General features: G+C 39.2%; 4 protein-coding genes and 1 pseudogene across 4 annotated transcripts; 4 read left to right on the top strand and 1 right to left on the bottom strand.

Annotated features, from left to right (window-relative positions):
* Positions 1-9677: 9677 nt before the first annotated feature.
* On the top strand, positions 9678-10706 carry LOC147368273 (olfactory receptor 7A17-like). The gene has a single exon (XM_086413442.1). The coding sequence runs from the start codon at positions 9678-9680 to the stop codon at positions 10704-10706; it is 1029 nt and encodes a 342-aa protein (XP_086269568.1).
* An 8431-nt stretch (positions 10707-19137) lies between these two features.
* On the top strand, positions 19138-20090 carry LOC147368274 (olfactory receptor 7A17-like; annotated as a pseudogene).
* Positions 20091-26091: 6001 nt separating this feature from the next.
* On the top strand, positions 26092-38696 carry LOC147368275 (olfactory receptor-like protein OLF4). The gene is made up of 2 exons (XM_086413546.1): positions 26092-27050; positions 38612-38696. Exons 1-2 carry the CDS (start codon positions 26092-26094, stop codon positions 38694-38696), a joined length of 1044 nt encoding a protein of 347 aa, XP_086269672.1.
* On the top strand, positions 38625-39548 carry LOC147368276 (olfactory receptor-like protein OLF4). Its single transcript, XM_086413443.1, has one exon. The coding sequence runs from the start codon at positions 38724-38726 to the stop codon at positions 39546-39548; it is 825 nt and encodes a 274-aa protein (XP_086269569.1). The 5' UTR covers positions 38625-38723.
* Positions 39549-63621: 24073 nt separating this feature from the next.
* Positions 63622-64584, bottom strand: LOC147368277 (olfactory receptor 7C2-like). Its single transcript, XM_086413547.1, has one exon. The coding sequence runs from the start codon at positions 64582-64584 to the stop codon at positions 63622-63624; it is 963 nt and encodes a 320-aa protein (XP_086269673.1).
* Positions 64585-72089: the final 7505 nt, after the last annotated feature.

Here is a 72089-nt window from a genome sequence, read left to right on the forward strand (position 1 = left end):
GGGTCATTAAGATCTTTTTTTGTATAATTTTTCTATGTATTCTTGCCACCCTGTCTTAATATCTTCTGCTTCTGTTAGGTCCATACCATTTCTGTCCTTTATTGAGCCCATCTTTGCACGAAATGTTCCCTCAGTATCTCTACTTTTCTTGAAGAGATCTCTAGTCTTTCCTATTCTATTGTTGTCCTCTATTTCTTTGCATTGATCATTGAGGACGGCTTTCTTATCTCTCCTTGCTGTTCTTTGGAAATCTGCATTCAGATGGATATATCTTTCGTTTTCTCTTTTGCCTTTTGCGTCTCTTCATTTTTCAGCTATTTGTAAGGCCTCTTCAGACAACCATTTTGCCTTCCTACATTTCCTTTTCTTGGGGATGGTTTTGATTACTATCTGGTGAACAATGTTATGAAGCTCCATCCATAGTTCTTCAGGCACTCTGTCTATCAGATCTAATCCCTTGACTCTATTTATCACTTCCACTGTGTAATCTTAAGGGATTTGATTTAGGTTATACCTGAATGGTTTAGTGGTTTTCCCTACATTCTTGTATTTAAATCTGAATTTTACAATAAGGATTGCAAAAATAAATCCTGACCAAGGGATTTATGCAAATACATGCCTACTGCAGCATTACTTGGAACTTATATATCTCAGTATCTTGTCTATCTCTGGACATTCACATAAAAATGTTTTATACGAAAATGGGCACACTAAAGAGCTTTAATTATTGTTAATTATAACACTTGCAATTATTTTATTACCAATGATGCTGTATATATATTTCAATTTTTTAGTCATTTACTTTCTTGATAAAAAGTATTGTCTGAGAGAGTCTTTTGTTTTGTATGCTCTGGTTGAATTGGTTGGATTCCTATGTTTGATCATACTTTTCAACAAAAATTTGATGTTTCATTTATTCACAAAATTTTTTTTCCTTTTTTTAAAATTTGGTACTTTTATTTATTTATTTTATTTTTTTTACTTTACAATATTGTATTTGTTTTGCCATACATCAGCATCTGCCACGGGTGTACACGTGTTCCCCATCCTGAACCCCACTCCCACCTCCCTCCCCATACCATCCCTCTGGGTCATCCCAGTGCACCAGCCCCAAGCCTCCTGCATCCTGCATCGAACCTGGACTTGTGATTCGTTTCCTGTATGACATTATACATGTTTAAATGCCATTCTTCCAAATCATCCCACCCTCTCCCTCTCCCACAGAGTCCAAAAGACTGTTCTATACATCTGTGTCTCCCTTGCTGTCCCACATACAGGGTTGTCATTACCATTTTTCTTTTTTTTTAATTTTATTTTATTTTTAAACTTTACTATATTGTATTGGTTTTGCCAAATATCGAAATGAATCCGCCACGGGTATACATGTGTTCCCCATCCTGAACCCTCCTCCCTCCTCCCTCCCGATACCATCCCTCTGGGTCGTCCCAGTGCACCAGCCCCAAGCATCCAGTATCGTGCATCAAACCTGAACTGGCGACTCGTTCCATACATGATAGTATACATGTTTCAATGCCATTCTCCTAAATCTTCCCAGCCTCTCCCTCTCCCACAAAGTGAATAAGACTGTTCTATACATCAGTGTCTTTTTTGTTGTCTCATATACAGGGTTGTTGTTACCATCTTTCTAAATTCATATATATGCATTATTATACTGTATTGGTGTTTTTCTTTCTGGCTTATTTCACTCTGTATAATAGGCTCCAGTTTCATCCACCTCATTAGAACTGATTCAAATGTATTCTTTTGAATGGCTGAGTAATACTCCATTGTGAATACGTACCACAGCCTTCTTATCCATCCATCTGCTGATGGACATCTAGGTCGCTTCCATGTCCTGGCTATTATAAACAGTGCTGCGATGAACATTGGGGTACACGTGTCTCTTTCCCTTCTGGTTTCCTCAGTGTGTATGCCCAGCAGTGGCATTGCTGGGTCATATGGCAGTTCTATTTCCAGTTTTTAAAGGCATCTCCACTGTTCTCCATAGTGGCTGTACTAGTTTGCATTCCCACCAACAGTGTAAGAGCGTTCCCTTTTCTCCACATCATCTCCAGCATTTATTGCTTGTAGACTTTTGGATCGCAGCCATTCTGATTGGCGTGAAATGGTACCTCATAGTGGTTTTGATTTGCATTTCTCTGATATTGAGTGATGCTGAGCATCTTTTCATATGTTTGTTAGCCATCTGTATGTCTTCTTTGGAGAAATGTCTATTTAGTTCTTTAGCCCATTTTTTTATTGGGTCGTTTATTTTTCTGGAATTGAGCTGCAGGTGTTGCTTGTATATTTTTAAGGTTAGTTGTTTGTCAGTTGCTTCATTTGCTATTATTTTCTCCCATTCTGAAGGCTGTCTTTTCACCTCGCTTATAGTTACCTTTGTTGTGCATAAGCTTTTACTTTTAATTAGATCCCATTAGTTTATTTTTGATTTCAACACATTAAAAAGATCATACACCATGACCAAGTGGGCTTTATCCCAGGGATGCAAAGATTCTTCAATACCCACAAATCAATCAGTGTAATATGCCACATTAACAAATTGAAAAATAAAAGCCATATGATTATCTCAATAGATGCAGAGAAAGCCTTTGATAAAATTCAACATCCATTTATGGTAAAAACTCTCCAGAAAGCAGGAATAGAAGGAACATACCTCAACATAATAAAAGCTATATATGACAAACCCGCAGCAAACATTATCCTCAATGGTGTTCCTAAAGTCAGGAACAAGACAAGGGTGCCCACTCTCACCAGTACTATTCACAAAATTATTGCATGCAATTCCATTATTTTAAGTATGTAGATATATTAGAATGTTTGATAACATATACTCAGTCATATGTTGTTCTTTTTATTACTCAGTTCAGCTAAGTCACTCAGTCATGTCCAACTCTTTGCGACCCCATGGACTGCAGTGACCCAGGCTTTCCTGTCGATCATCAGCTCCAGGAGCTTGCTCAAACTCATGTCCATTGAGTTGATGATGCCATCCAATCATCTCATCTTCTGTCATCCCCTTCTCCTCCTGTCTTCAATCTTTCCCAGCATCAGGGTCTTTTCTAAGAACTCAGTTCCTTGCATCAGCTGGCCAAAGTATTGGAGTTTCATTTTCAACATCAGTCCTTCCAATGAATATTCAGGATTGATTTCCTTTAGGATTGACTGATTTGATATCCTTGCAGTCCAAGGGACTCTCAAGAGTCTACAACACCACAGTTCAAAAGCATCAATTCTTCAGCGCTCAGCCTTCTTTATAATTCAACTCTCACACCCATACATGACTACTCAAAAACCCATAGCTTTGACTATGTGGACCTTTGTCAGCAAAGTAATGTCTCTGCTTTTTAATATGCTGTCTAGGTTGGTCATAGCTTTTCTTCCAAGGGGCAAGTGTCTTTCATTTTCATGGCTGCAGTCACCATCTCCAGTGATTTAGGAGTCCAAGAAAATAAAGTTTGTCACTGTTTCCATTGTTTCCCCATACATTTGCAATGAAGTGATGAGACTGGATGCCATTTTTTGAATGTTGGGTTTCAAGCCAGCTTTTTCACTCTCTTTCACTTTCATCAAGAGGCTCTTCAGTTCCATAGCACTCAGTCATACGGTGTTCTTTCTATTGCTTTTCTACTTTTTGGATTTTTTTTAATGCAATAATTGAACTGTCACTTTAATACTTGTCACTTGGAAATCCTTCTTATAAACAAAAACGAGAGTGAATGTTCTCTTGCATAGTGTGAATAAATAAACTTTTATACATTTATATACATGGAAATCTGTTACTCGTTATTGCTCTTATCAGCCTTTCTTGATTAAACATATTTCTAAAAGTTGTATCACTTTTGGTGAGCACTTGGAAAGCATTATTCTTTGCCATTTGAAAAATATCACCGTCATCTTTCATATGTGTATTTGAATCCAAACATACAAACATGAGAACAAATTGTAACTTAAGTACTCCTTTATTCTAACATTTTAAAATCCTTTAAGATATTTTATTTCTAAGTCTTTGGGAATTTAAGTTGAAATAGTAGCTCATGTTGGTATCATTAAATTGTTAATATTTTATGTCCTTATATAAGTTAATTGTAGATTTTTATTCAATATTGTTGCATTCAGTTATCTTGAAATCACTACAAAAAGTGAAAGTGTTAGTTGCCTAGTCGTATCTTACTTTTCGGGATTCCAGGGACTGTAATCCATCAGGCTCCTCTGTCCATGGAATTCTCCAAACAAGAATACTGGAGTGGGTAGCCATTCCCTCTCCAAGGGATCTTCCTGACCCAGGAATTGAATCTGGGTCTCCTGTATTGCAGGTGGATTCTTTACTGACTGAGCCAGCTGGAAAGCCCAATGTGCATCTCTACTGTACCTGATTCTTGATTCATTCAACAAATAATTGAACATCTACTATGTGCCACTGTTTCTAGGAACATTGAGTATTACATTCAGTTAAAACTCATCAGTGGCCACAGAACTGGAAAAGGTCAGTTTTCCAATCCCCAAAAGGGGCAATGCCAAAGAATTTTCAAATTACTGCACGATTGCACTCATCTCACATTCCAGCAAAGTAATAATCAAAATTCTCGAAGCCAGGCTTCAACAGTCCATGAACCGTGAACTTCCAGAAGTTCAAGCTGAATTTTGAAAAAGCAGAGGAAAAAGAGATCAAATTGCCAACATCCGTTGGATCATAGAAAAAGCAAGAGAGTTCCAGAAAACATCTACTTCTGCTTTATTGATTACACCAAAACCTTTGACTGTGTCGATCACAACAAACAGTGTAAAATTCTTCAAGAGATGGGAATACAAGACCATAGACCATCTGACTTGTCCCCTGAGAAATCTACATGCAGGTCAAGAAGCAACAGTTAGAACTGGACATGGAAGAACAGAGTGGTTCCAAATTGGGAAACAATTATGTCAAGGCTCTGTATTGTCACCCTGCTTATTTAACTTATATTCAGAGTACATCATGCAAAATGCCAGACTGGATGAAGCACAAGCTGGAATCAATACTGCTGGGAGAAATATCAATAACCTCAGATACACCCTTATGGCAGATAGTGAAGAGGAACTAAAGACCTTCTTGATGAAGGTGAAAGAGGAGAGTGAAAAAACTGGTTTAAAACTCAACATTCAAAAAACTAAGATCATGGCATCTGGTCCTATCACTTCATGGCAAATAAATGGAGAAACATTTGGAACAGTGAGAGACTTTATTTTGGGGGGCTCCAAAATCACTGCATACGGTGAGTGCAGCCATGAAATAAAAAGACCCTTGCTCCTTGGAAGAAAAGCAATGACCAATCTATACAACATATTAAAAAGCAGAGACATTACTTTGCCAAAAAAGGTCCATCTAGTCAAAGCTATAGTTTTTCCAGTAGTCATTTATGGATGTGAGAGTGGGACTATAAAGAAGGCTGAGTGCTGAAGAATTGATGCTTTTGAACTGTGGTGTTGGAGTAGACTCTTGAGAGTCCCTTGGACTGCAAGGAGATCAAACCAGTCCATCCTAAAGAAAATCAGTCTTGAATATTCATTGGAAGGACTGATGCTGAAGCTGAAACGCCAATACTTTGGCCACCTGATGCAAAGAACTGACTCATTAGAAAAGACCCTGATGCTGGGAAAGATTGAAGGCAGGAGGATAAGGGGACGACAGAGGATGAGATGGTTGGATGGCATCTCTGGCTCGATGCACATGAGTTTGAGCAAGCTCCTGGAGCTGATGATGGACAGGGAAGCCTGGGTTGCTACAGTCCATGGGGTTGCAAAGAGTCAGACATGACTGAGTGACTGAACTGAAATGCATGTCTACTCTTTTGCCAATTTTATTGCCATTCTATGTCAGGTCATTCAGTCAATACCATTTTTTGCTTAAGTTATTTTTTCAGTTGAAGTATAGTTGATATGGGCTTTCCTGGTGGTGCTATTGGAAAAGAACCCACTTTCCAATGCAGGAGACATGAGATGTGGGTTTAATCTGTGAGTTGGGATGATCCCTTGGAGGAGGGCATAGCAACCCATTTCAGTATTCTTGCCTGGAGAATACAATACCATGGACAGAGGCCCCTGGCAACTTACTGTCCATAGGGTTGCAAAGAACTGGACACAACTGAAGCGACTTAGCACACACAAGGATAAAGTGCAAGGAGGTTAGACCTCTGGAAGGCAGGCAAGTTCATGGGAAGAGGGTAATAATAACTAGATTCATCTGACTTCTAATTAACCTTCTGGGAAAAAAGACTCATCAGGAAAATTTTCCTATCTAGACCAGTGTCCCACAGGGAAGTGTTGTGCTCAGATGTGGGAGTAACAATGGAAACAGTGCCTAATGAACAGACATGGAGAGCTGTAAAATCTCCTTGGCTGCATCCCTCAATCTGTACAACCTTGAGCTGCACAGGGCATGGTTATTGGTTTTGGAGTCCTACATCTGAATAAGGACCAATGCTTCCCTCTTTCCTTCTGACCTGCCTGAGAACAGAGCTTCAGCCTTCATCATCAACCATCCATGGAGAAACATGGATATCCACACAGGGACTTTCCTCCTGTCGTCCCCATCCAGGTGAGTGTGAGAGTTCCATAGGTACTTCAAGGAAGTTTGAGAGAGAATACAAGTGGAAAACTTTTTTCTGAGGTCACTTGAGAGCCTAATCAGCCCACACCAGGGCTGAGATATTAGCCATTGTTGTTCATTAGGTTGACTAATTAACTTATAATTCATTTATTTTATATGTTAATATTTTTGGAGATGTGTCTGATGAACTCAGCAGCACAAGAATCAGTGTTGACAATTAAGTGATGGGAATGGAAATCCAGTTGGATGAGAATGAGGAAGCAATGAGGAGCATAAAGTAGTTCCAGTAAAATCAGAGCATACTACAGGAGTTATACATTTAAGGAGAGTAAGAAAAGTGGGTTTGGAGGCATGTGAAATGAAATATCCACATTTACAAAAAGACTTTTAAAATTGGGAAGTATTTGAATACCTTCCATTTTTATTAGAACGACCCACATCTATGGAAGTATATACTGCCTTGCAACACTGTTCTTGAGACAAACATTTCACTGTATTTTTCCTCACGTTAGATATTCACAAGAAAATATTGTGCTTAGAATGAAAAGAAGGATATGAAAAGGAGTCTTACTTTGGAATTCTTAAATACCAAGAGGTAGGGAAGCAAGGGAAGAATTTGGAAGGTAGAAAGAAAAAAACAAGCAAATTCACATCTCTGTGATACCTACTAATTTAGTATGAGAAAGGAACTATGCTAAACTTTTACATATATTGACTAAATTTGCCTTCCAACTTAGGAGGATAGATACCACTATCCCCACTATTTGAGTTAGGTCATTAATGTTTACAATGGGTCTGTAGATCCACTACATTCAAACAGCTAATATATGATAACACTGAGTTCCAAAAGTCAGTTTTCTGAATCAAAAGCTTTTTATTTAAGATCATTTACAAAAGTCTGTTACCATTTATCTCTTTTTTTTTTAATTTTTATTTTTTTTCAGGTTTATTTATTTATTTTCTTTACAATATTGTATTGGTTTTGCCATACATTGACATGAATCACCATGGGTGTACATGTGTTCCCCATCCTGAACCCCCCTCTCACCTCCTTCCCCATCCCATCCCTCTGGGTCATCCCAGTGCACGAGCCTAGAGCATTTATCTTTTAAAATTCTCATCTATAATTGTGTATTGTCTATTTTCTGTTGTCAGTTGTGGGTTTATTCCCTTGGAAGTGTTAGTTGCTCGGTTGTGTCCAACTCTTTGTGACCCCATGAGATCCTATCCATGGATTTCTCCAGGCAAGAATACTGGAGTGGGTTGCCACTTCTTACTCCAGGGAATCTTCATGATTCAAGGATCAAACCTGGGTCTCCTGCATTTCAGGCAGATTCTTTACCATCTGAGCCACCAAGGAAGCCGTATTCCCTTTGCTTACTTTCTACTGTAATGCTCCTGTTGTCCTAAAATGACTACTCCTTCCTGCTTTGATAAATTGCTTTAGAATATTTTATGAGGTATTTTGAGCATCAAGGCAATACAACTGTCATTGGAAAGCTATCAGAATCAAGGAATCTTTCTCTTTTCCATGGTCTCTTAGGGACCAGCTGAATTTATTCGATTTTGCTTTGAAAATGAAAGTATTCAATACAGGTTTGTAAGGGAGACCATGGTGTAAATCCCTGATGCCATCAGACTTGTCATAGAGGATGAAATGTCTGCATAACTGAGGTATACATACTCCAAGGCCTGTATCCTAGGACAAGGCAACCACCAAGGAATGTGACCCACAGGTAGACCTTATTTTCCTCCACAGGACTTTTTCATTTCCTCAGTTTTTTGAACTACCTTTTTTTTTTTTTTTTTTAAATGCATGCATGCTTCATTAATTGCTTCAGTCATGTCCAATGCTTTGCAAGTCCATGGACTGTAGTCCACCAGGCTCCTCAGTCCATGGGATTCTCCAGGCAAAAATACTGGAGTGGGATCTTCCCAATCCAGGGATTAAACCTGTGTCTCTTGCATCTCCTGCACTTCAGGGGGATTATTTACTGCTGAACCACAGGGGAAGCCCAATACAGGGCACAAAGTAGTCACATTTAAATGGAATACAGTCCATAGGAAGTTTACCATCTAGAACTTGGGTACTATTTCTACATTTTCTTGGGCAAAAATAACATAGTGTTGATGACGTTCTTTCATCACTGCTTTCATAATTATTGTAGCCCAAAGTGAAAAGAGCCAGAGTTACAAGCCCAGTAAGAAATGATGTGTGTGTGTGTGTGTCTTGTGTGTGTGTGTGTTGTGGGGAATGAGCAGTTCTCTGGAAAGTGATTCTTAAATTATCCACTCCAAAATGTTACCCTTAAAACACAGACACAATAATGTCAACCAGAAGATGCAAAAAAAGGAATCAATTCATTTTAATTCATAGGAATCAAAACAAATGTAAAAATGTGAAAGTAACAACATGTGGATGAAGGACTTCTTGTGTCTTGAAGGTTCAGCTGTACCGGGAAAACCTTGTTCCTTAGCATCCTCTGATACCATTTCTCCTCACACTCACTGTTGTTTGTTCTCCTTGACACTTTTGCTGCTTTTTAAGTCTTGAATATTTGAAACAAGCCCTGCCCTCAGGTACTTTGCAGACTCTTTTCTCAATAGGGCACACTGGTCCCCCAGGTAAACTGATGTCTCTGCTTTGTCTTGCTTCAGGTCTCTGTTCAAATGTTTCTGGTTGTTGTTGTTGTTGTTTCTGCATATCTTCCTGAACTCTCAGTAAAATGTAACATACATGCATGGTAATTTATACCTGCCTTTCCCCCCTCCATATCATCTGTCACCACATGAGATGACATATATATATATATATATATTTTCATTTGCTATCTCATATTCTTTCTTCATCATCGCATTGTTTGAAGTTTTGTTCTCAGCATCTCACACATTTAGCCTAGAAGATGGTTGATACTCAACATGAATTTCTAGAATATATGAAAGACATTTGCTTTAAAACTAATCATGACCTCTTGGGGAAAAGGTTGAGTGTTAGGAATTTCTAATCACAGATGACACAGTAGATTACTTAAAGATGATTAAATATTGTAATTCATAGCATTTTACTGTGTTAATGTGCACACATGTAGAAATTAATCATGCTATATTTTTCTTTGCTAGTAGTTATCACCACCACGTGGTACAAGGAAATGATACAGGAATGGCACAGTTTATTCTTCTGGGATTATCAGAGAAACTAGAACTGCAGCCTCTCATATTTGGACTTTTCCTCTCCACGTTCCTGATCACTATGTTTGGGAATCTGCTCATCATTCTTGCCACCGTCTCAGACTCCCACCTGCACACCCCCATGTACTTCTTCCTCTCCAACCTGTCCTTTGTAGACATCTGTTCCATCTCCACCACCATCCCAAAGATGCTGGTGAACATACAGACACAGAGCAAAGCCATTTCCTATGGAGGCTGCATCACCCAGATGCATTTTCACATACTATTCGTAGAGCTGGAGAACTTAATTCTAACTGTCATGTCCTATGACCACTTCATAGCCATCTGTGACCCCCTGCATTACACAGTCATCATGAGCCCTATTCTCTGTGGACTGATGGTGCTCCTGTCCTGGATGATGAGTGTCCTGAATTCCTTGGTACAAAGCTTACTGGTACTGAGACTGTATTTCTGTACAGTCTTGGAAATCCCCCACTTTTTCTGTGACTTGAAAGAAGTACTCCGACTTGCCTGTTCTGGCATCGTTCTTAATAATGGTGTGATATATTTTGCAGTTGGGCTCTTTGGTGCTGTCCCTCTGGCTGGTATATGTTACTCATACTCTAGGATAGTTTCCTCTATATGTAGAATCTCATCAGCTGAGGGGAAGTATAAAGCATTTTCCACCTGTGCATCTCACCTCTCTGTTGTTTCCTTATTTTATTGTACGGGTTTAGGATTGTATCTTAGCTCTACTGCAACCCACAGCTCACACTCAAGTGCAATAGCCTCGGTGATGTACATTGTGGTCACCCCCATGCTGAACCCTTTCATCTACAGTCTGAGAAATAAAGACATAAAGAGGGCTCTGAGAAGATTCTTTGGAGTGGCAGCTATGAAAGGGCCATTTGTTCTGGGGTTGAGGAAGTGCTGATAATTGCAGTGCTCAAAGCATTAGAGTCAGAAATTGTGATTCTTGATCAGATTGTGGAAAGAGCACTTGTTCCTTTTATGTATTGCCTGGTTTTTTGCACTCTTTGATATAAGTAACTTGATTAAGCTTTCTTAATAGGTGATGCATGGACAATTTTCCATTTTTTCTATTTTTCTACTTTCCCTAAATTTTTACCAAACATGGGTAAGAAATATTTGGAAACTTCCATTTCTTTGGTAGGAAAAATTGGATTTATTAAGGCCTTTGTCTTAAGAAACATCCATCTTCTCAAGTATTTTTTAAAAAAATCTTCTTTATTCATGAGGAAAAAACGCCTTTGGCAGCCAAAGTAACTTATAGAATTCAACTGCAGAGTAAAGTCCGAAACCAATGTTTTTATTTTGGCTCTGTAATTTTTCTGTATCACCAGTTTAACTGTCCTTCCTGATAATATCGACTTTATTCATGCTACTGAGTTTTAGAACTGGTCTTTTGGTGTCATACAATTATTCAGCCTGTGTCCCCAATATCTACCACGTGTTGCTGCTATTGTTGTTTAGTCGCTAAATCGTGTTTGCCTCTTTTGCAATCCCATGAACTGTAGCCTGTCGGGCTTCTCTGTCCATGGGATTTTCCAGGCAAGAATACTGGAGTATCCTTCTTGAGCCTCCCTCCCACACCATACTACTCCTCTAGGTTGTCACAGAGCATCAAGTTGAGCTCCCTGTGTTATTCTTTTTTGGCTAAAAAAAAAATTCTGTGCTGTCTACAATTATGGCATATATATTTAATTATGGCATGTATAATTATGACATATATATCTCTATTGCATGTAAGTTAAATAAGTTAAATAAGACAATATACAGCCTTGATGTGCTCCTTCCCCAATTTGGAACCAACCCGTTGTTCTGTTGCTTCTTGACATGCATAATGGTTTCTCAGGAGGCTAGTAAAGTGGTCTGGTGTTCCCGTATTTTTAAGAGTTTTCCACAGTTTGTTGCCATTCACACAGTCAAAGGCTTTAGTGTAGTCAACAGAGCAGAAGTAGATGTTTTTCTGGAACTCTCTTGCTTTCTCTATGATCCAACGGATGTTGGCAATTTGACGTCTAGTTCCTCTACTTTTTCCAAATCCAGCTTGTGCATCTGGAAGTTTTCAGTTCATGCACTGTTAAAGCATACCTTGGAGGATTTTGAGCATTATTGTGCTGGCATGTGAAATGAGAACAAATGTGTGGCAGTTTGAACATTCTTTGGCATTGCCTTTCTTTGGTATTGAAATGAAAACTGACCTTTTCCAGTCCTGTGGCCACTGCTGAGTTTTCAAATTTTGCTGGCATATTGAGTGCAGCACTATTGCAGCATCATCTTTTAGGATTTGAAATAGCTCAGCTGGAATCCCATCACCTCCACTAGCTTTGTTTACAGGGATGCTTCCTAAGATTCACTTGACTTCACACTCCAAGATGTCTGTCTCTAGGTTAGTGGTAACACCACTGTGGTTATCCAGATCATTAAGATCTTTTTTGTATAGTCTTTTTGTGTATTCTTGCCACCTCTTCTTAATATTTTCTGCTTTTGTTAGGTCCATAGCATTTCTTTCTTTTTTTGTACCCATCTTTGCATGAAATGTTCCCTTGTAATCTCTAATTATTTTTTAAGAGATTTCTAGTCTTTCCCATTCTGTTGTTTTCCTCTATTTCTTTGCATTGTTCATTTAGGAAGACTTTCTTATCTCTCCTTGTTGAACTTGCATTCAAATGGGTGTATCTTTCCATTTTTCCTTGCCTTTTGCTTCTCTGGGAAAAGGCAAAAAGATATGACAGTGAAAGATAAACTCCCAAGGTTGGTAGGTGCCCAATATGCTACTGGAGAAGAAGGGAGAAATAGCTCCAGAAGGAATGAAGAAGCTGAGCCAAAGTGGAAACAGCACCCAGTTGCATATGTGTTTGGTGGTGAAAGTAAAGTCTGATGCTATAAAGAAAAATATTGCATCAGTTCAGTTCAGACGCTCAGTCCTGTCTTACTCTTTGTGACCCCGTGAATCGCAGCACGCCAGGCCTCCGTGTCCATCACCATCTCCTGGAGTTCACTCAGACTCACATCCATCGAATCCGTGATGCCATCCAGCCATCTCATCCTCTGTCATCTCCTTTTCATCCTGCCCCCAATCCCTCCAAGCCTCAGAATCTTTTCCAAAGAGTCAACTCTTCGCATGAGGTGGCTAAGGTACTGGAGTTTCAGCTTTAGCATCATTCCTTCCAAAGAACACCCAGGGCTGACCTCCTTCAGAATGGACTTGTTGGATCTCCTTGCAGTCCAATGGACTCTCAAGAGTCTTCTCCAACACCACAGTTCAAACCAATACAATATTGTAAAGTAAAAAATAACAATAATAAAAAATTAACTAATTAATTAATTTTAAAAAAGGATCAATTCGTCAGCACTCAGCTTTCGTCACAGTCCAACTTTCACATCCATACATGACCACTGGAAAAACCATAGCCTTGACTAGATGAACCTTTGTTGGCAAAGTAATGTCTTTGCTTTTGAATATGCTATCTAGGTTGGTCATAACTTTCCTTCCAAGGAGAAGCATCTTTTAATTTCATGGCTGCAGTCACCATCTGCAGTGATTTTGGAGACCCCGAAAATAAAGTCTGACAGTTTCCACTGTTTCCCCATCTATTTCCCATGAAGTGATGGCACCAGATGCCACCATCTTAGTTTTCTGAATGTAGAGCTTTAAGCCAACCTTTTCACTCTCCTCTTTCACTTTCATCAAGAGGCTCTTTAGTTCTTCACTTTCTGCCATACGGGTGGTGTCATCTGCATATCTGAGGTTATTGATCTTTCTCCCGGCAATCTCGATTCCAGCTTGTGCTTTTTCCAGCCCAGCGTTTCTCATGATGCACTCTGCATATAAGTTAAATACGCAGGGTGACAATATACAGCCTTGAAGTACTCCTTTTCCTATTTGGAACCAGTCTTTTATTCCATGTCCAGTTCTAACTGTTGCTTCCTGACCTGCATATAGGTTTCACAAGAGGCAGGTCAGGTGGTCTGCTAGTCCCATCTCTTTCAGAATTTTCCACTGTTTATTGTGATTCACACAGTCAAAGGCTTTGGCATAGTCAAAAACACAGAAATAGATGTTTTTCTAGAACTCTCTTGCTTTTTCGATGATCCAGCAGATGTTGGCAATTTGATCTCTGGTTCCTCTGCCTTTTCTAAAACCAGCTTGAACATCAGGAAGTTCATGAGTCACGTATTGCTGAAGCCTGGCTTGGAGAATTTTGAGCATTACTTTACTACCGTGTGAGATGAGTTCAATTGTGCAGTAGTTTCAGCATTCTTTGGCATTGCCTTCCTTTGGGATTGGAATGAAAACTGATCTTTTCCAGTCCTGTGGCCACTGCTGAGTTTTCCAAATTTGCTGGCATATTGAATGCAGCACTTTCACAACATCATCTTTCAGGATTTGAAATAGCTCAACTGGAATTCCATCACCTCCACTAGCTTCGTTCGTAGTGATGCTTTCTAAGGCTCACTGGACTTCATATTCCAGGATGTCTGGCTCTAGATGAGTGATCACACCATCATGATTATCTGTGTCATGAAGATCTTTTTTGTACAGTTCTTCTGTGTATTCTTGCCACCTCTTCTTAATATCTTCTGCTTCTGTTAGGTCCATACCATTTCTGTCCTTTATTGAGCCCATCTTTGCAAGAAATGTTCCCTTGGTATCTCTAATTTTCTGGAAGAGATCTCTAGTCTTTCCCATTCTGCTGTTTTCCTCTATTTGTTTGCATTGATCACTGAAGAAGGCTTTCTTATCTCTTCTTGCTATTCTTTGGAACTCTGCATTCAGATGCTTATATCTTTCCTTTTCTTCTTTGCTTTTCGCTTTTCTTCTTTTCACAGCTATTTTTAAAGCCTCCCCAGACAGCCATTTTGCTTTGTTGCATTTCTTTTCCATGGGGACGGTCTTGATCCCTGTCTCCTGGTCAATGTCTTGAACCTCCATCCATAGTTCATCAGCACTGTATCTATCAGATCTAGTCCTTTAAATCTATTTCTCACTTCCACTATTTAATCATAAGGAATTTGATTTAGATCATACCTGAAAGGTCTAATGGTTTTCCCTACTTTCTTCAATTTAAGTCTGAATTTGGCAATAAGGAGCTCATGATCTGAGCCACAGTCAGCTCCCGGTCTTGTTTTCACTGACTGTATAGAGCTTCTCCATCTTTGGCTGCAAAGAGTACAATCAGTCTGATTTCAGTATTGACCATCTGGTGATATCCATGTGTAGATGGACATCTTCTTCTCTTGTGTTGTTGGAAGAGGGTGTTTGCTATGACCAGTGTGTTCTCTTGGCAAAACTGTATTAGCCTTTGCCCTGCTTCATTCCATATTCCAGGGCCAAATTTGCCTGTTACTCCAGGTGTTTCTTGACTTCCTACTTTTGCATTCCAGTCCCCTATAATGAAGACATCTTTTTGGGGTGTTATTTCTAAAAGGTCTTGTAGGTCTTCATAGAACAGTTCAACTTCAGCTTCTTCAGCATTACTGGTTGGGGCATAGCCTTGGATTACTGTCATATTGAATGGTTTGCCTTGGAAAGAACAGAGATCATTCTGTCATTTTTGAGATTGCATCCAAGTACTGCATTTTGGACTCTTTTGTTAACCATGATGGCTACTCCATTTCTTCTGAGAGATTCCTGCCTGCAGTAGTAGATATAATGGTCATCTGAGTTTAATTCACCCATTCCAGTCTATTTTAGTTCACTGATTCCTAGAATGTTGACGTTCACTCTTGCCATCTCCTGTTTGACCCCTTCCAATTTGCCTTGATTCATGGACCTAACATTCCAGGTTCCTATGCAATATTGCTCTTTACAGCATCAGACCTTGCTTCTATCACCAGTCACATCCACAGCTGGGTATTGTTTTTGCTTTGGCTCCATCCCTTCATTCTTTCTGGAGTTATTTCTCCACTGATCTCCAGTATCATATTGGGCACCTACTCACCTAGGGAGTTCCTCTTTCAGTATATCATTTTGCCTTTTCATACTGTTCATGGGGCTCTCAAGGCAAGAACACTGAAGTGGTTTGCCATTCCCTTCTCCAGTGGACCACATTCTGTCAGACCTCTCGACCATGACCCGCCCGTCTTAGGTGGCCCCACATGGCATCCCTTAGTTTCATTGAGTTCGACAAGGCTGTGGTCCTAGTGTGATTAGATTGACTAGTTTTCTGTGATTATGGTTTCATTGTGTCTGTAATGATGTCCTCTTGCAACACCTACCGTCTTATTTCGGTTTCTTTTACCTTGGACGTGGGGTATCTCTTCTTGGCTGTTCCAGCAAAGTGCAGCTGCTGCTCCTTACCTTGAACGAGGGGTATCTCCTCACCTCCGCCCCTCCTGACCTTGAACGTGGAGTAGCTCCTCTAGGCCCTCCTGAGCCCGTGGAGCCACCGCTCATGGACATGGGGTTGCTCCTCTCAGCCACCGCCCCTCACCTTGGGCGTGGGGTAGCTCCTCTTGGCCACTGCCCCTCAGGCATGGGGTCCTCCCGGCTTCTGCCTTTTACCTTGGACACGGGGTAGCTCCTCTTGGCCGCTGCCCCTGACCTCGGACACAGGGTAGCTCCTCTCGGCTGCCTCCCCTGACCTCTGATGTGGGGTAGCTCCTCTCAGCCATGCTTATGTGCCATCACAGCCACCCACACTTATTCCTAGTGCAATATTGCATAGGAGCCTGTAATGTTAGGTCCATGAATCAAAGTAAATTGGAAGTGATTAAACAGGAGATGACAAGAGTGAACATCAACATTTTAGGGATCAGTGAACTAATATGAATGGGAATGGGTGAATTTAATTCAGATGACCATTATATCTACTACTGTGGCAAACAGATGGGGAAACAATGGAATCAGTGAGAAACTTTATTTTGAGGGGCTCCAAAATCACTGAAGATGGTGACTGCATCCATGAAATTAAAAGATACTTGCTCCTTGGAAGAAAATTATGACAATCCTAGGCAGAATATTAAAAAGCAGAGACATTACTTTGCCGACAAAGGTCCATCTAGTCAAAGCTATGGTTTTTCCAGTAGTCATGTATGGTTGTGAGTTGGACTACACAGAAAGCTGGGCTCTGAAGAATTGATACTTTTGAACTATGGTGTTAGAGAAGACTCTTGAGAGTCCTTGGACTGCAATGAGATTCAACCAGTCCATCCTAAAGGAAATCAATCCAGAATAATCATTGGAAGGACTGATGCTGAAGCTGAAACTCCAATTCTTTGGCCGCCTGATGAGAAGAACTGACTATTGGAAAAGACCCTGATGGTGGGAAAGATTGAAGGCAAGAGGAAAAGGGGACGACAGAGGATGAGATGGTTGGATGGCATCACTCACTCAATGGACATGAGTTTGAGTAAGCTCTGGGAGTTGGTGATGGACAGGGAAGCTTGGCATACTGCAGTCCATGTGGTCCCAAAGAATAGTACACAACTGAGCGACTGAACGGACAGTGGGCAAGAATCCTTTAAAAGCAATGGAGTAGCCCTTATAGTGAACAAAGAGTCTGAAATGCAGTATTTGGGTACAATCTCAAAACGGCACAATGATCTCTGTTCATTTTCAAGGCAAACCATTCAGTATCAGAGTAACCCAAGTCTAAGCCCCACCCACTAATGCCGAAGAAACTGAAGTTGAATGATTCTATGAAGACACTCAAGACTTTCTAGAAATAACATCAAAAAAAGATGTCCTTCTCATCATAGGGAACTGGAATGCAAAAGTAGATAATCAAGAGATACCTGGAGTAACAGATAAGTTTGACCCTGGAGTACAAAATGAAGCAGAGCAAAGGATAACAGAGTTTTGCCAAGAGAATTCACTGGTCACAGCAACACCCTCTTCCAACAACACAAGAGATTACTCTACACATGGACATCACCAGATGGTCAATACTGAAATCAGATTGATTACATTCTTTGCAACTGAAGATGAAGAAGCTCTATATAATCAGCAAAACAACTTTGGGAGCTGACTGTGTCTTAGATCATGAACTCCTTATTGACAAATTCAGACAACTGGAAGAAAGTAGGGAAACCTACCAGGCCATTAAGGTAAGACCTAAATCAAGTCCCTTACAATTATAAAGTGGTGAATGTGACAAATACTCAAGGAATTAAATCTGCTAGACAGAGTGCCCAAAGAACTATGGACTGAGGTGCATAACATTATACAGGAGGCAGTGATCAAAACCATCCCCAAGAAAAAGAAATGCAAAAAGACAAAATGGTTGTCTGAGGAGGCCTTACAAATAGCTGAGGTTTTTATACTTATTTAAATACAAGACAGAAAATGGTCACACTTTAATGAAGCACCAAGTTCACATGTCCCAGGCAGGCTCACCAACTGGACTATGAATGTTATTTCTTTACTCTTTAGGATAAAGATAATTTGATCGACAGCTTTATTTCTAGAGGTGTTTTTTTTTTCCTTCTTCTTAATTTTGGTGGTTAGGAATGAGAAGGTGCTACCTTGGTGGCTTAGACAGTAAAGACTTTGCCTGCAATGCAGGAGACCTGGGTTTGATCCCTGGGTTGGGAAGATCCACTGGAGAAGGCAGTGGCAGCACATACCAGTATTCTTCCTGGAGAATCCCATGGACAGAGGAGCCTGGTGGGTTACAGCCCATGGGGTCACAAAGAGTTGGACACAGCTGAGTGTCTAACACTTTCACTTTCTTTCAGGGATGAGAAGAGCCTGGGTGTATTGTGCCCCTAACAGGACAAAATATGCTCTGTGTTGTGTGTGTCTTGTGGCTGATGCACAGTTCTGAGTGTTGACTACTTGAACCCATATACAGTAAAGTGACTGGTAAAAGACAGAAACCAGAATGTTAACCAACATATGAAGATAAGGAGAAGCCCTGTGACTAGGATCCTTGCCTTGAAATCAAAATTAATGTTGAGCAAAGAAAAGAATTTGACAAAGGGACTCCTTGTGCCCTGAAGTTCCAGTTGTGGTAAGGAGTCCACTCTCTGACACTATCTGTCATCACTCTCCCTGTGCTCTTTGCTCACCACACTGGAAATATATTGAGCCTGGAATGTCTGAAATGAGAACCTTCTTCAGATCCTTCGCACTGACTCTTTTCCCTGCAGGGCACACACTTCCCCAGATAACTCTTTGTTTGCCAACTTTTTTTCCTTAAGGTTTATATACAAATATACCCTAGTTTTTCAGTCTTCCTGAACTTCCAATGAAAATAACAAAACCACCCACTCTCTCTTATGTTTACTTTTGCTTGACATACAACTGTAATTACAGCATTTTCAACATTTTACTGATGTCCATTTATATAAAAATTAATCATAGTATTTTAAAATTTTAGTCTTTACCACCACACATGAAACCAGGCAATGATACTCAATTTTCAGGATTTCTCCTTCTGGGATTATCAAAGGAACCAGAACTGCAGCCCGTCATATTTGGGCTTTTCCTCTCCATGTACCTGATCACTGTGCTTGGAAACCTGCTTATCATTCTGGCTGTCAGCTCAGACTCTAACCTCCACATACTCATGTGCTTCTTCCTCTCCAATCTGTCCTTTGTAGACATATGTTTCACCTCCACCACCATTCCAAAGATGCTGTGGAACATCCAGACCCAGAGCAAAGGTATCACCTATGAAGGCTACATCACCCAGATGTATTTTTCCATACTCTTTGGACAAATTTCTACTGGCTTTGATGGCCTATGTCCACTTCTTCACCATCTGTCACCCCCTGCGCTACAATATCATCCTGAGTCCCCAGCTCTGGGGACTGCTGATGCTGGTGTCCTGGATCTCGAGTGCCCTAAATTCCTTGTCATAAAGCTTAATGATGTTGTGATTGTCCTCTGTACAGACATGGAAATACCCCACTTTTTCTGTGATCTAAATCAGATGTTCAAACTTGTCTGTTCTGACACTTTTCTTAAAGATGCTGTGTTTTATTTTTCAACTGGGTGCTGGCTGTGGACCCCTTGCTGGTATCCTTTACTCTTATTCTTCTATATGTAGAATCTCATCAGCTCAGGGGAAGAATAAAACATTTTCCACCGGTGCTTCTCACCTCTCAGTTGTCTTCTTGCTTTATTCTTCTGTCCTAGGAGTGTACCTTAGCTCTGCTGCTATACAGCTCACCCTCAAGTGCAATAGCCTCAGTGACGTACACTGTGGTCACGCCCATGCTGAATCCCTTCATCTACAGTCTGAGGAATGAAGACATTAATGGGAGCTCTGAAGAGATTATATGGGATGGCAGGTATAAAAGGACCAATCATTCTGGAGGTGAAGAAGTGTCCTTGATTGCATGACTCAAAACTTCAGAACACAAAATTGTGATTCTTTGAGCACTGTGGAATATAATTTGTTACCAATTATTTCCTGGGATTTCTATTTCTTTGAATTCAACCTTTGCATACAGTTTCAACAATTCAATTTATTAATCTTTCTGCTCTGTCTGGATACAGACAGCTTTTCTTTGGGGCCATTTTCATATATTCCCAAAGTTTTCTGTACTTGGTATAAGATATATTTGTAAATTAACATATATTTCATGGAGAGACTTAGATTTTTAAAAAAATATTTTCTTCTCAAAAGACTTATACTGTCCCACACAATTGTCCTTAGTTTCCATGAAAGAGCTATCATGAGTTGTTATACTGATATGAATAAAACTATACTTGGCATCTAAGATCATTTATGCAATGCCTTTGTAGGGGGAAAGATGAAACCACAGTTTCACTTTGGTATTGTCACTCTGCTTTACATTATTATTTTAACTGCTCTTCCTGGTAATGTGAACTGTCTCATGAACCCAATTTCAGTATCTATCTACTGATATGATGCTGTTGCCTAAGAATGCCTGGGGGGCGTTGCCCAGGCCCATAATGTTTGTGATTTTGATCTGAACAAATGTTTTGACTAAACCAGCCCTTATGTTGTTGTTGTTTTAAATGAAACATAACTGATATTACCTTATGTTAGTTTCCAGTGTACAACATAATGGTTTGATCATTTGTGTATATCACAAACTAATCACCACAATAAATCAAGTTAGCTTTCATCATGATGTTGTTGTTTTCATTTGCTAAGTCGTGTATGACTTTGTGGTGACATGGACTATATAGCACACCAGGTTTCTCTGTTCTCCACATCCCAGAATTTGCTCAGATTCATGTCTATTGAGCTGGTGGTGCTACCTAAACATTTCATCCTCTACAACTTCCTTCTCCTTTTGCCTTCAATCTTTCCCAGCATCAGGGTCTTTCCCAGTGAATCAGCTCTTCACATCAGGTGGCCAAGGTATTGAAGCTTCAGCTTCAGCAACAGTCCTTCCAGTGAATATTCAGGATTGATTTCCTGTAAGATTGACTGGTTTGTTCTTCTTGTTGTCCAAAGAACTCTCAGGAGTCTTCTACGGCACCACAATCTGAAAGCATAATGCTTTCTTTATGGTTCAACTCTCACATCATTACATGACTACTGGAAAACACATAGCTTTGACAACATGGACCTTTGTCAACCAAGTGATGTCTGTGCTTTTTAAAATGCTTGTCTGGGGAGGGAAGTGGGAGGGGGTTTCAGGATGGGGAACACGTGTACACCCGTGGCAGATGCATGTTGATGTATGGCAAAACAAATACAATATTGTAAAGTAAAAATAATAATAATAAAAAATTAAAAAAATAAATAAAATGCTTGTCTCAATTTGTCACAGCTTTTCTTCCAAGGAGCAAGCATCTTTTAATTTCATGGCCTCAGTCACCATCCACAGTGATTTTGGAGCCCAAGAAAATAGAATCTGTCACTACTTCTACTCAGATTATAACTGGGAGATCACTAACCCCTATGAATCCCATTTCTACAATGGAAAACCGAGTTCATAATAGTACTACCTCACAGAATGAAGTTTTCCAAAAATAAATCATACAATCTCTAGGAGATGCTAAGATCTAAATACACCTCTTACAACTAACAAACACTTTCTAATGAGGAACAAAATAACCAGTCTTGTGCTGGAAGTATGAAATGTGTAACTGTTTTAGCAGTATTGTCATAAATCCAAGCAGTGTACTGTCCAAGGTTTTATATTAAAGTGACACTGTTAACTCACTTCTTAAAGATGATGATAGGATTTTAGGGGCTGTGACCCACTACAGTTAGTGCTTGATTAGGGCCCTAATCAAGACAGAATACCAATCTTGGATTCTAGATAAAGATGGATTCATGGTTGGGATAAGTCGTTGGGAAACTTAAGGTTTATTCCTCTGGGTAGATACGACAGTTCATATAAAGAGTAATAAATGTTGAATGCATCTGACTTGTAACATTGTCTCCTAAACATAGAAAATAAGCAGGAAAATTTTTTTATCTGTCCAGACCAGTGTCCCTCAGGGAAATCAGTTATTAGAGGTGGTGGAAACAAGAGAGAAACATGGTAATGAGTAGACCCAGGGAGCTGTAAATATCTCCTCTGCTGCATCCCTCAGCCTGTGCATCCTTGGTCTGGACAGGACTCGGTTGTTGTTTTTGGAGACATAACTGACTTAGGGGACTGATGCTTGACTGCATCTCACTGTCTTGTCTGGGAACAGAGCTCCTATTTCCATCATCAACCATTCAAGAGGAATTTGGACATCTCTGTTGAGACCTTCCTCTCAGAGACTCGCCCAGGTGAGTCAAGAACCAGATAAATACTGCAGAGTGTCAAAGGGAATAACAATCAAGAACATTCACCCGAGTTCACCTGAGAGCCAGTCCAGGCTAACCCAGAGGCAAGATCACTGAGGTTGTTTGTGTGCTTGATTAATAATATATTAATTTTTTATTCCAAAAATAGAAGTGAAAATTGAACTAACAATTCAAGGTCAAGGTTGACCATGAAAAGATGAACATGAAAGCCCAATGAGAAGAGGGAATAGGAGGTATAAAGTCCTTCCAGTAAAAGTAGAATCTAAGTTCAAGGAGTTTGCAATTAACTGGAGTAGAGACAAAGGGTATTAGCTGTGGAAGGATGTACAGAGATGCAAGGATTTTTGTATTTTTTTTTAATATGGAGCATATTTGACTATGATGAGAAGTATCCAGATTAAGGAATGCCTCCACATATTTTCTTGAAACAGCAGTTCATGAGATATATATATTTCACAGCATTTCTCCTCTCAATGTAGAAAATAAAACACATTATCATGTGAAAAATGGTGTAGTAATGAGCTTCATCTGTAGTTATTTCCTGTAAGAGTGAATACATTTGTAGATTAGCTAACCAATCACTTTCTCTGTTGAAAATATAGAGACATGACTAATCAGGACCTTTCCTTTTTTAATTTATTTTTTAAAAATTTATTTACTTATTTTAATTGGAGGATAGTTACATTATAACACTGTGATGGCTTTTGCAATGCATTAATATGCATTGGCCATAGATATACATGTGTCTCCCCAGCTGACACCCCCTCACACCTCCCTCCCCACCCCATCCCTCTAGGTGAATCCAGCATGTTTTATTACTGTTTTATATTTTATTCTTTCAAACAATTAAATTTTTTCATCAAGCTTGCTGCTTGCCTTTTACTTATTTTCTGTATATACAAAACAATGTATATATAACATGTGAGAATTTATAAATTTTGTGTGGTAAAATCAGTGTCAATTCATCTTATTGCTTTTCACTTTTTGCAATTCATCTCTATTGCTTTTTTTTAAAAAAAAATTTTAACTGAAGGAATAGAGTTGTCATTTAAATATTCTTTACTTGGAAAACCCTTGCTTTAAATAGAAATGAAAATGTTCTTCTGTGTATTAGGTGCTAATAAATCATGATTTTAATGCATTTCCAACTACCTTTCCTATCTCTTATCCCTTATTGTTTAATTTATTCTATTTTGATCAGATCTATCTATAAGAGTTGCATATATTCAGCCACTACTACTTGGAAGGCATTCTCCTTTGCATTTAACCAAAGACAACTTTGTATTCCATACCTGAATTTGAGTCCATATGTCCCCATGGAAGAGGAAATTATAACTTAGGTACTGCTTCCTCCCCACATTAAAAAAGACTTTCTGTCATATTCTTTCATTTCCAAATCTAAAATTGAATTAGTAACACACTTGATATCATTAAATTGTAATTTTGTATATCATTTCTTTGAGAAGTCATTTCTAGATTTTCCTTAAATTTTGTTTCCTATAGGCATTTTTTTAAAGGTATCTTTTATTGAGATGTAATCAACATATGTTATATTATATTAGTTTCAGGTTTATACATAATGATTCAATATTTATATATATTGTGAAATGGTTTCCAAAATGAGTCTATTTAATACAAATCACCAAGTGTACTTTCAAATATGCAATGCAGTATTATTAACTATTGTCACAATACTGTACATTATAGCCCCATGACTTATTTATCTTATAATTGGAAGTGTGTACGTTTGACTCCTTTCATCTAGTTTACCCTCTCCGACTCTCTGCTCCTGCCTCTGGCAGCCACAATCTGTTCTCTCTGTCTATGAGCTTGGCTTTTGGCTTTGTTTTTGTTTTTTTTTTTGATTCCACATATAAGCAAGATTTCATAAGTGTTTGTTTGTCTCTGTCTGACTTATTTCACTTATCATAAAAGCCTGCATGGCAATGAAGACCCAGGACAGCCAAAATAAATAAATAAATAATTTAAAAAAAAATAAAGAAATAAAACAAAACAAGATATAAATCTGTAATATGCAGTATAGGGAGTATAACCAATATTTTGTAATACTTTTAAATGGAGTATAATCTATAAACATATCAAATCACTATGTTGTACACCTGAAACTAATAAAGAGTTTAGATCAACTATATACCAGTTCTTAGGAAAAGAATGAAATCTTGCCATTAGCAACAACATGGTTGGAACTTGAAGCCATTATGATAAGTGAGATAAGTCATATAGGCTTTTTAAAATATGGAGTTTCCTAAAGCACTGAAGAAAATTTATGACCAACCTAGATAGCATATTGAAAAGCAGAGACATTACTTTGCCAACAAAGGTCCGTCTAGTCAAGGCTATGGTTTTTCCAGTGGTCATGTATGGATGTGAGAGTTGGATTGTGAAGAAAGCTGAACTCCAAAGAACTGATGCTTTTGAACTGTGGTGTTGGAGAAGACTCTTGAGAGTCCTTTGGACTGCAAGGAGATCCAACCAGTCCATTCTGAAGGGGATCAGCTCTGGGATTTCTTTGGAAGGAGTGATGCTAAAGCTGAAACTCCAGTACTTTGGCCACCTCATGTGAAGAGTTGACTCATTGGAAAAGACTCTGATGCTGGGAGGGATTGGGGGCAGGAGGAGAAGGGGACGACAGAGGATGAGATGGCTGGATGGCATCACTGACTCGATGGACGTGAGTCTGAGTGAACTCCGGGAATTGGTGATGGACAGGGAGGCCTGGTGTGCTGCGATTCATCAGGTCGCAAAGAGTCGGACATGACTGAGTGACTGAACTGAACTGACTGAAAGCGCTAAAGACACATGTGGGCTTCATGATTTGAAGGTTCAGCAGTAACACGGAGGCTACATAATTTTTCAACCTTCTCTGACAATATCTCTCCTCACTAATCCTCCTGCTCATTTTCTCTCACCAGATTGGCTTCCTTTTATCAACTGGGTCATCTTAAGCAAGCATTCTCCTCAGGGCCTGTGCACTGGTTGCTCCCTTGTAAGGACACCCTTCCCCAAGTCTGTTCATGACAGTCACCCTTCTTTGAAGTCTGTTCAAATAACATCTTGTTTGCAGTTCTTGTCTAAACAGGCCTAAAACAGTATTTCCTTTTCACCCTTGCTTTTATGCCAGCTTTCTTTTCTTTTTATTTTATGGGTCTCTTTTTAAGAGACCCATAAGCATAAGACATGTTATATATACATTTAAATTTCTATGTAACTTTTTATTTGTTTATATTTTCTCTGCACAACCAGATTTTATGAGCTTTTGTTTTCCAACACCCTAACTCCTTGCATAGATAGTACCTGGAATATTGTCACAATTCAATTTATATTCCTCAAGTGTATGAAAGAATTTCTCATTAAAATTGTAGTAAATACATGTTATGTAAAATACATAACATGTTGGGGGAAACTGACCATGAGACAACTTTGCTAACTAGAGATGACACAGGAGATTCCTTCAAGTGCACAAAATCCATGAACAAAATGTTGAAAGCAATTATTGATGGCAAAATATAAATGGTAGCATTTCTACCACATGAGTAATGATGCTTTTGTGTGAAAATAAATCATGCTATTTCCCTATTTTTCTATAGTCACCATCAATACATGGCAATAAGAAACCTAACAGGAGTTTCACAATTTCTTCTTCTGGGAGTCTCAGAGGAATTAAAATTGCAACACTTCATATTTGGTCTTTTCCTCTCCATGTACCTGATCACTGTATTTGGAAACTTGCTCATCATCCTGGCCGTCAGCTCAGACTCCCACCTGCACACCCCCATGTACTTCTTCCTCTCCAACCTGTCCTTTGTAGACATCTGCTTCACCTCAACCACCATCCCAAAGATGCTATGGAATATCCAGACACAGAGCAAAGTCATAACCTATGAAGGCTGCATCACCCAGATGTATTTTTTCACACTCTTTGCAGGACTGGACATCTTGCTTCTAACAGTGATGGCCTATGATTGCTTCATGGCCATCTGCCACCCCCTGCACTACATGGTCATCATGAACCCCCAGCTCTGTGAACTGTTGGTGCTGGTGTCCTGGGTCATCAGTGTCCTGCATTCCTTGTTAGAAAGCTTAAGTTTGTTGAGACTGTCATTCTGTACCTTCTTAGAAATCCCCCACTTTTTCTGTGAACTCAATCAGATGATCCAACTTGCCAGTTCTGACACCTTTCTCAATAATGTGGTGATGTATTCTGGAGCTGTGTTCCTGGCTGGGGGTTCCTTCACGTGTATTCTTCACTCTTACTCTAGGATAGTTTCTTCCATAGGCAGAATCTCATCATCTCAGGGGAAGTATAAAGCATTTTCCACCTGTGCGTCTCACCTCTCAGTTGTCTCCTTATTTTATTGTACAGGTTTAGGAGTGTACCTCAGCTCTGCTGGTACCCACAGCTTCCACTCAAGTGCAACAGCCTCGGTGATGTACACTGTGGTCACATCCATGCTGAACCCCTTCATCTATAGTCTGAGAAATAAAGACTTAAAGAAGGGTCTGAAAAAACTCTTTAGAAAGATAATCATAAAAGGTCCTATTGGCATAGGTCTTAAGAAGTGCTTAGCCGCTCAGTCATGTCCAACTCTTTGTGACCTTTTAGACTGTAACCCGTCAGGCTCTGTCCATAGGATTTCCCAGGCAAGTATACTAGAGTGGGTTGCAATGCCCTCCTCTAGGGGATCTCCCTGAACCAGGAATCGAACCCATATCTCCTATGTCTCCTGAATTGCGGGTGGATTCTTTACTCGCTCAGCCATCAGGGAAGCCCAATAGATCTGAATTCTCCTGGCTTATAACCTGATCTCTTGAGAACAGAGAATCAGCAGGAAAAATTTCTTTCTGTCCAGACCAAGTTCTATAGGGAATTCATGTGCTTACAGGCCATTGTAAAATGAGAGAAATGTACATAATGTGCAGACAGAGAGAGCTGTAAATATCTCCTCTGCTGTGGTCCCTGAGCTTGTACAACTTGGGTGTGGATGAGACACAGTTGTTGCTTTTGGAGTCCTAAGTCTGGCTCAAGTTTCGATAGTTTAATCCTTCCTGCTGTCTCATCTGCACACAGAGCTTCAGTCTCCATCATCAACCATCCAGGAAGGGATTCAGACTTCTGCCTAGAGAACTACCTCTCAGAGTTCCCATGCTGGTGAGTCCAAGAACCCAAAAGACACTGCAGGAACAGGTCATAGAGAATGAAAATCAAGAATATTTGCCTGAGGACACTTGAAAAATAATTCAGTCTATACCAGAGTCCAAAGAACATTGTGGTGGTTTGCTTGTTTGATTGAAATATCAAAGTATTTTTTAGATGCTAAAAAGAGAACTCAGTAAGGCAATGCTCAGTGATGACAATTAAATGACAGGAAAGAAAGCCCAGTTACAAAAGGGAAGAGAGACATAAAGGGCTTCCAGGCAGAATATAATAGAATGTATATCCAAGTGTCTTACTAATTCACTGGAAGAAAGAGGTAAGGTGTTAACTGGAGGGACATAAAATGAAGTGAAGGCATTTTTTTCAAACTTTCAATATAGGGCATATTTGACTCTATTTCCTTATTGATGAGAAAGGTCCACACCAAAGAAGGCCTGCAAACACATCCTTGCAACAGCAGTTGCAAGAGACATGTATTTCACAGCATTTTCTATGGGGAAAACAAAGGAAGGAAAATAATTAATTTGCATAAAGGGGAATGCTAATGAACTTGAATTATTTATTCCATTACTTGTGATGCTTGAATATGTAAGTGGATTTGATAACTATTTACTTTCTGTATCTCAAATTATCTTTGTGACTCCTTTCCTTGGTAGAATAGAACTGGAGAATTTCTATTCTTGTTTATAATTGCTGCTGCTGCTTCATCTTGTCCGACTCTGTGCAACCCCATAGATGGCAGCCCACCAGGCTCCCCCATCTCTGGGATTCTCCAGGCAAGAGTACTGGAGTGGGTTGCCATTGCCTTCTCTGTGTTTATAATTATGATCTTTCAAATAAACTGTTGGAGGTTACCACTACCCCCTCATACTGGTGGTTTGTCATTTTGTTCTTTATTTATGTATAGATGTGTTTGAGGGGAATTGTGAATATATATGAATTTGGTGTGGTCAAATTTCTCAATTAATCATAATGTATATTCTCCATTGCCTTCTATTTATTTATTTATTGGCGTATAGTTGTTTTACCACGTTGTGTTAGTTTTTGTAGTGCTATGAAGTGAATCAGCTGTATGTATACATACATCCCCTCCCTCTTGGGCCTCCCTTCCATCCCCCATCCCATCTATCTAGGTCATCATGGAGCACCGAGCTGAGCTCCCTGTGCGGCACAGTAGGTCCTCACTAGCTATCTGTTTTACACATGGCAGTGCACCTGCGTCAGTCCCAATCTCCAAATTCATCCCCCTTCTCCCCCCAGCTGTGTCCATATGTCTTTTCCCGACGTCTGTGTCTCTATTCCCGTCCAACAAAAAGGTTCCTCAGTGCCATTTTTCTAGATTCCATGTACATGCATCACTATATATTTGTTTTTATTAAAAATTTTTTTTTTCTGAAAGAAACTGAGCTGTCAGTTTAATATTCTCCACTTGCCGATCACTGTTTTAGACAAAAATGAAGTTGAAAGTTCTGTATCCTTTGTGCTAATAAATCACCAATTACAGTTTTTCCAACATGCATTTACATCTCTGCTATTTCTAATTGCTCCTTTATTTATTTATTTTTGCCACCCTACATGGCATATAGGATCTTCGTTCCCTGACCAGGGATGGAACTTGTGCCCCCTGCAATGGAAGTGCTAATTCTTAACCACTGGACCACCAGGGAAATGCCTAATTGCTCCTTTTGATTAGACCTATGTTTAAAAGTTGCTTCAATAATCTAGACTGTACGTTATTTTCTTTCATAATTTTAAGTATGTCTTGCCATTCCCTCCTGGCTTGAAGAGTTTCTATGGAAAGATCAGCTGTTATCCTTATGGGAATTCCCTTCTGTGTTACATAGTTTTGGAAGTTTTGGCCACAGCAATCAGAGCAGAAAAAGAAATAAAAGGAATCCAAATTGGAAAAGAAGTAAAACTCTCACTATTTGCAGATGACATGATCCTCTACATAGAAAACCCTAAAGACTCCACCAGAAAATTACTAGAACTAATCAATGACTATAGTAAAGTTGCAGGATATAAAATCAACACACAGAAATCCCTTGCATTCCTATACACTAATAATGAGAAAACAGAAAGAGAAATTAAGGAAACAATTCCATTCACCATTGCAACGGAAAGAATAAAATACTTAGGAATATATCTACCTAAAGAAACTAAAGACCTATATATAGAAAACTATAAAACACTGGTGAAACAAATCAAAGAGGACACTAATAGATGGAGAAATATACCATGTTCATGGATTGGAAGAATCAATATAGTGAAAATGAGTATACTACCCAAAGCAATTTATAGATTCAATGCAATCCCTATCAAGCTACCAATGGTATTCTTCACAGAGCTAGAACAAATAATTTCACAGTTTGTATGGAAATACAAAAAACCTCGAATAGCCAAAGCGATCTTGAGAAAGAAGAATGGAACTGGAGGAATCGACCTACCTGACTTCAGGCTCTACTAAAAAGCCACAGTTATCAAGACAGACAAGGTACTGGCACAAAGACAGAAATATAGATCATTGGAACAAAATAGAAAGCCCAGAGATAAATCCACGCACATATGAACACCTTATCTTTGACAAAGAAGCAAGAATACGCAATGGATTAAAGACAATCTCTTTAACAAGTGGTGCTGGGAAAACTGGTCAACCACTTGTAAAAGAATGAAACTAGAACACTTTCTAACACCATACACAAAAATAAACTCAAAATGGATTAAAGCTCTAAACATAAGACCAGAAACTATAAAACTCCTAGAGGAGAACATAGGCAAAACACTCTCCGATATACATCGCAGCAGGATCCTCTATGACCCACCTCCCAGAATATTGGAAATAAAAGCAAAAATAAACAAATGGGACCTAATTAACCTTAAAAGCTTCTGCACATCAAAGGAAACTATCAGCAAGGTGAAAAGACAGCCTTCAGAATGGGAGAAAATAATAGCAAATGAAGCAACTGACAAACAACTAATCTCAAAAATATACAAGCAACTCCTACAGCTCAACTCCAGAAAAATAAATGATCCAATCAAAAAATGGGCCAAAGAACTAAATAGACATTTCTCCAAAGAAGATATACAGATGGCTAACAAGCACATGAAAAGATGCTCAACATCACTCATTATCAGAGAAATGCAAATCAAGACCACTATGAGGTACCATTTCACACCGGTCAGAATGGCTGCGATCCAAAAGTCTACAAGCAATAAATGCTGGAGAGGGTGTGGAGAAAAGGGAATCTTCTTACACTGTTGGTGGGAATGCAAACTAGTACAGCCACTATGGAGAACAGTGTGGAGATTCCTTAAAAAACTGGAAATAAAACTGCCCAGCTGGGCATACACACTGAGGAAACTAGAAGGGAAAGAGACACGTGTACCCCAATGTTCATCGCAGCACTGTTTATAATAGCCAGGACATGGAAGCAACCTAGATGTCCATCAGCAGATGAATGGATAAGAAAGCTGTGGTACATATACACAGTGGAGTATTACTCAGCCATTAAAAAGAATACATTTGAATCAGTTCTAATGAGGTGGATGAAACTGGAGCCTATTATACAGAGTGAAGTAAGCCAGAAGGAAAAACACCAATACAGTATACTAACACATATATATGGAATTTAGAAAGATGATAACAATAACCCTGTGTACGAGACAGCAAAAGAGACACTGATGTATGGAACAGTCTTATGGACTGTGGGAGAGGGAGAGGGTGGGAAGATTTGGGAGAATGGCATTGAAACGTAAAATATCATGTATGAAACGAGATGCCAGTCCAGGTTCGATGCACGATACTGGATGCTTGGGGCTAGTGCACTGGGACGACCTAGAGGGATGGTATGGGGAGGGACGAGGGAGGAGGCTTCAGGATGGGGAGCACGTGTATACCTGTGATGGATTCATTTTGATATTTGGCAAAACTAATACAATTATGTAAAGTTTAAAAATAAAATAAAAATAAATAAATAAGTTGCTTCACATCAAACCATCATTTGGAAGGCATTCTTGTTTATCATTTGACTAATGTTCACTATACCTTCTGTGAAATTTGAAAGTGAAGTCATTCAGTCATGCCAGATTCTTTGTGACCCCATGGACTCCTCTGTCCATGGAATTCTCCAGGCAAGAATACTGGGGTGGGTTGCCATTCCCTTCTCCAGGAGATCTTCCTGACCCAGGAACTGAACCCAGGTCTCCTGCATTGCAGGCAGATTCTTTTCCATCTGAGCCAACAGGATACACTGAAATCCACAACTATTCATATAAGGTGAAATTATAACTTAAATACTGCTTTTCCCCTACATTTAAAAAGTCATTCTGTTTCATTCTTTTTTTACAAGTCATTGGCAGCCAACTTTATATTAATTATCCATGCTGATTTTGTTAAATTGTTACTATTTCACATTTTTATATAGCATAGATTTTCATTCCATTTTGTTACATACAATTGTTTTAAAACTACTCTACTTGACCTAGTCTCATTCAAGTTAATATTTCTTTTGCCATAAATTCTTAGATTATTTTAAAACTTCTCTTTCTGTATTATGCATGAAGTCTTAACTACCAGACTGCTAGGGTAGTTCCCAAAAATTAACATCTTGTTTGTACTGTCCACTTTGGATATATTCTTGACTATGGTAATTGTTAAAGATATTTGTCAGCCTGAAAGCATTTAAATTCTAATGGAAAAAATCTTACTCATTATTGAAATAAAAATTGATTTAAAGTGAAAAAAGAATATTTTTAGTTTAACTATTAATAGCTATCTTCAGATTGTTTATCAGAGACTGCTTCTTTACTGCTACTAGCACATTTGGGGGTAATTATTCTTACCCCCAAATCTGAAAGGCCTTTAAGTTTATCCCGGAACAATGGTATGAAAAATATTTTTTGTTGTTCCCTTAAACTATATACTGAGTTCAAGCAAAGATTTTTATGATTGGTCATGATTTTGATTTGCCTGGTATTATAATTATGTACCCACATATTATATGTCCATTTTTCTATCAATATCAATATTTCAAATAATTTTTACAAAAGATTGTTTTTGAACTGACTTTAACTACATGCTTTTGGTCATAAATTAAAAAAATTCTCTCTAGTAAAAAATGTCGATCATCTTACTTCTGAGTATCTTGACTTATTTGTCAGGATTTTGCCCATGCAAAAACTTTATAGGTATATTGCAAGATGTTTATCTATGAAGTGTCTGTTACACTTACACTGAGGTCATAATCTTTCTAATTTTTTGCAAGATGTTTTGGGGTAGGAAACTACAGACTTGGTAAAATAAATAGACATTTGTGTTTAATTTTATCAACAATTCACTTCTTCCAAATAAAATGAAATACAACCTTACCACATATTAAATGTCCATAAATAGAAACCTAAGTCCTAATGTATCCAACAAATAACAGAATGTGCTATATACCAGATCATTCTAGGAGGATTATGTTTTATGTTATTTGATATCTAGGTCATTGTCAACTTAATTAATACATTTTTACATCATGAGTCAGAAAGTCACTCAATCATGTTGACTCTTTGCGACCTATGGACTATACATACAGTCTATGGCATTCTCCATGCCAGAATACTGGAGTGGGTAGCCGTCCCCTTCTCCAAGGGATCTTCCTAACTGAGTAATTAAATCCAGGTCTCCCGCATTGCAGGTGGATTCTTTACCAGTTGAACCACAAGGAAAACCCATAAGTTATTGCTATTATATTTCTTATACAATTAGTTTTGAATGCTCCATTCAATTTTGTTTGCTAAAATTGTCTTGAAACCATACTATTTAACCTGGTTTCATTCTCCTTTCCCCAACTTTTCATTTTTTTAAAATTCATTTTTGTACAAGCACATATATATTCACACATGGTTAAAATACAAAGTTGAACATAACAGGTGACGTCTCTGTCTGCTTGGAGTCTGTGTTCATCGAGAAGATGAGTACAATGAAAGAAATGTATGAATAACACAATGTCTCAGGTAACTAATATGAAGAATGTTACTCAGAAGGTTGGAATCATCATGACATGTATATCTTATGTGTATGGACCTTGGAAGTCCCTGATGGTTGGGCAAACTAGGACCAAAGTGTGCATACAAGAATTAACAGAAAAAGGATGAAAACCCAAGGATAGCAAAGAGAAGGGGCCACATACGAAAAGAGAGAAAGAGGACTGCCTAGTCTGCTATCAGACCACATAAAAACAATTAAACAAAAAAATATAAAACAGGCACAGGAAAAACAGGTTTTGCTGCCTCATCTTAAAGATGGGCTTTCCAGGTGGCACTAGTGGTAAAGAACCTGCCTGCCAATGCAGGAGACATGAGTTGTGGGTTAGATCCCTGGGGCAGGAAGATCCCCTGGAGGAGGAAATGGCAAGACACTCCAGTATTCTTTTTTGTTGTTGTTGTTTTTCACTTTTTTTTTTAACTTTACAATATTATATTGGTTTTGCCACATATCAACATGAATCCGCCACAGGTACACATGTGTTCCCCATCCTGAACCCTCCTCCCTCCTCCCTCCCCGTACCATCCCTCTGGGTCATCCCAGTGCACCAACCCCAAGCATCCAGTATCGTGCATCGAACCTGGACTGGCGACTTGTTTCATATATGATATTATACATGTTTCAATGCCATTCTCCCAAATCATCCCACCCTGTCTCTCTCCCACAGAGTCCAAAAGACTGTCTGGAGAATCCCATGCACAGAGGAGCCTAGAGGTTTACAGTCCATGGGTTTGCAAAGAGTCAGACATGACTAAAGTCACTAAGCACAGGATACCACACTAAAAGTGGCCAACATTCATTTTACATTATGTATTGTACTTTATATACATCCTTTTACAAGCGTTGTTTTTTTGCCTTTACTCATTTTTATCTTGAGTGGTATAATCTGCAAATGTTTTAAAGCATAAAGACATCACTACTTTATCTTTTGGGTAAGTGTATTCTTTTTTTTTTTTTTTTATCATTTTTCATGTGCATCAAGGGAGTATTCAGTTCAGTTGCTCAGTCATGTCTGACTTTGCAAGCCCATGAACCACAGCATACCAGGCCTCCCTTTCTATCACCAACTCTCGGAGTCCACCCAAACCCATGTCCATTGAGTGGATGATGCCATCCAACCATCTCATCCTCTGTCGTCCCATTCTCCTCCTGCCCTCAATCTTTCCCAGAACCAGGGTCTTTTCAAATGAATCAGCTCTTCGCATCAGGTGGCCAAAGTACTGGAGTTTCAGCTTCAACATCAGTCCTTCCAATGAACACCCAGGACTGATCTCCTTTAGGATGGATCTCCTTGCAGTCCAAGGGACTCTCAAGAGTCTTCTCCAATACCACAGTTCAAAAGCATTAATTTTTCAGCGCTCATATTTCTTCACAGTCCGACTCTCACATCCATACATGACCACTGGAAAAACAATAGTTTTGACTAGATGGACCTTGGTTGGCAAAGTAAGTCTCTGCTTCTGAATATGCTGTGTAGGCTGGTCATAATTTCCTTCCAAAGAGTAAGCGTTTTTTAATTTCATGGCTGCAATCACCATCTGTAGTGATTTTGGAGCCCAGAAAAATAAATTCAGCCACTGTTTCCACTGTTGCCCCATCTATTTGCCATGAAGTGATGGGAGCAGATGCCATGATATTCGTTTTCTGAATGTTGAGCTTTAAGCCAACTTTTCTCTCTCTTCTTTCACTTTCATCAAGAGGCTTTTTAGTTCCTCTTCACTTTCTGCCATAAGGGTGGTGTCATCTGCCTATCTGAGGTTATTGATATTTCTCCCGGCAATCTTGATTCCAACCTGTGCTTCTTCCAGCCTAGCATTTCTTATGATGTACTCTGCAAAGAAGTTCAACAAGCAGGGTGACCATATACAGCCTTGACGAACTCCTTTTCCTATTTGGAACCAGTCTGTTGTTCCATGTCCAGTTCTAACTGTAGCTTCCTGACATTTATATAGGTTTCTCAAGAGGTGGGTCAGGTGGTCTTTTATTGCCATCTCTTTCAGAATTTTCCACAGTTTATTGTGATCCACACAGTCAAAGGCTTTGGCATAGTCAATGAAGCAGAAATTGATGCTTTTCTGGAAATCTCTTGCTTTTTCGATTTATCCAGCAAATGTTGGCATTTTGATCTCTGGTTCCTCTTCCTTTTCTAAAACCAGCTTGAACATCTGGAAGTTCACGGTTCACGTATTGCTGAAGCCTGGCTTGGAGACTTTTGAGCTTTACTTTACTAGCGTGTGACATGAGTGCAATTATGTGGTAGTTGGAGCATTCTTTGGCATTGCCTTTCTTTGGGATTGAAATGAAAACTGACCTTTTCCAGTCCTGTGGCCACTGCTGAGTTTTCCACATTTGCTGGCATATTTAGTGCAGCACTTTCACAACATCATCTTTCAGGATTTGAAATACCTCAACTGGAATTCCATCACCTCCACTAGCTTTGTTCGTAGTGATTTTTTCTAAGGCCCACTTGACTTCACATTCCAGGACGTCTGGCTCTAGGTGAGTGATCACACCATCGTGATTATCTTGGCCGTGAAGATCTATTTTGTACAGTTCTTCTGTGTATTCTCACCACCTCTTCTTAATATCTTCTACTTTTGTTATGTCCATACCATTTCTGTCCTTTATTGAGCCCATGTTTGCATTAAATTTTCCCTTGGTATCTCTAATTTTCTTGAAGAGATCTCTAGTCTTTCCCATTCTGTTGTTTTCCTCTATTTCTTTACATTGATCGCTGAGGAAGGCTTTCTTATCTGTTCTTGCTATTCTTTGGAACTCTGCATTCAGATGCTTATATCTTTCCTTTTCTCCTTTGCTCTTCACTTCTCTTCTTTTCACAGCTATTTTTAAGGCTTTCCCAGACAGCCATTTTGCCTTTTTTTTTCTTTTTTTAATTCTCAAGGGAGTATAGAAGCACAAGAAATGTCACCAGAACCAAAGAAGGTTTTCTTTACCACAATCTGTCAGGGACCATTTGAGTTTATTAGATTTTTCTTTTCTCTTATGTCCAGTTCCCGTCTCTCTCCTTTGATACATACACACATCATTTTTCAGTTTTATTTATTTATTTTTGCCTGTGCTGGGTCTTCATTGATGTGTGGGCTTTTCTCTAGTTGGGCAAGCAGGGGGCACTTTCTAGATGCACTGTGCAGACTTCTCATTGTGGTGGTTTCTGTTTGGGGGAGCATGGGCTTTAGGGCACTCTGGCTCAGTAGTTGTGATGCATGGGCTTAGTTATCTGGCAGTATGTGGAATCTTCCTGGACAAGGGATTGAACCTGTGACCCCAGATTGACAGCCAGATTCTTAACCATTGAACCACTAAGGAGGAAGTCTATATATATATATATATATATGTATATATATATATACACACACACACACACACACACACCCACCCATATATACACATATATTTGAGAAAGAAAATCATATATATATGTGTGTGTGTATACACACACACACAAGCATATAGCATCACAGACTCAATGGACATGAATGCAAGAAAACTCTAGGAGATAGTGAAGGACAGGGAAGTCTGATGTCCTACAGTCCATGGAAAGAATCATACATGACTTATCGACTGAACAAAAACATGAGTTTATGTAATACATTTTTCAACATAAGTTTAATACAAAAAATAAACTGGCTATACCAAAACAGAGCTCCAAGTTTATTGGTTCTGTGTTCAGTTGTTTCAGTTGGGTCTAACTCTTTGCAAGCCTATGGACTATAACCCACCAGGCTCCTCTGTCCAGGGGATTCTCCAGTTAAGAATACTGGAGTGGGTTGCCATGCCCTTCTCCAAAGGATCTTCCCGACCCAGGGATCAAACTTGGGTCTCTTGTGTCCCCTGCATTGCAGGCAGATTCTTTACCCGTAGAGCTATCTCGGAATGTTGGAAAATTTACAAACTGGAATTTCCGGATGCCATTTCTAGATAATTTTCTATGATCATCTTGAGTTATATCAACATCTAACTTAATAAGGGTCGTTAGGGGTGAAAAAGACATGGAAGTTACACAATATAGGAAAGAAGATTCTACTGTGTGTATGTGTTTTCATGCCCTGTGAAGTGTGTGAAGTCCTCCAAGCAAGAGTACTGAGCACATATATTCCAAGGTGAATTTTATAACAGAGTTCTAAACTCAACTGACAGAAAGGATTCATTAGTACTTACAAGCCAACTTTGCAGCAATTTCCTAAGGTTCTAAAAATACATAATGTATATAAGGGACTCCTTGATATTTGATGTTTCAGCAGCAGCAGGGAGGCCACCTTGCTCCTCAGCACCCTATGACATCATCTCTCCTCACTTTCCCCCCTGCCCATTACCTTTCCCATACCACACATCTTAAAGAAGTACCTCTCTTTGCACTGCTGTTCTCCCTGCCTGGCACACATTTCATCTGATATGTTGATGGAAATGTCACCTTGTTTTTCAAGTTTTCAAGCCTTAGCATGAACATCCATAAAAATAGCACCCCTTCTTTACTCATTCTCTTATACCTGCTTTCATTTTCCTCATAGCATTTGTCATGGTCTGAGAAGATATACATACCTTTTTTTTTTTTTTTTAATTCTCTGGATATTTCTCTGTAGATGGATAGTAAGAGGTTTTATTTTTAAGCTCCCCATACTCATTGACTAGACAGCACCTGGAACATTGTCAGCACACAATTTAAATGCCCTGAAAAAATGAAAAAAATTCTCCTTAAATATGAGAAATATTTGACTTGCCAGGGAAAATGCTGAAAGTTGAACAAGCTTGCTAATTAAAGATGATGTAAGAAATTCCACCAAGGGGACTGAATTCATAAACAAATTTTTGAAATTAATATTTTGATAGGTAATTATAAATGGCAGCCCTTCAACAATGTGAGTAATATCTGATTGTGTAAAAATCAGTCATGTTATTTTCCCCTTTTCTCATAGTTACCTTCAGCCCATGGTACCAAGGAACCTAACACATGTTTCAGAATTTCTTCTTCTGGGATTTTCAGAAGAACCAGAACTGTAGCCCCTCATATTTGGAGCTTTCCTCTCCATGTACCTGATCACTGTGTTTGGAAACCTGCTCATCATCCTGGCCGTCAGCTCAGACCCCCACCTCCACACCCCCATGTACTTCCTCCTCTCCAACCTATCCTTTGTAGACATCTGTATCACCTCCACCATCACCCCAAAGATGCTGTGTAACACCCAGACACAGAGCCACATTATAACCTATGAAGGCTGCATGATTCAGATGTATTTTTTCATGCTGTTTGCAGGGTTGGATGACTTCCTCCTGACTGTGATGGCTTACGACCGCTTTGTGGCCATCTGCCACCCCCTTCACTACACAGTCATCATGAACCCACAACACTGTGGAATTCTGGTTTTGGTTAGCTGGATCATTAGTGTCCTACATTCCTTGATAGAAACCTTAATGGTATTGACACTGTCCTTCTGCAGAGAGGTGGAAATCCCTCACTATTTCTGTGAACTCAAGCAGTTGATTCAACTTGCGTGTTCTAACAACTTTCTTAATGAACTGATGATGAGTTTTGCAGCTGGGCTTCTGGGTGGTGTTCCCCTTGCTGCTATCCTTTACACTTACTGCAAGATAGCTTCCTCAATATGTAGAATCTCATCAGCTCAGGGGAAGTATAAAGCATTCTCCACCTGTGCATCTCACCTCTCAGTCGTCTCCTTATTTTACTGTACATGCTTAGGAGTGTATCTTAGCTCTGCTGCTCCTCACAACCCACACTCAAGTGCAACAGCCTCAGTGATTTACACCGTGGTCACACCCATGCTGAACCCCTTCATCTACAGTCTGAGGAACAGAGACATTAAGAGAGCCCTGAGAGCATTCTTTCAAATGTGAGCTATAAAAAAACGTAATTCACCTGGGCTGAAGAAAGGCCTCAGAATCATAAATTGCCAGGCTTTGATCAGGCTGTGGAAGTTGAACTTGCTCTTTCAATTTATTTCCTGAATTTTTCCTTTTTTTGACTTCAGCTTCTCCATATGATTTATGTACTTTAGTTAAGGCTTGTGATATCTCTCTAATTCAAACATTTTTTTCACTTTATGGTTTTCCCACTTTCTCAGATTTATTCTTACCCTTGGATCTGGATAATTTGGGAATTAATCCTTTTTTCATATAACTAGGTGAATTTCTTAAAATTGCCTGCATGCTAAGTCACTGTAGTCAAGTCCAACTGTTTGTGACCCTATGGACTATAGCCTGCCAGGATCCTCTGTCCATGGGATTCTCCAGGCAAGAATACTGGAGTGGATTGCTGTGTCTTCCTCCACAGGATCTTCCTGACCCAGGGATCTAACCTGCATCTCTTATGTCTTACCTGCAGGTTCTTTACCACTAGCGCCACCTGAGAAATCCTTCTTAAAATAATTTATTCTCTGATCATCTGTTTTACATATGGTAATATGCATGTTTCAATGGGGAGGGAGGTAGGAAGGGGTTCAGGATGGGGGTACATATTGCGCCTGTGGCTGATTCATGTTGATGTATGGCAAAACCATCACAATTTCATAAAGTAATTATCCTCCAACTAAAATTAATTTATTAAAAAAGAAAAAAATTTGTTCTTAAATAAAACATATAGCATCAATCACTTTTTTGTTGTTTGTATAAAGAATAGTCATGACTTGTAGTTCTGCTATGAAAAAAAACTACTCTAAGCATTTATGTCTGTTCATGTATTTGTAAAGATTAAAGTCTCAGACAACAGATTTGATTTTTGTTTGTATCATTTCTTTGTATATAACTACCTTAACGCTTTTTCTGATATTCTAGACTTTTAAAATTTAGTGTCATTTGTAACGTGCAATTTAATTTTTTTCTCCTCTTTAAGTTCCTATTATCTTGCTCACATACGTACCATGTGTGTGCATGCATGCTCAGTTGCTTCATTTGTGTCCGACTCTTTGTGACTCTGGACTGTAATCTGCCAGGCTCCTCTGTCCATGGAATTTTCCAGGCAAGAATACTAGAGTGGGTTTCTATGCCTTCCTCCAGGGGATCTTCCCAACCCAGGGATTGAACCTGTGTTTCCTGGGTCTCTGGCATTGCAAGCAGATTCTTTACCCACTGAACCACCTGGGAAGCCCTATACCTACCATAGTTAATGGCAAAAATAGATGAACAAATGCATGTATCCATGTGGTATCCCCAAGGCAATGCACTTTTGGAACTTTTTTCCTGATTTTTAAATCTGAAGTAGAGTTGATTCACAATGTCTTATTTATTTCAGGTGCATAACACACTGATTCAGTATTTTTACAGATTATTTTTCACTAAAAGTTAATAAAAGATAATGTCTATAATTGCCTGTGCTACACAATATATCCTTGTTACTTGCCTATACAGTAACTATCCTCTCTTTTTCCCATACTGCTAATTTGCTCATACCCCATTCTCTTTACAGTCTGGTAACTTTTAGTTTGTGTTCTGTATCTGTGAGTATATCTCTGTTTGCATATATTCTCATTGTATTATTTTTGATTCCATACAATCATTTACCATACATCATAAGTTATATCATACACTATTTTTTCTCTCTCTGACATATTTCACTAAACCTAATAATAACTAGGTCCATCCACATGGCTTCAAAGAGCAGAATTTCATTCTTTTTAATGTCTGAGTAACATTTCATTATTTATACATATTAATGTTTATTTATTTGTGGTACATATACTTTATATACTTGTCTATTGTTGGACATTTGAGTTGCTTCCATATTGTGTTTATCGTAAACAGTGCTGCCATGAACATTAGGGTGCATGCGTCTTTTCAAATTTGTCCTTTTATAGTTTGGGGGTATATATTCCCACAGGACTGGAAAAGGTCCGTTTTCATTCCAATCCCAAAGAAAGGCAATGCCAAGGAATGCTCAAACTACTGCACAATTGCACTCATCTCACATGCTAGTAAAGTAATGCTCAAAATTCTCCAAGCCAGGCTTCAGCAATACATGAACTGTGAACTTCCTGATGTTCAAGCTGGTTTTAGAAAAGGCAGAGGAACCAAAGATCAAATTGCCAACATCCACTGGATGATGGAAAAAGCAAGAGAGTTCCAGAAAAAACATCTATTTCTGCCTTATTGACTATGCCAAAGCCTTTGACTGTGTGGATCACAATAAACTGTGGAAAATCCTGAAAGAGATGGGAATCCCAGACTACCTGGCCTGCTTCTTGAGAAACCTATATGCAGGTCAGGAAGCAACAGTTAGAACTGGACATGGAACAACAGACTGGTTCCAAATAGGAAAAGGAGTACGTCAAGGCTATATATTGTCACCGTGCTTATTTAACTTATACCCAGAGTACATCATGAGAAACGCTGGACTGGAAGAAGCACAAGCTGGAATCAAGATTGCCTGGAGAAATATCAATAACCTCAGATATGCAGATGACACCACCCTTATGGCAGAAAGTGAAGAGGAACTAAAAAGCCTCTTGATGGAAGTGAAAGAGGAGAATGAAAAAGGTGGCTTAAAGCTCAACATTCAGAAAATGAAGATCATACATCTGGTCCCATCACTTCATGGGAAATAGATGGGGAAACAGTGAAAACAATGTCAGACTTTATTTTTTGGGGCTCCAAAATCACTGCAGATGGTGACTGCAGCCATGAAGTTAAAACACGCTTACTCCTTGGAAGAAAAGTTATGACCAACCTAGCCAGCATATTAAAAAACAGAGACATTACTTTGCCAACAAAAGTCTGTCTAGACAAGGCTATGGTTTTTCCTGTGATCATGTATGGATGTGAGAATTGGACTGTGAAGAAGGCTGAGCGCTGAAGAATTGATGCTTTTGAACTGTGGTGTTGGAGAAGACTCTTAAGAGTCCGTTGGACTGCAAGGAGATCCAACCAGTCCATTCTGAAGGAGATCAGCCCTGGGATTTCTTTGGAAGGAATGATGCTAAAGCTGAAACTCCAGTACTTTGGCCACCTCATGCGAAGAGTTGACTCATTGGAAAAGACTCTGATGCTGGGAGGGATTGGGGGCAAGAGGAGAAGGGGACGACAGAGGATGAGATGGCTGGATGGCATCACTGACTCGATGGACATGAGTTTGGGTGAACTCCGGGAGTTGGTGATGGACAGAGAGGCCTGGCGTGCTGCAATTCATGGGGTCATAAAGAGTCGGACACGACTGAGTGACTGAGCTATATAACTATTCCCAAGAGTAATTTCCAGGGTCATATAATAGTTCTATTTTTAGGTCATTGAGAAACCTCCCTGCTGATTTCCAGAGTGAATGAGTGAGTGAGTGAGTGAAAGTCGTTCAGTCATGTCTGACTTTGTAACCTCATGGAGTATACAGTTGATGGAATTCTCCAGACCAGAATATTGGAGTGGGTAGTCTTTCCTTTCTCCAGGAAATCTTCCCAATCCAGCGATCAAACCCAAGTCTCCCACATTGCAGGCAGATTTTTTACCAGCTGATCCACAAGGGAAGCCCAAGAATACTGAAGTGGGTAACCTATCCCTTCTGCAGCAGATCTTCCCAACCCAGGAATCAAACCAGGGTCTCCTGCATTGCAGGCGGATTCTTTACCAACTGAGCTATGATGGAAGCCCATTTTCCTTAGTGGCTGTACCAATTTATAAACCCAACTATATTAATGGACAGATGGTCCAAACAGAAAATCAATGAGGCATTAGTTGTCTTAGATGACATAAGTCACTTAAATAAACCAGTTGGATAATAGGTAACACAAATTTGAATAAATATTTGACATAAAGAATGTGACCTCTCCTTTCCAGAGAGGATATATGTATGCCTATGGCCCATTCATAGTGATGTATGGCAGAGGCCATCACAATATTATGAAATAGGATATAGCAAAATCTTTGTTATATGTCAACTCCTTAAATTATGGAAAATCAATATTCAAGTGAGAGGAGGTTTATATGTTGGAGTGAAGGATTCAATGGCTTATTTTATGTGCTTTTATTAGATTATTTTCTGGTTGAAAACTTAGAGTGCTGCCTATACATGAATTCTGCTGCTGCTCTAAAGAAATATCGTCCTATTTCCTAAGTTAGGCATAATACTAACTTAGGAGAAATGCATGTACATTACAAATAAGAACCATTTTATGTCCTGTCTATGGTAAAGAATCTCTTCAGTCTTTATAATAAAAGGGTGACTCACAAGAACAATTGAATTCCTGTCTAGTCCTGTGTTTTAGGGTCATAAGTTTTTCTCCACAAACATTCATTTTCTTTCAAACTCCTCTGGTTACCTGAAAGGGAACTTTAATGGAGTTACATTTTAATAATGTGATCTAAATTAAACTTGAATAACAAAATGGTCATTAATGTTTTCTTGATAGCAAACCAAATGTCAAAAGTCTTCACTTCTGCTCATTTGGGCTGTTGTATCAGTAATCTCTTGTTGCATAACAAGCCATTCTTTTTTTTCTTTTTTAATACTTTATTGAAGTGTAGTTGATTTCGTGAAGTGATTCAGTTATACACAGATATGCTTTATTTTTAAATCCTTTTTCATTATGCTTTGTCACAGAATACTGAATATAGTTCCTGTGCTATACTGTAGGACCTTGCTGTTTATTCATGCTAAATATAATAACTTGTATCTCTTAATCCCAAACTTTCAATCCATCCCCTCTACACTCCCTCTCCCTTGGCAACTGCCAGTCTGTTCTCTATGTCTGTGAGTCTGTTTCCGTTTCAGAGATAAGGACATTTGTTACGTTTGTGTCATATTTTACATTCTTCATATAAGTGATATCATATGGTGTTCACAGCAAGCCATTATAAAAGAAAACAATTTGACATGTTTTGCTAACATGAGATTGTATGGTGATCTTTCTTCTGGTTCAAATAAAAATTGTTTACCTTGAAATTTTCTCGTGTCTGTATTGCCTGTATTGCCAAATATTTCTATCTTAGTTCAGTTTTAGTATATCTCATAGATTTAAGTATGTGATATTTTTATTTTCGTTTGTCTTCAGGTGATTCTGTATTTCTCCCTTGGTATTTTTATTGACCTCATAGTTGTTCAGTAGCATGTGTTTCAGTTTTCACATAGTTCTGATTTTTGTTTCCATCTTTCCTCATTTGTTTGATTTCTAGTTTTATATCTTAGTGATTGGAAGAGAAGCTTGATGTGATTCAAAATTTCCTAAATTTATTGAGGCTAGTTTTGTGTCCCCAGAACATGGCCTATTCTTGAGAATGCCCCATGTACACTTGAGAAAAAAATGTATATTCTTCTATATTAGGATGGAATGTTCTATATAAGTATATCAAATGCATCTGGCCTTATATTTAATTTGCTGCTACTGCTGCTAAGTTGCTTCAGTCGTGTCCGACTCTGTGCGACCCCAGAGACGGCAGCCCACCAGGCTTCCCCGTCCCTGGGATTCTCCAGGCAAGAACACTGGAGTGGGTTGCCATTTCCTTCTCCAATGCATGAAAGTAAAAAGTGAAAGTGAAGTCACTCAGTCATGTCCAACTCTTAGCGACCCCATGGACTGCAGCCTACCAGGCTCCTCTGTCCATGGATTTTCCAGGCAAGAGTACTGGAGTAGATTGCCATTGCCTTCTCTTCTCTATTTAATTTAGCTGATACTTATTTTTTGACTTTCTAGTTGGATGATACTTATTCATATATCAGGATTGTTAAAGTCATGGGCTATTATTGTGTTACTGTCAATTTCTCCCTTTAGGTCTGTTAACTATTGTTGTATATGTTTGGTGCTCCTATTTTAGGTGCTTGTAAATAAAAAAAACGATTATGTGTTCTTGATGAACTGTCCCCTGTAGCATTGTATTCTGTCCATTTTTGTCTTTTGTTTCCTCTTTTATCTTGAAATCCATTTTTTTCTGATATGATTATGGCTACATCTTTTATGTTGCCATTTGCTTGGGCTATCCTTCTCCGTCACTTATTTTTAAATCTATATCTAGACATGAAGAGTCTCTTGGCTTTAGTATGTATGTGGGTCTTGTATTTTAATCCACTCTGTATTTTTTATAGGTGCATTCAACACATTTAGAATGATTATTGACAGATGAGGATTTAGTACTGCTATTTTATCTTTTCTATTCTGATTATCCTATTCCCCACCCTCCTTTTTTTCTTTTTCCTGAGTTTCTGTCTGCCATTTGAATTTGGTCATTTTTCTATGATTTGTTTTAATCAGCTTCCTCTTTTTTGATGTTTTGAGTCATTAGTCTAGATTTATGTTTTGTGGTCACCATGGGTTTATGGTAAACATCTCATAGGGAAAAATAGTCCTTTTCCCCCTGACAGCATCTTATTTTTGTTGCACACATGGGTTTCTTAGTTTCCCTCTTCCTGTTTTGTGTTTTAGTTGCCTTTTTATGTTGTGAGCTTGTTACCTAATTGAAGTAGCCATAATTGTTTTCTGCTTTTTCTCCTCTTTGCACATTACATGATAATAAGGTATTTAAAACTCTGTTCTGTAGTATTTCATAATTTTATGACTCTATTTGTCACCTTACTCAAAGTTTTGTGTCTTTTTGCCTTTTCCATTTCATGTTGAAGAGCTTCTTTCTACATTTCTTGTAGGTTAGGTCTAGTGTTGCAAAACTCCCTTAGCATTTGTTTGTATGAAAAAGTATTTCTCCTTCATATCTTAATGATAATTTTTAGGGATAGAATATTTTGGGGTGAAAGTTGTTCTCTTCCAGATTTCTGAGAATGCAATTCCATTCCCTCCTGGCTTGTAGAATTTCTGCTGTGAAATCTTTTTTTAATTTAATTTTATTTTTAAACTTTACAATATTGTATTAGTTTTGCCAAACATTGAAATGAATCCGCCATGGGTATATCCGTGCTCCCCATCCTGAACCCTCCTCCTTCCCCATACCCTTCCTCTGGATCATCCCAGTGCACCAGCCCCAAGCATCAAGTATCGTGCATCGAACCTGGACTGGCGACTCGTTTCATACATGATATTATACATGTTTCAATGCTATTCTCCCAAATCTCCCCTCCCTCTCCCTCTCCCACAGAGTCCATAAGACTGATCTATACATCAGTGTCTCTATTTCTGTCTCATACACAGAGTTATTGTTACCATCTTTCTAAATTCCATATATATGCGTTAGTATACTGTATTGGTGTTTTTCTTTCTGGCTTACTTCACTCTGTATAATAGGTTCCACTTTCATCCACCTCATTAGAACTGATTCAAATGTATTCTTTTTAATGGCTGAGTAATACTCCATTGTGTATATGTACCACAGCTTTCTTATCCATTCATCTGCTGATGGGCATCTAGGTTGCTTTCATGTCCTGGCTATTATAAACAGTGCTGCGATGAACATTGGGGTACACGTGTCTCTTTCCCTTCTGGTTTCCTCAGTGTGTATGCCCAGCAGTGGGATTGCTGGATCATAAGGCAGTTCTATTTCCAGTCTTTTAAGGAATCTCCACACTGTTCTCCATAGTGGCTGTACTAGTTTGCATTCCCACCAACAGTGTAAGAGGGTTCCCTTTTCTCCACACCCTCTCCAGCATTTATTGCTTGTAGACTTTTGGATTGCAGCCATTCTGACTGGCGTGAAATGGTACTTCATAGTGGTTTTGATTTGCATTTCTCTGATAATGAGTGACGTTGAGCATCTTTTCATGTGCTTGTTAGCCATCTGTATGTCTTCTTTGGAGAAATGTCTATTTAGTTCTTTGGCCCATTTTTTGATTGGGTCATTTATTTTTCTGGAATTGAGCTGTAGGGGTTGCTTGTATATTTTTGAGATTAGTTGTTTGTCAGTTGCTTCATTTGCTATTATTTTCTCCCATTCTGAAGGCTGTCTTTTCACCTTGCTAATAGTTTCCTTTGATGTACAGAAGCTTTTAAGTTGAATTAGGTCCCATTTGTTTATTTTTGCTTTTATTTCCAATATTCTGGGAGGTGGGTCATAGAGGATCCTGCTGTGATGTATGTCGGAGAGTGTTTTGGCTATGTTCTCCTCTAGGAGTTTTATAGTTTCTGGTCTTACATTGAGATCTTTAATCCATTTTGAGTTTATTTTTGTGTATGGTGTTAGAAAGTGGTCTAGTTTCATTCTTTTATAAGTGGTTGACCAGTTTTCCCAGCACCACTTGTTAAAGAGATTGTCTTTTCTCCATTGTATATTCTTGCCTCCTTTGTCAAAGATAAGGTGTCGATATGTGCGTGGATTTATCTCTGGGCTTTCTACTTTGTCCATTGATCAATATTTCTGTCTTTGTGCCAGTACCATACTGTCTTGATAACTGTGCCTTTGTAGTAGAGCCTGAAGTCAGGTAGGTTGATTCCTCCAGTTCCATTCTTCTTTCTCAAGATCGCTTTGGCTATTCGAGGTTTTTTGTATTTCCATACAAATTGTGAAATATTTGTTCTAGCTCTGTGAAGAATACCGTTGGTAGCTTGATGGGGATTGCATTGAATCTATAAATTGCTTTGGGTAGTATACTCATTTTCACTATATTGATTCTTCCAATCCATGAACATGGTATATTTCTCCATCTATTAGTGTCCTCTTTGATTTCTTTCACCAGTGTTTTATAGTTTTCTATATATAGGTCTTTAGTTTCTTTAGGTAGATGTATTTCTAAGTATTTTATTCTTGCCGTTGCAATGGTGAATGGAATTGTTTCCTTAATTTCTCTTTCTGTTTTCTCATTATTAGTGTATAGAAATGCAAGGAATTTCTGTGTGTTGATTTTATATCCTGCAACTTTAATGTATCCATTGATTAGCTCTAGTAATTTTTTGGTGGAGTCTTTAGGGTTTTCTATGTAGAGGATCATGTCATCTGCAAACAGTGAGAGTTTCACTTGTTCTTATCCAATTTGGATTCTTTTATTTCTTTTTCTGCTCTGATTGCTGTGGCCAAAACTTCCAAAACTATGTTGAATAGTGATGGTGAAAGTGGGCACCCTTGTCTTGTTCCTGACTTTAGAGGTAATGCTTTCAATTTTTCACCACTGAGGATAATGTTTGCTGTGGGTTTGTCATATACAGCTTTTATTATGTTGAGGTATGTTCCTTCTATTCCTGCTTTCTGGAGAGTTTTTATCATAAATGGGTGTTGAATTTTGTCAAAGGCTTTCTCTGCATCTATTGAGATAATCATATGGTTTTTATTTTTCAATTTGTTAATGTGGTGTATTACATTGATTGATTTGCGGATATTGAAGAATCCTTGCATCCCTGGGATAAAGCCCACTTGGTCATGGTGTATGATCTTTTTAATGTGTTGTTGGATTCTGATTGCTAGAATTTTGTTTAGGATTTTTGCATCTATGTTCATCAGTGATATTGGCCTGTAGTTATCTTTTTTTGTGGGATCTTTGTCAGGTTTTGGTATTAGGGTGATGGTGTCCTCATAGAATGAGTTTGGAAGCTTACCTTCCTCTGCAATTTTCTAGAAGAGTTTGAGCAGGATAGGTGTTAGCTCTTCTCTAAATTTTTGGTAGAATTCAGCTGTGAAGCCGTCTGGGCCTGGGCTTTTGTTTGCTGGAAGATTTTTGATTACAGTTTCAATTTTTGTGCTTGTGATGGGTCTGTTAAGATTTTCTATTTCTTCTTGGTCGAGTTTTGGAAAGTTGTACTTTTCTAACAATTTGTCCATTTCTTCCACATTGTCCATTTTATTGGCATATAATTGTTGATAGTAGTCTCTTATGATCCTTTGTATTTCTGTGTTGTCTTTTGTGATCTCTCCATTTTCATTTCTAATTTTATTGACTTGATTTTTCTCCCTTTGTTTCTTGATGAGTCTGGCTAATGGTTTGTCAATTTTATTTATCCTTTCAAAGAACCAGCTTTTGCCTTTGTTGATTTTTGCTATGGTCTCTTTTGTTTCTTTTGCATTTATTTCTGCCCTAATTTTTAAGATTTTTTTCCTTCTACTAACCCTGGGGTTCTTCATTTTTTCCTTTTCTAGTTGCTTTAGGTGTAGGATTAGGTTATTTATTTGACTTTTTCCTTGTTTCTTGAGGTATGCCTGTATTGCTATGAACTTTCCCCTTAGGACTGCTTTTAAGTGTCCCATAGGTTTTGGGTTGTTGTGTTTTCATTTTCATTAGTTTCTATGCAAATTTTGATTTCTTTTTTGATTTCTTCTGTGATTTGTTGTGTATTCAGCAGCGTGTTGTTCAGCCTCCATATGTTGGAATTTTTAATAGTTTTTCTCTTGTAATTGAGATCTAATCCTACTGCATTGTGGTCAGAAAAGATGCTTGGAATGATTTCTATTTTTTTGAATTTACCAAGGCTAGATTTATGGCCTAGGATGTGATCTATCCTGGAGAAGGTTCCATGTGCGCTTGAGAAAAAGGTGAAATTCATTGTTTTGGGATGAAATGTCCTATAGATATCAATTGGGTCTAACTGGTCTATTGTATCATTTAAAGTTTGTGTTTCCTTGTTAATTTTCTGTTTATTTGATCTATCCATAGGTGTGAGTGGGGTATTAAAGTCTCCCACTATTATTGTGTTATTGTTAATTTCTCCTTTCATACTTGTTAGCATTTGTCTTACATATTGTGGTGCTCCCGTGTTCGGTGCATATATATTTATAATTGTTATATCTTCTTCTTGGATTGATCCTTTGATCATTATGTAGTGTCCTTCTTTGTCTCTTTTCACAGCCTTTGTTTTAAAGTCTATTTTATCTGATATGAGTATTGCTACTCCTGCTTTCTTTTGGTCTCTATTTGCATGGAATATCTTTTTCTAGCCCTTCACTTTCAGTCTGTATGTGTCCTTTGTTTTGAGGTGGATCTCTTGTAGACAACATATATAGGGGTCTTGTTTTTGTATCCATTCAGCCAGTCTTTGTCTTTTGGTTGGGGCATTCAACCCCTTTACATTTAAGGTAATTATTGATAAGTATGATCCCGTTGCCATTTACTTTATTGTTTTGGGCTCAAGTTTATATACCCTTTCTGTGTTTCCTATCTAGGGAAGATCTTTTAGAATTTGTTGGAGAGCCGGTTTGTTGGTCTTGAATTCTCTCAGCTTTTGCTTGTCTGTAAAGCTTGTGATTTCTCCTTTATATTTGAATGAGACCCTTGCTGGGTACAGTAATCTGGGCTGTAGGTTATTTTCTTTCATCACTTTAAGTATGTCCTGCCATTCCCTCCTGGCCTGAAGAGTTTCTATTGAAAGATCAGCTGTTATCCTTATGGGAATCCTCTTGTGTGTTATTTGTTGTTTTTCCCTTGCTGCTTTTAATATTTGTTCTTTGTGTTTGATCTTTGTTAATTTGATTAATATGTGTCTTGGGGTGTTTTGCCTTGGGTTTATCCTGTTTGGGACTCTCTGGGTTTCTTGGACTTGGGTGATTATTTCCTCCCCCATTTTAGGGAAATTTTCAATGATTATCTGCTCAAGTATTTTCTTGTGGTCTTTCCTTCTGTCTTCTTCTTCTAGGACTCATATGATTCAAATGTTGGGGCATTTAACAATCTCCCAGAGGTCTCTGAGATTGTCCTCATTTCTTTTAATTCATTTTTCATTTTTCCTCTCTGATTTATTTATTTCTACCATTCTATCTTCTACCTAATTTGTCATATCTTCTGCCTCCATTATTCTTTGGTTGGCTCCCTCCAGAGTGTTTTTTATTTCATTTATTGGATTATTCATTATATATTGACTCTTTTTTATTTCTTCTATGTCCTTGTTAAACCTTTCTTGCATCTTCTCAATCCTTGTCTCCAGGCTATTTATCTCTAACTACATTTTTTTTTTTTATCCTCAAATTATTTATTTATTTTTTTTTCTAATTTTATTTAATTTTTAAACTTTACATAATTGTATTAGTTTTGCCAAATATCAAAATGAATCCGCCACCGGTATACATGTGTTCCCCATCCCGAACCCTCCTCCCTCCTCCCTCCCCATACCATCCCCCTGGGCCATCCCAGTGCACCAGCCCCAAGCATCCAGCATCGTGCATCGAACCTGGACTGGCAACTCGTTTCCCACACGATATTTTACATGTTTCATTGCCATTCTCCCAAATCTTCCCACCCTCTCCCTCTCCCACAGAGTCCATAAGACTGTTCTATACATTTTGTTTTCAAGATTTTGGATCATTTTCACTATCATTATTCAGAATTCTTTATCAGGTAGATTCCCTATCTCTTCCAGGGCCAGCCTTAGACAGTTCCCAAAGAGCAACATAGAGCCTAAGCAGTGTAGACAGGGAAAGCACACATGCTGTGAGCGCAGGCAAACCCAGTGTGGCCAAGACACTGTGAGGCTGGTCCTGGGTTGTATGCACTTCCCAGGTTTAAGCCGCTCAGGTTCACGTACTCAGGTAGTCCTCAGACTCAGTTGGGCCTTCATTTTGTGCCCTTCCCAGGTCCAAGCAGCTCAGGTGACCGGGTGTTTGGCGAGGGTGGTCACTGCAACTTATTGCTTCCCATGTCCCTGCCGCTTGGTTTTCTGGGTGTACAACAGGCGCACCTTAGGCAGATGTTGACCGTACAGAATCCCAAGAAGTCTTGGTTAGCAGTGAAGCTTGTTTGCAGTTTGGTAGAGGATGCCTCTCTGGGGCCATGATTGCCCCCTTCTGGCTGTGGTTCCCCTCGCCTGCCTGTTTCTGGTGGGGTATGGGCTGGTCCGCAGCCGGCTAGCTCTTCTCAGTCCTTTGTTTTGTGAGCAGGCCTGGCCGTGTCTTATGTTAGGGCTTTTCACGTGGTAGCTATCCCACAGTCTGAGTTGCTATCCCAAGTTAGTTCCCTCAGATTGCCCTCGGGGCATTCAGGCACGGTCCTTACTCTAAACAATGCAGCCTGCACCTCTCTGCCCAGCCCCCACTTGCTAGTGGTGGATGCGGGCATCTGCCCTGCTTCTCCGCTGGGGGAGTTACCATTGGGCACGTAATCTGTGGGGTTTAATTATTTATTTGTTTTTCCTCCTGGTTATGTTGCCCTCTGAGGTTCCAAGGCTCACCACAGACTCGCCAGTGAGAGTGTTTCCTGGTGTTTGGAAATTTCTCTCTTTTTTAAGTCTCCCTTCCCAGGATGGATCTCCGTCCCTACCTCTTTTGTCTCTCTTTTTATCTTTTGTATTTTTTCCTACCTCCTTTTGAAGACAATGGGCTGCTTTTCTGGGTGCCTGATGTCCTCTGCCAGCATTCAGAAGCTGTTTTGTGGAATTTACTCAGCGTTCAAATGTTCTTTTGAGGAATTTGTGGGGGAGAAAGTGGTCTTCCTGTCCTATTCCTCCACCATCTTAGGGCCGTCCCCCTCCCCCACCCGCCACTCCTGTATTCTTGCGTGGAGAATCCCATGGACAGAGGGGTCTGGCCGGCTACAGTCCAAAGGATTGCAAAGAGACAGTACTGAGTGTGTAAGCATGAACAAACAAAATAGGTATTATGGAAATAAAGCTGAATAAGGGAATGGAATCCAAAAGAGGCAAATAGAGTGACAACTAACAAGACGTAGTGTATGTTAAAGTTCAGAATATCAGGAAGAGCAGCTAAGGTGGTGATAGATAAAGGAATGATGTATGCAAACATGAAATCAATGGTCTGAGATTTTCCTTGTTATAAACACATAAATAGTCATGAATGTCTTGAGTAGTTCCCCCACCCCACCCCCGTATGATCAATACAACTCCTGACTATTCTTTATTAAAATGAAAGAAAAGCATTTAATACTTTAAATATTATTTGAGAACACACTGTTTTTAAGAATTCTCTCAACTTGCATGATAAACAGTAATTCCCATGTTGTTCAGGTCCAAATTTCAAAGCAAATTTGAGAGAGAGGGAAACCACAACATAAACAACTCTTGGATAAGAGGGAAATCACTAAGCTTAATCAAGTGAGTTATATGAATTTATGAAGGAGGTGAAGTCAAAGAAATGGAAACTCCAAGAAACAAATGGAAGGAGCAACTTTTACTTCCGGAATCTGATAAAAAATGGTAGCTTCTCCCTGTGAGGTTTTAAACATTTCATTCATGCTCCCTTCTTCAGCTTGGAGCAATTGGCATTTTAATAGTTGTCATACTAAAGAATGCTTTCAGAGCCATTTTTATGTCTTTGTTCCTGAGACTGTAGATGAAGGGGTTCAGCATTGGTGTGACCACAGTGTACATCACTGAGGCAATTTCACTTGAGTGTGAGCTCTGGGTAGCTGAAGAGCTAAGGCACACTCCTAAGCTCATACAATAAATCAAGGAGACAAGTGAGAGGTGAGACACACAGGTGGAAAGTGCTTTAAGCTTTCCCTGAGCTGACGAGATTCCACATATGGAGGAAACTATCTTAGAATAAAATGTCCCAGACAGGGGAGCACCAGCCAGCAGCCCAGCTGCAAAGTATATCAGTGTGTCATAAAGAAAGTTGTCAGAACAGGCAAGTTGGACCATCTGGTTGAGTTAACAGAAATAGGGATTTCCAGCTGTCTACAGAAGGACAGTCTCAACACCATTAAGGTTTGTAACAGTGAATGAAGGACACTGACGGCCCAGCTAACCAGAACCAGAATTCCACAGATTTGGAGATTCCTGATGACTGTGAAGTGCAGGGGGTGGCAGATGGCCACAAAGTTGTCATAGGCCTTCTCAGTCAGGAGGAAGTCATCCAACCCTGCAAATAATGTAAAAAAAAAAAAAAAAAAAAACATCTGGGTGATGCAGACTTCATAGGTCATAACTTGGCTCTGTGTCTGGATGTTCCACAGCATCTCTGGAGGTAGTGGAGGTGAAGCAGACGTCTATGAAGGAAAAGTTGGAGAGGAAGAAGTACATGGGGGTGTGGAGGTGCTAGTCTGAGATGACAGCCGGTTGGATGAGCAGATTTCCAAACACATTGATCATGCAGAGGAAAAGCCCAGATATGAAGGGCTGCATTTCTGGTTCCTCTGAGAATCCCAGAAGAAGAAATTCTGAAACACCTGTGATGATCCTCTGTGTCATGTGGTAGAAGTGACTACAAGTAAAGGGAAAAAACATGACTAATTTTCATGCAAGTGAACATTACTCACATTGTTGAAATGCTACCTTATATATTTTGTAATTAGGAAATTAATGTCAATATTTTGTTCATACAATGAGTACAGTGTTTTGGTATTCAAAATCTCCTAAAATCCAGTCATGGAGAATTAATATAGCAAATAAAATATATATAGCATGTCATATGGTGACACATAGTATGAATAAAATGAAAGCAAGTATAAAGGGAAGAGAAAAGAAGGGATGCTATTTTTATGGGTCTTCAGGTAAGACAGCAAATAAGGTGACATTTGAACAGAGACCTCATGGAAGAGAGAGCAGGAGTCATGGACTTATCAGAAGTGTGTGCCTGGCAGGGTGAACAGCCAGTGCAAAGGCCCTGGGGAAGGTGCTTTTTTAAGATGTTCTAGTTGAAAAAAAGAAAGCCAGTGTGGTGAGGGAAATGAGAAGGAGGGAAAGTGAGGAGAGAAGGTGTCAGAGGATGTTGAGGAACAAGGTGATTCTGAAACTGCTGCTTCACAAAGCATCAGACATGACTTAGAGACTGAACAACAGCAACAACAATATATATCTCTATATACGAGAGAGAGAGAGAGAGAGAGAGAGAGAGAGAGAGAGAGAGAGAGAGAGAGAAAGAATGGACATGTCTATTACAGATCTAATAAACTCAAACGGTTCCTGAGAGACTGTGGTAAGAAACTTTCTTTGGTTTTATATTCCCTTGATGCCCAGCAGAAATAATTAAAGAGAAAAAATAAATTTATCCAAAATAGCAATATGTTATGGTCTAAATACTTATGGGTTTTATGACCCCAGAGAAAAATGAGCAAAGGGAACAAAGTTACACTTTACAAAAGGATGCTTGCAAAATACAGTAGATAGGAATTGAACATTGGCCATTTTTAATATCAGGCAGCAAAACTTGTTTTTCCTGTGCTTATTTCATTTTCATTTGACTAAATGTTTTTATATGAAAGCAGAGGAGCAAGCCTCTTTCTCCCTTTTCGGATGTGACATCTTTTTTTTGCTGTTATTCTTGGATTTTGATCTTTTTATGATGAGTCCTAAGGACATACTCGAGCCCTATGTCTGATTCTTGCCCAAAAGATCAAAAGTCCACACACATAAAACTTGGATACACAGATCATTTCAACGTTTTCACTAACTTGCTTCATATTAGTCATCTGAGGACATTGTTGAATGAATCAGGGCTTAGGTCTCCTTATGTATGGACATTTAGTATATGTCAAGGTTTTATTTCAATTTATTTGCAAAGATTGAATTGTTCCTAAAGCTGGCACAAACATTTATCTTTCAAAAAATGGCTTCTCACTTACCGCAAACATCTTACAAATATTAGTGAGATTATGTCCTCAGCGTAAGAATAACCGACACATTTTAGATTAACACTTTGACATGAAAATATATAATATCAACTGAAAATTGCTCAGTCGTGTCCAGCTCTTTCGAACTCCATGGATTATACACTTCACGAAATTCTCCAGGCCAGCATACTGGAATGGGAAACCTTTCCCTTCTACAGGGAATCTTCCCAACCCATGGATGGAAACCAGGTCTCCCACATTGCAGGTGGATTCTTTACCAACTGAACCACCTGGGAAGCCAATATAGTATCAATGGAGAGGGGGGTGTCAAAATCACCTTAAATAATGCAAGAGACTCATAAACAAGGCAATAGTCCTATATAACTAAAAAAATTTTAAAAGAAAATTTAAGGCCAAATATACACCTCACAAATCAACTGAAAAATAATCATTTTAAAGAGTCATTCGAAAGGCTTATATCTGTAGAAAAATGGGCATATAACATGTGTTCTTGTTGTTTAGTTGTTAATATTGTATACAGTAATAATTATTGTTTTTGCTGTTTAGCTGCTAAGTCGTGTCTGACTCCTTTATGACCCCATGGACTGTAGCTCACGAAGCTCCGCTGCCCATGGGATTTTTTAGGCAAGAATACTGGAGTGGGTTGCCATTTCCTTCTGCAGGGAATCTATCTTCCCGACCCAAGGATGGAACCCACATCTCCTGCACTGGCAGGCGAATTCAAACTTAACACTGAACCACCATGGAAGCCCATACATAATAATAATAGGCAAATAAAAAAGGTGAACAAATATATAAATCTTTGCTCTAGTTCAATATATAGTTTAAGAAAGCAACAAAAAACTCTCTTTCCTACCTTGGTCCTGGGAAATATCTTGAAGACTGGTCAAATGTGGGCTGACTTCTGGACTAGGAGCAAAGGAGACTCTGATTTTTCTGGCAGAAATGTGAACTGTTACAATATTTTACGGAAAAATCTGAAGACAGCTATCAGTTCAGTTCAGTTCAGTCACTCAGTCATGTCCGACTCTTTGCCACCTAATGAATTGCAGCACGCCAGGCCTCCTTGTCCATCACCAACTCCGGGAGTTCACTCAAACTCACGTCCATCGAGTCAGTTATGCCATCCAGCCATCTCATCCTCTGTTGTCCCCTTCTCCTGCCCCCAATCTCTCCCAGCGTCAGAGTCTTTTCCAATGGGTCAACTCTTTACATGAGGTGGCCAAAGTATTGGAGTTTCAGCTTTAGCATCAGTCCTTCGACGTTCACTCTTGCCATCTCCTGTTTGACCCCTTCCAATTTGCCTTGATTCATGGACCTAACATTCCATGTTCCTATACAATATTGCTCTTTACAGCATGGGACCTTGCTTCTATCACCAGTCACATCCACAGCTGGGTATCATTTTTGCTTTGGCTCCATCCCTTCATTCTTTCTGGAGTTATTTCTCCACTGATCTCCAGTAGCATATTGGGCACTTACCAACCTGGGGAGTTCCTCTTTCAGTATCTTACCATTTTGCCTTTTCATACTGTTCATGGGGTTCTCAAGGCAAGAATACTGAAGTGGTTTGCCATTCCCTTCTCCAGTGGACCACATTCTGTCAGACCTCTCCACCGTGACCTGTCCGTCTTGGGTGGCCCCACATGGCATGGCTTAGTTTCATTGAATTCAACAAGGCTGTGGTCCTAGTGTGATTAGATTGCCTAGTTTTCTGTGATCGTGGTTTCAGTGTGTCTGCCCTCTGATGCCCCCTCACAACACCTACCATCTTACTTGGGTTTCTCTTACCTTGGACTTGGGGTATCTCTTCATGGCTGCTCCAGCAAAGTGCAGCCGCTGCTCCTTATCTTGGACAAGGGGTCCTCACTACCACCCCTCCTGACCTTGAACGTGGAGTAACTCCTCTCGGCCCTCCTGTACCTGTGCAGCCACCACTCCTTGGACGTGGAGTTGCTTCTCTTGGCCGCAGCCCCTGACCTTGGGCTTGGGGTAGCTCCTCCCAACCGCTGCCCCTGACCTCGGACGTGGGGTAGTTCCTCTCTGCCACTGCCCCTGACCTTGGACGAAGACAGCTATCAACCTTCAAAATACAGATAGACTTTAACTCAAAGTCCTCCAGTGTTGGCACCACTGACATTCTGAGCCAGGTAATTTTTGTGGTGGCGTCTCTCCTGTGCGTTGAAGGATATATAGAGCATCCCTGACTTATGGAGCCTTCTATGTGTGACAGACAAAAATCCCTGGGGGATGAAACCATCCTTGGTTAGAATGAGAGTTTGAACTCCACTATCTTAATGTATTGTGTACCTTTGGTATAATAGCAACTTAATGATAAAGAATAAGAAATACCATCAAAGTGTTAGTAGTACAGGCACAACATGACCTGTTGTACAGCCATAAAACTAATGAATTCATCATTAGACTTGTGATTTGAGGCAGGTCTGTGAGAAATTATTGAGTAAGAAGGAAAATGGGGAAAAAAGGAAAATGGGACAAAAGGTAGGAACAAAGACTGCACTAGTGGTGTAGTCGTAAAGAATCCACCTGCCAATACAGGAAACATGGGTCTAATCCCCGGTCTGGGAAGATCCCCTGGAGGAGGAAAGGGCAACTCACTCAAGTATTCTTGCTTGGAAAATCTCATGGACAGAGCAGCCTGGTGGGCTACATTCCAAGGGGTTGCCAAGAGTTGGATATGATTTAACAATGAGACAACATCTTAACAACTAAAAAACATCTCCGGTTCTTTGTTTGAAAGATTGTAATCAAAGATAGGAATCCTATTCTGATCCTATATAGAAAAGCAAAGGACTCACACACATAATTTAAGATAGAGAAAATAAATGGCTAACAAATCTACACAACACATTCAGCCTCAGAGATAATGTAGCAATTGCAAGGTAAGCTCATTAGCACTTCCCCAGCAGCTCAGTGGTATAGAAGCTGCCTGCCAATCCAGGAGACACTGGTTCAATCCCCATGTCCGTAAGATCCCCTGGAGGAGAAAATGGCAACCCACTCTAGGATTCTTACCTGGGAAATCCTATGGACAGAAGAGCCTGGCGGGCTACAGTCACAAACAGTTGGACACAACCTAGTAACTAAACAACAACAAGCTCATTAGCACACATCTCTTTACATTTGAATTTTTTTTCCACAGAAGATACTGTGAAGTGTATATCTCCGACAAATACTGTTGCAAGGATGTATTTACAAGCATTCTTTGGTGTGCATATTTATTTATTTTTTTGGTGGTGCTAGGTTGTTGTTGCTCAGTGGGTTTTTCTCTAGTTGCGGTGAGGAGGGTTTAGTCTTGTTTGCAGTGCATAGGCTTCTCTTTGCGGTGGCCTCTCTTATTGCAGAACATGGACTCTAGGGTGTGAGGACCTCCGTAGTTGTTGTTGCTGGGCTCTAGAGCACAGGCTCAGTACTTGTGATGTACAAGCTTAGTTGCTTCAAGGCAAGTGAGATCTCCCTAGTCCAGGGATCAAAACCTTGCCTCCTGCACTGGAAGGCAGATTCTTTACCACTGAGCTCCCAGGGAAGCCCAGTATGTATGTTTTTAATCAATATGAAATATGGTCAAATATGTTCCACCAAAAAAATTAGAAAGAAATGCTCTGACTACATTTTATATTCCTACATCACTAATGCACTAATTCTCTACTCAAACTATTAATAAGATACATGGACATAAATTCTACTTTTACTGGAAGCACTTTATGCCTCCTGTGTGTTCAGTCACTCAATCATTTCTGACTCTTTGTGACCCCATGGACTGTAACCTGCCAGACTCTTCTGTCCATGGGGTTCTCCAGGCAAGAATACTGGAGTGAGTCACCATAGTACTGGAGATAAACCCTTTACAGGAGCACTTCCCTTTCCTCCTTGTGCCTACAATTCAGCAGGAATTCTAATTCAAGTGCAAATTCTGAATAGGTCCTCAGTGGGCCCTGGGACCCTGCACTTCTAACAAGCTACTGGGCTGTGTGTTGATGCAGGTCTGAGTACGAGGGTCACACTTTCAGCAACAAAACACTGGTTCTGTGTTTAATACAGATACAGGGACTTGAATTTATATTAAATTCAGGTACAGGTATTTGAATTTATACATGGCTGAGTGACCGAACATGCACACACACACACACACACACACACACACACACACACACATATATATATATATATATATATATATTCATATATATATAATGCTAGTTGCTCAGTCATGTCTGACTCTTTGTGACCTCCTGGTGTGCAGCCTGCCAGGCTCCTCTCTCCATGGAATTCTCCAGACAAGAATACTTCAGTGGGTTGCCATTCCCTTCTCCAGGGGATCTTCCCAACCCAGTAGGTCTTTGTTGGTTATCCATTTTATATATAGCAGTGTGTACATGTCCATCCCAAACTCCCTACCCCTTCCCTATATTGGAAATATAAATCATTGTGTGTGTGTGTGGAGGGGGAATTTTGGATTGGATTAGGTAATCTTTTCATTATTTCAATCCTTCATGCCAGCCAGAATGAGACAAATTTATCTCTGACCTCTGAAGTTATCTATTGTAAAATATGCGACCTGCTTTCTGGGTTTATTATGAGATGAGAAGACGGACTGGAGAGTCATCAAAGGCAGGCTGGAAGCTACAAGCAAGAGATGGAAACTCATGGGGATGGAATAAAGCCTGGGTTCACCTGTGTTGCTTCTGACCTCAGTGATGAGGGATCCTGAAGAACCCAGAGCCCTTTCTCATGGAGATAAATGCTCACACTTGGCCCAAGAGGCGGAGAGATTCAAAGAGGTTCTCTGGGAATGTAGAACAGTTGTAGGTCCATCTGCAGCTTCATGTGAGTGTGTGTTAAGTTGCTTCAGCCATGTACAACTCTTTGTGACCCCATGGACTGTAGGCTGCCAGGCTTCTCAGTCCACGGGGTTTCCCAGGTAAGAACACTGGAGTGGGTTGCCGTCCCTTCCTCTGGGGGAAATATTCCTGACCCAGGGATCAAACCTATGTCTCTTCTGTCTCCTGCATTGGCAAGCAGGTTCTTTACCACTAGCACCCCCTGGAAAGCCCTGGCAGCTTCATGCTAGTGAGCAAATCATCGGTTCTTCAGCAGTGTGTGTGTGTCCACAAATGACAGCTGATTTCTCCAAGTACACTAAGAATTTTCCTTACAATCTGTGTTAGTTCCGTATGGCTGCTGTTACACATTACCACAATGTGGGTGTCTTATAGTGCTTCCCCTGTGGCTCAGTGGTGAACAATCTGCCTGTCATGCAGGAGACTCTGGTTCAATTCTTGGATTAGGAAGATGCCCTGGAGGAGGGCATGGCAACCCACTCCAGTATTCTTGCCTGGAGAATTTCATGGACAGATGAGCCTGGTGGGCTACAGTCCTTGGGGTTGCAAAGAATTGGACATGCCTGAAGCAACTGAATACATACATACAGGTTCCTTATAGAAAAAGAAATTATTTTCTTACAGTTCTGGAGACCAAAGACCCCAAATCAAGATATCAGCAGGGACAGAGGAGCCTGATGGGCTATGGTGCATAGGGTTGCAAAGAGGGTTGGACGTGACTGAATCAACTTAGCATGCATGCACCCCAACCTTTTTGGAACAATTGTGGAAGAAAATTTTCCCTAGACCTGGGATTTCAGGATGTTTCAAGCATATTATTTTTGTTGAGTTTGTTGAGCAGCAGGTGGAACTCAGGTGGCAATGCAAGCAGTTGGGAGCAGCTATAAATACAGATGAAGCTTCACTTGCTGGCCTGCTGCTCACCTCCTGCTGGGTGGCTCAGTTCCTAACAGGCCATGGGCTGGTACTGGTGCATGTCCTGGGCTTGCAGACCCCTTCTGTAGAAGAGAATCCATTCTTGCCTCTAACAGCTTCTGGTGGTTCCAAGAGCTCCTTGTCTTATGGCCACATCACTCTAATTTCTGCCTTTATGTCTGGGACTTTCTCTTGTTTGTTTTGTCTCCTCTCTTATATCTTTTTTTTTTTTTTTTGATAAAACTTTTTTAAATTTTATTTTTAATATAAATTTATTTATTTTAATTGTATGTTAATTACAATATTGTATTGGTTTTTCTATACATAAACATGAATTTGCCATGGGTGTACACGTGTTCCCCATCCTGAACCCCCCTCCCACCTCTCTCCCTGTACCATCCTTCTGGGTCATCCCAGTGCATGGATAAAACATTTTTAAAGTTTAGTTTTATTTATTTAGCTGTGTCAGGTCTTAGTTGTGGCTTGTGGGGTCTTTCTTGTGGCATAGGGTCTCTCTAGCTGTGGCACACAGACTCAGTAGTTGTGGCTCAGGCCTTCATTGCTCCAAGTTTTGTGGAATCTTAGCTCTCCAGCCAGGGATCAAGCCCAAGTCCCCTGCATTGCAAGGTGTATTCTTAACTACTGGACCAGCAGGAAGTCCCTCTCCTGTGTCTTCTAAGGACAACTCTCATTGGATTTAGGGCACACCCAAGCAATCCATAATTATCTCATTTTAAAACCCTTAATTAAATTGGCAAAGATGCTTTTCCCAAAAAGGTCACATTCACAGGTTCCAAGTAGGCATATCTTTTGTGGTATTGCCAATTAAGTTACTATGTGGTTCAGGAAATGTAGCTCAGTCTAGTTAAGACAAAGATTTTAGTGGTCCCAGGAAATAGAACCATGAGTCAGGCAAGAGGAAACAACCATGAAAGATGTGTTTATCAAGCCAATTATCACCATTATCAACTGGGACTTCTGCTGGGGAAAGATGGGAGCCAGTAAAATATGTATGCTTCAGACTTATTTCACTCAATGGGCAAGTGATTTATACACCAGTTCCTGTTGGTCTTTGGTTAAGGAGTGATTTCTGGGACATTGATTCTCTAAACATGGGTAGAGCAGACTAGAGAAATTTCTTTGGTAATGGATGCGAATATGAAAGTTTGAAGCCAGACAGAATACACTAAAGTGGTCAATGATGAAGGGCTATCTTCTATATTATACTTCTCCATTCCACCTTACTGGGATACAGTTATAATTGCTGGAAGGGCAGAAGCCATTTTGTGACCATGAGGGTAGAAGCCCCACGGTCAAACTAGGGATAGAGCAGAAAAGCAGAAGGATCCTGAATACTTGACGGCTAGCTTTGAACTGTTCAGCTCCAGAATTCACATATCAGCAATGAAATAAATATCATTAAGTTTGATGTGACTGAAAGTTATTCAGAAAAAAGACACTTCTTCCAGTTCACTTAATTCACACAACCTGAGAAAACATCTCTGTAAATGAATTTGCAGGGCAACATTTCCATAATAGGTATACATCCCATCATTTTGAGGATATATATTAAAAACATGAGATTCAGTTTATTTTTTAAGAAATTTAAATCATCACTAAGTGTGAACAGAAAAGATCATGTTAAATTCATATGAATTTAAAATTCATATGGTTACAAATTGTAAAAGGGAACCAAAGATATAGTATAAAGGAAAATAGGGCTGTGAAGAAAGTCAAGGAAAGTTTTTCTTTAAAAAATGAGTATTAGGAGAGATAAAAAAATTAAATGAAGGAAGCCAGGATGTCTGGTCCTCAATATTATGTGCCCAGTTACTTATGAGAGTCCTCTGAAGGCCCTGTGAATGAGAGATGGTGCCCTGCTAATGAGCCGCACAAGGGCCCCCTTCATGTCCCTGTTCCTCAGACTGTAGATGAAGGGGTTCAGCATGGGGGTGACAATGGTGTACATCATCGAGGCCACCAGACTTGTCATAGAGGATGAAGTGACTGCAGAACTGAGGTAGATCCCTAGGCCTGTGCCATAGAACAAGGAAACCACTGAGAAGTGAGATCCACAGGTGGAAAAGGCTTTGTATTTGCTCCTGACTGATGAAATTCTCAGGATGGAGGAGAAAATCTTAGAGTAAGAAAAGAGGATCCCAGAGAGAGGAAAAACACCTAGGATAATAGTCACAAAATACACCACTGTGTTATTGATGAGGGTATCAGAACAGGAGAGCTTCAGGACTTCAGGAAGATCACAAAAAGAGTGTGGGATCTTCATGCTTCTGCAGAAAGACAGCCTCAAGATAGTCAAGGTCTCAGGCAGGGAGCCTGTGACACTAAGGCACCAGGACCCCAGAGCCAGAAGCCTACAGACCCGGGGGTTCATGATGACCATGTAGTGCAGGGGGTGACAGATGGCCACAAAGCGGTCATAGGCCATCACAGTCAAGAGTAAATTGTCCAGGCATCCAAACACAATGAAAAAAAATACCTGGCTGAGGCAGCCTGCATAGGTGATAATTTGACTCTGTTTCTGGATGTTCCACAGCATCTTTGGGATGGTGGTGGAGGTGAAAGCAATGTCTGCAAAGGACAGGTTGGAGAGGAAGAAGTACATGGGGGTGTGGAGGTGGGAATCTGAGATGACGGCTAGGATGATGGCCAGGTTCCCAGTGAATGTGACCAGGTACATGGACAGAAACAGCCCGAAGAGGAGAGGCTGCAGGTCTGGGTCCTCTGCGAATCCCAGGAGGAGAAAGTTGCTGATTCCTGTTTGATTTCCTCTTTCCATGAGTATGCTGGGCTAGCCAACAAGGAGAAAAAAAGGAACACAAAATTTACCCCAAATAAATATTCCCTAGAGAGACAGAAATGTCCTTAGTCCAAACCCAGGGAGATCATGAGGTCATTCATTTTGGCTAAGGATTTACTTCATTTGATGACAAATTGTGATTATTGTTGATACCTACAAAAATTGTCTTTGAGTTCAGCAGTTCTCAAATTGTGATTATCTCTGACCAACAACATCAGCACCCCCTAGAAATATTAGAAATTCACATTTTTAGGCTTATCTGACCTGCGTGTACACTCAGTCACATGTTTGACTCTTTGCGACCCCATGGACTGTGGCCTGCCAGGCTCCTCTGTCCATGGGATTCTCCAGGCAAGAATACTGGAGTGGGTTGCCATTTCCTGCTCCAGGGGATCTTCCAGACCCAGAGATCCAAGCCGCATTTTGTGTCTCCTGCATTGGCAGGTTGATTATCACTGAATCACCTGGGAAACCCATAAAAACATACCCATCACCTCGAAAAATGTCCTTGTATTCTTTTGTGTGGTATGGATACTTAGAATCTATCCTTCTAACATATTTTAAAGAATACGATACCATATTATCAACTTTATTTACTATGTTATATCCCTGGAGAAGGAAATGGCAATCCACTACAGTATTCTTGCTGGAAAATTCCATGGACAGAGGAACCTGGCAGGCTACAGTCCATGGGTTGCAAGAGTTGGACACGACTTAGTAACTAAACCACCACCACCACCACATTATATGCCAGATCTCTAGAGTTCATTCATTTTGCATAACAAAAACTTTATACACTGAGTAAGAATTCCCTGTTTCCCTCAGGGCCTTCTAGCCACTGACAATCAGCATTCTATTCCCTGCTTCTATGAAATAATGATTCTAGATGCCTCATGTGAGTGGAATCATACATCATACAGTATTTGTTCTTTTCTATATGGCTTATTTCATTTGTTATAATGTCCTCCAGATTCATCCAAAGTGTTGTGAACAGCAGGATTTCTACATGGTATTTTAATGTTTTAGGTTTAATGTCATTAATAATGACATTTAGTCCTTGCCATTATATCTCTGACATTGCCTTTATATTAGGAAAGCTTTAGATTTTTTTTTTTTTTGTATTTCTAAGCTGTTATGGGCATTTTCTATATTTCCTTATTAATTTCAAGATTTTCTTTATTATTTATTTACTTTTTCCAAATAATATTATTTTACAACGTCTGTTTGTCTTTAGGTCTAATTGCTATGAAACTCCAAAACACTGTTTAAATTTATATTGAGTTGGAATTCTTACTATTCTTATTTTCTTTCAAGAAAATAATTCTATAGTTTTTATTTAATATATTTATCATAATTGAGGATATATCTATATGTATTTTTATCATCTGAACTTTCGTTTTTATTCTTAGATATCTTAGAGGGCCTTTTAGAGTTATAAATAAGTATTTCACAATTGATTAATAATTTAGAAAAAATAATGTTAAATCTTATCTCCATATTTCCTAATGAATTTCAAATGTTAAGTGTGGAGCAAGGGACCATATAGACTATCAGAAGAAAATAAATAAAATACATAGGTAATATAACTTATATATGAATATATATAAATTAAAAAAAATAAATTTAATAAATTTTAAAAGTAGATATTCTCTCGGAATAAAAAGTATTTGATAAAAATAAGGGGAGAAAACATCAATAATTGGACCATAAATTGAAATATTATTAATGAGAAAATGTGCCATGCCAAAAGTTGAAATGCAAAAGATAATGTGTTTGACTAATAAAAATTAGTATCCTTAACCTATAAAGCCTTAATTATAAATCATAGAAACATTAATATATTAGCTGGGAAAAAGGCATAAGATATTAAATATTTATAACAAGTGTAAAAAAGGTAATAAAGGTTGGAGAATTTTTTTTATAATATTAATCCATGAATGTGACAGTAAAATAAGATACACTTTTCACTGAGGTAATTAAGAAGCCACTGGGAAAAATAAAGACTCAGAATACAAAATTTCATCAAGTAGAAAGAGAAATAGCACTTCATATGCTTCTCTGAGATGATAATTGATCTGTTTTTCTGGACTGGAAAACTTAAATCCACATACAGATCTTTTATGTTTCCTTGCATGTATCCAAGGAAAATGATCTACAAGAAATACCAAAATTGGACAAGAATCACCTTGGAGTGATAAAATGAGTCTTGATTTTTACATTCATTTTCTTCTATTACATATTTCAAAAAACTACAAATGACCACATGTGTAGTCTATCCTCAAGAAATAAACACGTGAAGATTTGGAAGATGTTGTTAATGAAATTCACACATGACAAACCTAAGTAAAGCAGGAAAATAAGATAGAAGCAGAGCTAATGAATTAAAAAGCAGAAAATTTCTAGAACTGAGACATTCCAGAGCTGATTCTTTGGCAAAAGCAAACATACAAGCAAAATTAGTTTGATGAATAAAATAAAAAGAAAGAAAGAGAACAGAAATGCCAAAAATTAGGAATGAGAAAAATAAACATAGATATAAGGAGATGCTCAACTTTGCAAGAAAATATTAATTAAAACTTCATGCTAAAATTAGAAAATCTCTAAGAAATTAATTTATTTCTGTGAAATATAAGTTTCCAAAGTTGATTCAGGATGGAGGATAATAGATCAATAATTAAGGAATGAATTAAGCAAACATCAAGGCTTACTTCCAAAAATGCCTTCATGGGACCTAAAGGCAGGAACAATAGAAGAATTCCCTTTAAATATTAAAGAAGAAAAGAAAGTTTATCATCACTATTATCAATTCCCAGGAAGTTCTAGCCAATGCAATACAAAAAGAAAAAGATACAAAAGATATTAAGTATCAAAAAAGCAATTATTTTTTGAAGATGTTAGATTGGCTGAAGATAAAAAAATTGCAAAGGAAAACCTCTTTTTAAATATATTTTTTATTGGAGGAGGAAACCTCTTTGGACTAAAAATGATTTTAGTAAGGCAACTGATACCAAAAAAAGAAAGTAAAAACCAATAGTCACCTTAAAGTAACATTCAGTGGCATTCAAATGTTTTGCAACCATTGCTTCTATCTAGTTTCAAAACGTTTTCATCACTATGGCAGCTCTCTGTACTATCTTTGTAACTTTTCTTTAAAATTTCTCTGCTGCTGCTGCTGCTAAGTCGCTTCAGTTGTGTCCGACTCTGTGCGACCCCATAGATGGCAGCCCACCAGGCTCCCCCGTCGCTGGGATTCTGCAGGCAAGAACACTGCCGTGGGTTGCCATTTCCTTCTACAATGCATGAAAGTGAAAAGTGAAAGTGAAGTTGCTCAGTCGTGTCTGACTCAGGGACCCCATGGACTACAGCCCACCAGGCTCCTCCATCCATGGGATTTTCCAGGCAAGAGTACTGGAGTGGGTTGCCATTGCCTTCTCCAAAATTTCTCTAAAATTATTCAAAAATAAAAATTAACATAAAAAGTGGGTGCAAGAGAAAAAAAAAAAAAGCCCTGCAGTTTTCATATGTGCAGTTAAGTCTCTCAGAAAATAGATCACAGTCATTTCACGTATTAACAAAAATGTAAGCCTCTTAGAACAGGGGCTGGAAACTTGCAAATACACAATAAATGAAAGTGATACATTTCCTAAATAAGTCAAATTACTTGAGGACCTCCACGTTTCACATATTTGTGCTAAGTTTTATATGCCTTAGCTCATTTTATCATGATCATTGTTGTTTTGATTTAACAAATGAATACATACGAACAATAATACAATAATAATGATTAACAAGTATAGATGCTCACAGATGGGGGTAATTAAAAAACTTCTCATGCATTATCTCCTTTAGTTTAATTTTCATATTAACCTTACAAAGTGAATACTCTTATTATCCTCATTTCACGGATGGGGAAACTGAGACAGAGAAACAGTCAGTAAGCTTTTTGAATCACAAAGCTGTTTGAATGGGCTTGTAAGGTGCAGTGGTGAAGAGTCTGCCTGCCAATGCAGCAGATACAAGAGACCCGGGTTCAATCCCTGGTGGTTGGGAAGACCTCCTGGTGTAAGAAATGGCAACCTGCTCCAGTATTCTTGCCTGGAAAATTCTATGGACAGAGGAGCCTGGTCACATATGATCCATACGGTCCACGTGATCGCAAAGAGTCAGACCCAACTAAGCATGCATGCACGTAGACATGTGTTAACTAGGAAGAACCCCAGAGAATGCTTCTTGTTTGAGTGAGTGAATAAATCAGTAAGATATGATGGATAAAAGAAAACAGGAGAATCTGATGGAGAATAGCACTTGACTCCTAAAAACCAACGAAGATGGTTGCATAAGAAACCTGGAGAGATTCTGGGGGCTGAAACAAGGTCAGTTTCCATTAGGAAGGTGAGAGATTCTCAAAAATGGGTCTCATTTTTGGGTCTCAGAAGAGAGGAAGGAACCTGAGTCGAAGAGAGATTTTGAGAGACTCAGGACTTGAACTGTGTAGATTTACCATTGTGTTATACTCATTTGTGCCACCCAATGATTACACCCAATGTTATACTCATTGTGACACAAATGAGTGGCAAGTTAATACTCTGAGAGTTCTGATTGCCTACATACCTGTTTCCCACAGCACACACTCTAATGTCCTCAGTGAGCCTCTAGTTCCCTGGATCCTTTCAGTCCTGGGTGACTGATCCTCAACTCAGCTCCAGTGAAGTGCAAGGAGGTGGCATCAGGCATCCATTCTCTGAAAGGGCACCGCTGAACTTCCTCCTTTCTGGGACAGTTGAACTGTAGTGAGAGGAATAAGGGGCATTTTTACTGTTTCTGTGGCTTCCGAGGTTGAATTCTCACAAGTGCTTATTAAGTTAATTGTTCCATTGTTATTCTGTTCTCTGACTAATTTGATTCCCACTAGTGAGGAAGTCAAACTAGAAAGGAGCTTCTGCTAGTTTTGTTCCCTTGGGAACATCTTGAATGCAAGAGATGCTTACCCCTCCCCATGCACCTTAGTCACAATGCTCTTCTCTCCAGGATCTGATCTCCATCATCTTTTTCCGCAAGCACGTCTTCAACATTTGAGATGGAATTTCTTTGTCTATCAAGGGCATGATAGCACATTTTTTCAAGACCATGTGAATGTCAAACATTTTAACTTTGAATTATAATCAAGGATATGGGTTGCACCTGACTACCAACAAAACCAGGCCAATGATTTTGCCACAACTTCTGTTCTTGTCGTTGAAGGTGCATTCTGGAGAAGGTTCCAGGAATACAACAAGAGAAATAGTGTGAGAAGGGGATTTGCTGGCTGTTCAGGCAGACTCTATGGGAATATGTGGCTTTTCAGGGTCAAAACTTGACTTTAGGGTCAAGTTCATTGGATGGTCCTCTTTAGTCCAGAGAGAATAGGCTATCTTAAATAATACACAAGAGAGTGACTTTGTTTTCTATATATCTCTCTTTTTTTTAAATTATTTTTTAATTGAAGGATAATTGCTTTACAGAATTTTGTTGTTTTCTGTCAAACATCAACATGAATCAGCCATAGGTGTACATATCTTTTATAAGTGAAATCTAAAAAATAAAGCAAACTAGTGAATATAACAAAAAAGAAACAGACTCACAGACATAGATTTTTTTTTCTTCTTTTTTTGACTGCACTGCTCAGCACGTAGAACTTCCCTTACCATGGACTGAACCCATGACCTCTCCACTGAAAGTGCAGAGTCTTAACCACTGGATCACCAGGGAAGTCTGGACTCAAAGACATAGGGAACAAACCAGTGGCCAACAGTGGGAAGAGGGAAGGGAGAGGGGCAAGACAGGGGCAAGAGATTAAGAGGTACAAACTACCATGCATAAGATAAGCCACAAAGATATACTGTAGAGCACAAGGGATATAGCCCATATTCTATGCTAACAGTAAATGAACTATAATCTTTAAAAATTGTGACTCACTATGTGACTACACCTGAAACTTAAAAAATATTTTTTTTTTGCAAAGTTTAAACTTTTTTATTTTGTTTTGGGATACAGTCAATTAACAATGTTGTGGTTGTTTCAGGTGAACAGCAAAGGAACTCAGCCTTTTACATATAAATATATCCATTCTTCCAAACCCCCATCCCATCCAGGCTGGCACATAACATTGAGCAGAGTTTCATGTGCTATACACTAAGTCCTTGTTGGTTATCCATTTGGAATATGGCAGTGTGTACATGACTTTCCCAAACTCCCTTACTATCCTTTCCCCCTGGCAACCATAAGTTCACTTTCTAAGTCTGTGAATCTCTTTCTCTTTTGTAAATAAATTCATTTGTATCAATTCTTTTTAGATTCCATGTATAAGAGATGCAATACGATATTTCTCCTTCTCTGTCCAACTTACTTCACTCAGTATGACACTCTCTAGGTTCATCCATATTGCTGCAAGCAGCATTATTTCATTCTTTTTAATGGCTGAGTAATATCCCATGTATGTTGTACCATTTCTTGTTTATCCATTCCTCTGTTGATGGACATTTAGGTTGCTTCCATGTCTTGGCTATTATAAACAGTGCTGCAATGAACACTGGAGTGTATGTATCCTTTCATATTGTTTTTCTCTGGATATATGCCCAGGAGTGGGATTGCAGGGTCATACAGAGGCATTATGTTGCCAACAAAGGTCCGTCTAGTCAAGGCTATGGTTTTTCGAGTAGTCATGTATGTCATGTGAGAGTTGGACTGTGAAGAAAGCTGAGGGCCAACAAATTGATGCTTTTGAACTGTGGTGTTGGAGAAGACTCTTGAGAGTCCCTTGGACTGCAAAAAGATTCAACAAGTCCATCCTAAAGGAGATCAGTCCTGGGTGTTCTTCAGAAGGAATGATGCTAAAGCTGAAACTCCAGTACTTTGGCCACCTCATGCAAAGAGTTGACTCATTGGAAAAGACTCTGATGCTGGGAGGGATTGGGGGCAGGAGGAGAAGGGGATGACAGAGGATGAGATGTCTGAATGGCATCACTGACTCAATGGACATGAGTTTGAGTGAACTCCGTGAGTTGGTGATGGACAGGGAGGCCTGGCGTGCTGCGATTCATGGGGTCACAAAGAGTCGGACACGACTGAGCGACTGAACTGAACTGGTGGTAGCACCATTTTTAATTTTTTAAGGAACCTCCATACTGTTCTCCATAGTGACTGTACCATTTTACATTCCCACCGACAGAGTAGGAGGGTTCCCTTCTCTCCATATTCTCCCCAGTATTTGTTGTTTGTGGATTTTTTTTTAGTTTATTTATTTTTTAATTGAAGAATAATTGCTTTACATAATTTTGCTATTTTCTGCCAAACCTCAACATGAATCAGCCATAGGTATACATATATTCCCTCCCATTTGAACCTCCCTCCTTCCTATCTCCCTCCCCATTCCACCACAATAGGTTGATACAGAGCCCCTATTTGAGATTCCTGAGACATACAGCAAATTCTCATTGGCTATCTAT

This window comes from Bos grunniens, chromosome 7 (genome assembly GCF_055505025.1).
Source record: "Bos grunniens cultivar Pamir isolate PY7600 chromosome 7, Bosgru_T2T1.0, whole genome shotgun sequence".
Taxonomy (NCBI): Eukaryota; Metazoa; Chordata; class Mammalia; order Artiodactyla; family Bovidae; genus Bos; species Bos grunniens.

Coding starts and splice junctions, on each gene's coding strand:
- LOC147368273 (XM_086413442.1), top strand. CDS start 9,678: ATGTGCACACATGTAGAAATTAATCATGCTATATTTTTCTTTGCTAGT.
- LOC147368275 (XM_086413546.1), top strand. CDS start 26,092: ATGGCAATAAGAAACCTAACAGGAGTTTCACAATTTCTTCTTCTGGGA. Junction 27,051..38,611: donor ATTGGCATAGGTCTTAAGAA/GTGCTTAGCCGC, acceptor CTTTTCTCATAG/TTACCTTCAGCCCATGGTAC.
- LOC147368276 (XM_086413443.1), top strand. CDS start 38,724: ATGTACCTGATCACTGTGTTTGGAAACCTGCTCATCATCCTGGCCGTC.
- LOC147368277 (XM_086413547.1), bottom strand. CDS start 64,584: ATGGAAAGAGGAAATCAAACAGGAATCAGCAACTTTCTCCTCCTGGGA.